Source organism: Pholis gunnellus (assembly GCF_910591455.1).
Source record: "Pholis gunnellus genome assembly, chromosome: 2".
Lineage (NCBI taxonomy): Eukaryota > Metazoa > Chordata > Actinopteri > Perciformes > Pholidae > Pholis > Pholis gunnellus.
The window spans coordinates 5,439,634-5,511,722 of record NC_136536.1 but is presented as its reverse complement, the minus strand read 5'-3'; the positions used below and the strand labels follow the sequence as shown (position 1 = coordinate 5,511,722).

Here is a 72,089-nt window from a genome sequence, read left to right as displayed (position 1 = left end):
TCTGGAAGGAGGCAATAAAGATGCAGCCACAGTTCACATTTTACTGTGGATGCTCATACGGCGCCATTAACTTCATGAACTTGAACCGCTCGGTGTATCATCAACAGCAGAGAGGAGCTCATATAAGTGGGCAGAGATCTTATCTCAACGACACCTCTGCATTTCAAAGCGGTACGAAAGCACAAAAAGCTGATTTAACTCAGTTTGTTGTGACTGTTGAGAGATTTCTTCCTCTTTGCATGTAACGATATTGCAGGACTCACAGATGATGAATCAATGTTTACTCGGCCTCTATTGCTCACTTAAAACTGAGGATTGTCAGACCTCTGTTTAAGCTGATAATTAGTATTCAGCTTAATTTATCAGCGCAAAATCATGCTGCATGATAACAAACCAAGGGATCATCAGCACTGTAATATCCTGGAAAATGTATCATTTCCTCGATTTCTTATAACTTCTTATTTCATTTATTTCTGATTTAGTGTTAAAATGATTCACAATCTTGCACCCTCTCCTCTCAGAGGACGCCTGTCCTATCCTGGTAGAGGTTAGAGCATCCAGAGGCTACTGGGTGCCGCAGTTCAGAAAGACGAACTTTGGTCAATCTGCTTCCTCGGTTTAAATGGAGTTCCACAAACATTCGGGACTCTGGAAGCTTTGCAGTGTTTAAAACCAGCCTAACGCTTTGGCTACAGTCAGCACTAAAGTGTCACTATCAATGATTGCCTTGTACAGTATTTATAGTAGTCATCTTGCTGATTCTGTTTATTATCTCACACTTTTATGTACTGTGTTGTTTTATGTTGAGTATTTATTATCATGTGGTTGTTGGGTTTTTTTTGTCTACCTGCCCAGGGACGACAGATGCAAATTACCTTCCAGCTAACTCTGGTGTTATGACTTTTAATTATGCGCTGTCCCTGCAAAAATAAACTTGCTGCACCTTCATTGAGCTACTGTGTTGTGTTGTAAAGTGTTTCTGTCACTTAATGTGAGTGCAGCCGCGTGCTGAGCAGAAACTCATCTGTTAGTGATGAGTGTAAAGTTGCACACAGCTAAGAAACAGCCCTGATAAGATAAAGATGATAAAACCCCCCACACACACACACACACACACACACACACACACACACACACACACACACACACACACACACACACACACACACACACACACACACACACACACACACACACACACACACACACACGTCCTCAACTGTAACCTTCAGCTGAACCAGGAAGAAAACTGAGAGGCACATAGAACAACTGTGCGAGAGAGAGAGAGAGAGAGAGAGAGACAACACGCATCACTTCCATTTGAATCCGGACTTGTAGGAAGCTAATCAGCCAGCATGTGATGTTTCTCAGGAGCCATTCAGGTTTTGGACGAACGGACACAAAGACTCGATTCCTACAACAGAATAGTATCCTACCTGGACGCTATCAGAAGGCGGATAAGTGGGCGTTCAGATCAAACAACAACAACAAAAAATCCCTGCATTTAAAAAAAAAAGGCAAGGGACTCCAAGTTCATGACCACAGGCTTTTATCAGAGGCAAAAACACTGCGCGGTGGTTTATAAATCTATGAGACAAGATTTTAGAGACAACACATTTTATCTTTCATTGCTGCGATTGTAAGATAAACAGTTGCCAGATGACGTTGTGTTGCAGCAAAATCCCTTCGAATCCATTATCAAATCTGATTAAGTTTAGCTCATTTGCGATTAACTAAAGTTGTAAATAACTCCATTATAGCTCATTGCAGTTGCGTCGTTTCAGTGCACACGTCGGCCAATAAGTAAAAAGAAACTGCAGCACAGAAATGCCAAACTATATTTGAGGTTATATAGAAACAGTGTCTCTATTACTGTTCATGGAATATGCTTATATGTGTATCGTTTTAAAAAGAAATGAATCATTATTTAAAAAATGTGATTTTCTTTTTCTTTTTTTTAACCGCCAAATATCTGCTTATCCGGTATCTGTTGCTTGACTTTTGCTAATAAAAGAGCAGAAGAGAAGTGATTGAGTAAGAGATTAGTTGGTGTCTGGATATTTTGCCAAACAGGATCAAAAACCAGCTCGCTAAAATGAGTGTGATTTGCGTATACTTAAACACACCCATTAAAAAAAAATCATTTACATTCAGCCGAAAGGATCTGCACCTTTAAGAGACATCTTCAGTCGACTGATAGGCAAAATGAAGTTCAAGCACATCCACTAGTTGTTTCTTTGTGAGCTTTAATCTTCTCCCCGTCTTCACCCCCTTTTCTTACGGCCTCGTTCTTTTTTTAATAGCAGGATTTCTCTCTCTATGTGTCCGTCTCCTCTAATGACTGTGAATGAGGGAAGTTGTGTCCGCTGGCCAGAATAGCACAGTGAACAACGCATAAAAAGTACATTGTGTGTAAGTGTGTGTACTCTGGGAAACTCTGCTGCCCCTCCACCAACAAAATCCAGCACTGGAGCAAAATGGGAGCCAAGCCACATCTTGGCACCTCGCCTCCCCTTAAACAAATCAGGCCACAGAGGCTAATAAAAAAAACTCTGAGTCCAAAGCTCGCCTCCTCAGACGAGGGGGTACCAAAGAGGGGAGTCATTCTCTGCTCCCCGGCTCCGTCTGAAATGAAGTTGTACAAGATGGAGAGCTGCTTTTCAACTCAGACAAAAAAGTGCCGGTCTCCATCATCATCATCCCAAACCCGCTTTTCTTTGCTGTTAAATAGCACTTTGATGTTATAGTGTTCTTAACTAGTTTTTTTTTTAAAAACACTCATTGAAAACAAATAGCTTCTTAGTTCAGTGACAAAGTAGAGTGTGAACTTTCCATCTTAAGACCAATTACCGCTATCATAGCACACAGCCGGCTGCTTCAAACTTCACACTTCAGAGGGGGATGAGAGGGGGTGGAGGATGAAGAGAGGCAGAGGGAAAGCGTCTGGCTCAGGGCAGAAATAGGCCAGTCGGGTCTAAAACTAAAACTCATCCATGCCATCCAGGGTGTGTCTGCTGTAGGCTGCCATCAAAGTCTCATTTACATATTCAAAAAAGGAAACAGCCGTTTGCATGACTCATCCTTTCCAAAAAAAGGTAGAGGAAACCAAACTCACGGCCCACTGCACCACGCTACAGAAGAAAAGCACAATGGATCCACAGTCACACGAGCAGCGAAGTAAACACTCAGAAAGGACGAACCATAAAAAGAAATGAAACAAAAATCATTGTGTTAGGGTTTTTTTTTTTTTTTTTAATAATAGCTCAAGGCCACCTTAAAATGACTTTACGGCGCAACATCTGTTTTGAGTACAAGCAGACCCTCAATGTAATAAAACAGGCAATTCTTCTTCTCTTAGAATTCACAGGGTATCGAATACTGTAAGACAACGTTTGAAGATCAAAACAATGAGGGGATCACTGCGCACACGCACCGCTGGTCCTCAACAGTGCTTTATTTCTATTTATTTTCCTATTTCTCCAGATGACCTTAGCGGACCACTGTTGAAAAGACAAAACGTGTGCTACCTAACTGGGCTTTGTGAGTCTGTAAAGCTCATTTATTCCAGCGATTTAGTCCAATATGGGGAAAATACGTTGGTACAGGATTACAACTGAGACCTGCACACTGTGGTAGCGATGCTTAGTCCATACATTTACTTAAAGTAGTGCAGTGTTGGGAGATAGTGTGTGTCTGTCAGTCTGTGAGTCCAATGTAATGTAATGCTATGGAAAGCAATATCAGAGCAGAGTTAAAAGTTAACGCTACCATTTGCGTGGAACGTATCTGTTTCTTATCACCACTTGGCTGGTGGTCGTTAAAATCATATGTTGGGAAATATAGCTGTAAACTGCATATTGCATGCTTCATTACCAGTTCCATCACTGGTGAGAACTGACCTAAATATGAGCTAAACTTTTAAAAATAGAATATAAAAGCTTGAAAAACAGCTTCTCTTGTTACCTTCGCATAGTGGCCATGGCGTCAGCACCATAATTTATTCTGAGGTGTGCTGATATAGAACAAAAAGGACTCGCAAGAGGAAACACCAGTCCGCTTCACATGATGGCGATCTGCAGCTCCACTTTGACCATTACTGTCTTGCATTGGAGACACTCTGTGGTGTGATAATGCTGACATATACTGATATACACTGATCGGTGACATATTAATAAAGGAAAAACCAACCTAAAAAAAAAAAAGAGTCCAAAAGCCAACAGAACAGCTTGAGTGTTGAAACCGTTCATTGACTTTGCACCTTGAACGAAAGCGTCTGCATTTATACGTTCTCCAACGTTACATAATCTATGTTAAATAAATGGCTTATTCTTCTAGAGTTTAACAAGGTCAACGTTGACACTGTAAATTAGTGTTTAGACAGCCAGGTATTGTGTCGTCACACAACAGATGAGAGTCTCCATGTTACTTTGATGAACTTCCTCCTTTAATAAAGAGAGCTGCACTGCATCACAGAAAACGAGGGACAGGGCAGAGGTCATTAAACTGTAATCACGCATGTTATCATCAACAGCTCCCCACGTGAGCCCGTCCACGTGCCGAACGTGCGAGTATAGAGACGGGACGGACGTTTACTTGAATGTGAAGTGATGAAAGTAATGTTGCTGAGCAAACATACGGCCCGGATAAGATAAGGACAGTAAACCACACGTGTCCTCGTCGGCCTCCTTCAGCTGAACTGGGAAGAAAAACAACACACACGTGGACTCATTTTGTGTGAAAAAATCTCAGGGTCAGAACGTGTGCAACTTGTATCAAACTCGCGGTCTAACACGCCTGCTCAGTCAGGCAGAGACCTGGGTTGAATAAAAACGCCTCACTGGGAGCCATCAGGCAGGAGAGCTGTGCATTATCATAACATAGGGGAACATTTCTGTGAGGCAATTAACTGCGGACCGAGAGGCAAGGCTGTCATATCTGAGAGCGATGAATGACTGGAGCTTTGGTTAATACTTAAAACATTCTTGTCATCACAAAGAGTGAATTACCTCGTTACAGGCCACATGGGGCAGAGAAAGAAGTGCAGCGGGATCGCAGGAAAACAGTTGTCACCTTCTTTTATCAACTGGTTGAGAAAGGAATTACAAATGAGGGGAAAGCAGAGGCACAATGAGGCCATACAGGCTGAAGGTGGAGGACAGACTTCTGGACTGTTCGGGCCTAATTAGTGGAACGGGTCAATCAATAAGACACGCCCCCTCCATCACTAACCCCGCCTCTGATTGGCATTGTGCTGCCATGGCTACAAAGACCAGACAACCCTGATATACCTGTTTGACAACCTCCAGACGATACAATAATAACAGATAAGTGTTTTACTATAAAAGTAGTTACTGTGTAGTTCTGAAGATTAAAGGCAGAATGTAAAGTTCTGCTCCACTCGAAAATGCATTTAGCTTATTGTCACTTCACTTGGAAGTTGGACCTTCACTCTGCAGAGCGATTACTGTGCAAAGTTCATTTTGTTGTAAGTTTCTCATGTGCTCAAAGAAGATTCTGGATTTTTTCGACGAGACGGAAGCAGTAGATGCACTTTAAACCTTTGTCTGGAGAGGATCTTTAAAGAAAAGGTTGCTTTCCTTCGGGAAATGTAACAAACTGCACTCTTTGCATTTGTTTTGAATGTTTTTGCATATTTGTGTAGAGCACTTTGAACCGCTTTCTATGCATAAAAGGGGACAACACCAATAAAAATATATTTTGTTGCACACATTTGTACAGCAATAAGTGATTGATGAAAAAGAAAACGGAGCATTTCAGCTCTTACAAGAAGTGTAAACAGCATTAGCGGTGAGTTTTCTCTGCATTGCATTGTGGGCTACTGAGGCTGCCGCTGAAGAGATTTAATACTTAATGGAACATCTCAATACTTCTTGTCTGACTCACTGAGAGAAAAGACAAATAATGGGTCTCGTTAAGTCTTCGCTTTTTCATTCTGTGGGACTATCAACCATCTGATGAACATTTAAATAATCAAAATATTGAATCCAATAAAAACTCCAATAAACTGAACTGGAAATATCTCATCATCTCATTGTGCTGTTACAGTAACTTTAAAACCCATGCACTCATAAAGCTGCAAAACATTAAAATAAACTATCAAACACATTATCCCTTTATTATTATTATAATTACTGTTATCATTATTACTATTTAATAATCTCTTTAATAATACTCAATGTAGGATGATCATGTTGAATCGCCAGAGTGAACTATGACAGCCTCACAAAGGTGTATGCAGTGGTGCACTTCTGAGGTATTTCATCCATTTACTGCTTCCTTACACTCGTGCTCCAATACATTTATGAGGTAAATATTGTAGTTTTTTTTACTATTATTCTACTGTAAAGCAACGAGTGACTTAGCAGATGACGATTTTACATAAAGGAAATATGATTAGCTTATTAACTGATGCGTTTTTAAAGATTAGACTTGCCGACACCCATAAATAAATCTATGAATCAGTTACATTTAGCTCCACACTAACTTGCATTAATAGTGAAATCGTGTTAACCCCTTAAAATAATCAGTAATAATAATCCAGAATATCACACTCGGCATGGCAATTATTCTGCAGAATGAGTACTTTTACTTTTTAAGTCGACAGTTGATGTGTGACAGGGACGTACGATTGAAAGCTCCATTGAAAAAAACTAAAAAAGGAGAGTGTCGTTGGTGTTAAAGAACTGTATGTCATTGTTAAGGTGTTTTTCTCTAAAAAAAAATAATTGCATGCAGATAAAAGTCAAGCCCTTCACTGCTCGAGCTGCCAGGAGAAAGAGCACTTCTTCTGCTGATGCGCGTGTGTGATGATGAGTGAGTGTGTTAGGAGTGTGTGAGACTTTCTTCAGTGGGAATGGGACATAATTGGCTCACAATAACCCATCAGTGAGGTCTTAGCGAGAGAACACCATCTTCTCCTCCACCTCTACTTTCCTCATCGCCTCCTTCCTCGCGCTTTCGTTCTCCGCGGTGACAGCGAGGAAGCAGATTCACCACTTACACCCCCCCCCCCCCCACCCCCCACCCCTTTCCTGTCCCCTCCTCCCTCTATTTATTTGCTCAGAGTCCAAAAACTGCACAGCACAGGGAAAAAATGATGGGGGTGAGGGGGTGGAGGAAGAAGAGAGAAAAAGAGAGGGAGGGAGGTAGATGCACAAACATACACACTGCAGATTCAGCTGCACACATGTGGACAGCACACGCACGCGCACACACACACACACACACACACACACAAACACACACACACACACACACACACACACACACACACACACACACACCCCGGGTGGAGCATCTAAATCACATTAGCTGCCTGCCTGACATCCATCACTCCCACGGACACGAGCACATGCCGGAGAGGCAGGGAAGCTGCATGGCAACATGCATAACCACCCACAAACAAACACGGTCACAGAGCAGCCGACACACCTTGAAACCAGAACGACAGCGCGCGGGAGAAAGCGATCCCCTCCCTGCACACAATATTCCCCAATCACAAAAATCAACTCGCATTCACTTGCACGCACATCACTGTCAGCACGCATCAGCATGCATCAGCCGTATACGTTTGGGGATCCTCTCATTCGCCTCTGTGCTCTGCTGCTTCTGCAAACTTGCATTATCAGAGAAAATCAACAATTCATTGATAACACAATGGGGGGGGGGGGGGGGGGGGGGACAATCCATGGTTGCTTTAAATATTTAAAGCGGAAGCATAAGCAGGGTGACATCTTGAAAAAAATGTTCTGTCGGTATCAATCCTCTTTCCCATTAGAGGGGGATGGGGCCCTTATCTAACTGTGTGTTTGTGTGTGGACCCAAAGGTTTGTTGGGGTGCCTCTTATCTTGAAGATGGTGCGGGGGGGGGGGGGGGGGCATTGTGTGTGTGTATTATCTAAAGGGCTGTCTTGAGTGACGTAATTGGCTGGAAGGATGTAGGGGGGAGGAAAAAGGAGCCGGTTTTGAGAGGCAGGACAAACTTGATGTGCGCTCTATACATTACGGCACCATATGGTGCCCACTGTGCAGCAGGAGCAGGCAGAGCCCCACAGCGCAGCCCTCATCCACTCATCTATCGAGCCGGTCTCTCAGCTCCCACTGCTCTCCCTCCCTCTCAGTCTTGTTAACTCAATAACATCCACAGCCTCCTCTCTTAAGTCACTGTTTTTTGTTTTTTTTCTCCACTGGCAGAGAAAGCCAAGAAAAAAAAGCCTTCTTTCTTTCTTTCTCCTCCTGCTGCTGCTGCTTCCGCTCATCGCAGACGACCGGCTCTGGCTCTCGTCTCCTCCACACCTTTCCCCGCCGGATGCTGTGCGCTCATCGCAGAGCTTAATCCGAACCAAAAAGGATTATTTCAATCGCATTAGAATCTGAAAACTGACGGCCCTCTGCGTATGTGCCATCTCGTTGATGACAGCCATCTCATGCACATGTGCAGCACAAGAGGGGGAAGACATTTATAACTTCTACATCCTAACTAGATTACAGTGAGGTCCAAGTTTTTTATTTTTTATTTTATTATTAAGTCTCATTTATTTGCATCTGCTGATACGCGATACAATCATTTTATTTACTTAAAAGACAGCGGTAGACTACCAACACTAACATACATGATTCTTCACAAGCTACTTGATCCAAATAATCAAGATCCGGGTTCAAAAATATTATGTTGAGGAGTTAAAATTACTGATGCATAAAGCAACTCCTGAAACTGACGTGACTCAAACTACTGAGAAAAAATGAATCCCTTTTATTGGAGATGTTGGGACAAGAAACAGTCCACTCGAAACTGAGGCATTTTCAAATCAGGTGTCACTTAAGGGCCCATTAACAGCAAGCAACCGCAGGACGATGAACGTCTTTTGTTTCTTCACGGCTGGGTGGTAAAGCGCTGGGTCGCCGGTTACATTATTGACCATCTTCAACTTCTTCTTCTTTTTTTCACACATCCAACTGAATGTGAGGAATTGTGTTCCCGCTGCACCGCGGGATTTCGGTGTGAATACAGCCGCTGCTGTTCACACTACGGGCAACAAAAAGGACTTGTAGCCTGTTGCAGTGTTGCATTAGAGCATGTGAACCAGACAACAGCCAAGTAAAATGTTGGCTTGCCATCAAGTTACTTATAGAGGTAAAGAAAATCAACGCTTGTCATTTTAAACTTGGCTTTGAAAGTCAGCTGCTGCTGCCTGAATGTTCACGAGACAGAGAGAGAGAGGCTAACAGATTTGTTAGCATCGAATCCATGCGTTACTGCAATCTCACTGTCAGAACTCACAGGTGGGCCGAAATCATTTTTTTTAACATTCACACAATCTGATTAAAACACAGCAGAGTTCAGTAAAGAGGAGATCAGATTTTGAACACTTTAGTTTAGCGGATAACGATCCGTTAAAGCCCGGGATCGACCCTGATACCGATACTTCGACTCGAGGCGTCTCCACGAGATTATCAACTTGTGAACAGCAGGTACAATTACAGTAGACGGTACTCCAACACGCTCCGTAGTAGTGGAATAATGTGCTAATGGACAAAAGCATGCAGCCGCAAGCCCCGCGTGTCTACGTGCATGCACGCAGCATCAAGGCAGCGAGCGGGAGGGCTGCTCTTTTAGTTTGCTCATGAAATCATTTAATATCGGCCACACACACATAAACACACTCCCCCCTAAAGCCGTCTGATGTGTAATGAGAGAAACCATTAGCAGTAAAAATGGGCTCTCCCCGCCCTGCTGCTCAGCAGATCTTAGTCAGAGCCACGGTTACATGTCTATTTATACATTCACTCCTCTTTAGATTTTCTTCCTCTCTAACAGGGAACAGTTTGTGCGGCGCACATGCAAGAAGGCTGCATTCCTCCTGCCCTTCTGTCCCTGTGTCTTCTCCTTCCTCCTTCTATACTGCTCCTCTCCCTCTGTCTCCACTCCCCCCCTCCCCCTCCTCCTCCACTGGCTTTCTCCTCCCTCTCTCTCTCTCTCTCTCTCTCTCTATACCCTTCCCCCAGCTCTTTCCTGCTCTCTGCCTCCCTCTCTGCCTCCCTCCGTCTCATCCGGCTGTACATGCAGCAAGGCACAAATTCATCGGGGGGCGGGGGGGAAGAGAGAGACAGCGAAGGAGAGCTGGAGATAGAAGAGGGAGGGGGACGGGGACGGATAGATGGTTTGAGAGCAAAACAAGAGCGAATGACAGACAGGGAATGAAAGGGTGAGACAGAGAGCGAGACAGGGGGAAAGAGAGAGGAGGAGGAGGAGGGGACGGGTGGGTTTGGTGGGAGAGCAGCGAGGAGGAGGGAGAAGCTCACTCTCGCTACAGCGATGGGCGTTCCTCTCCCGGTTCCTGCTAGGTCAAAAGTTTACCGTGGTTTTAATTTCACCTTTCCGCAGCCAATCAGAACGCGTCTCCGGCTGCTGGAGGAACTTTGACCCACTCAGAGAATCTGACTGTAAAGATCTGAAGCTCGCCTCTGCTTCTCCACCAACTCTCTTGTTTTTTTTCCCACCTTTTTTAAAGCTGCATATTTAGTCGTCCTTCATCACAGAGGACACAAAAAAGAAAAAAAAAAGAAACATGGTTGTTGCTGATCTAAGGGGATAGTGAAAGGGGGGATACAGGCTTTATTGTTTCGGGTATTTTGCATTTCAGTACTTTTCCTCTGCTTTCCCAAACAGATGCGTGAGTCGAAAACCACAAAATCAACAGCCTCGTCCTCGAGGATGAACGGTGGACGTCACGGCACTGACACACGAGTCCACCGTCCGTGTCACTTGATCAAACCAGCATACACATAAATACTCTCTCTCACACACACACACACACACACACACACACACACAGAGTGTGGAGACATGCCCAGCAGCATGCTGATTGGTGGGTGTATAAGCACCCCTCTGTGTGTGTGTGTGTGTGTGTTTGTGTGTGCAGGCATGTGAGCGTGGAGAGAGTGTGTGTGTGTGTGTGTGTGTGTGTGTATGTGTGTCTATGAAGGGGGAGGCTGCAGTTAGATCATAGCATCAGAGAGGGGAGGGGCTGCTCTGCAAATAGAGCGAGCAGAGTCGGCATGGCTGGCGACGGTAAGTAGAATGGCTTCAAGCCTCTTGTAAGGAGACTAGGTTTATGTGTGTGTGTGTGTGTGTGTGTGTGTGTGTGTGTGTGTGTGTGTGTGTGTGTGTGTGTGTGTGTGTGTGTGTGTGTGTGTGTTTCTCCAGCCTCTTCATCACTGTCTGTGTGTGGATGAGCGTGTTTGATTAATTAACAGCCACGGTCATTGAAGAAGCTCCCTGTTGTTCTTTTCTCCCCCTATCAACCATACCATTGCCCCCTCCTTCTCCTCCATCCACCTGACTGCGATAATAAGGCACACACACACACACACACATGCTCATGAGAGCAGCAGGCTGTGAATATCACAAGATGAAGTGTAGAACGAGCAGACTCACAGACGTCACGAGATGTATAGCCTCCTTCCACCTGTAGCTGACTTTCTCCTCACAGACGACGTGTTTCCATCCCGCTCTCCACCCGGAAAATAAAATATGTCCGTTACAATCAGCTGCACTTTAAAGGACAAGTCCAGTGATATTCGATATTTCTCCTCACCGTCAACAAATCCCTTTATTACCAACAACAAGAGTATACCATTATCAGGTAATGTCTTGTGATATATTTGTGTATAATTATTGTCCAAAAACTATAAAAAATGCTCAAATGAGGCAAATTGTTCCACTGAGTGACATGTTCCTTCATTACTGTGAACATGGGCACTTTAGTTTATTTTCAGTCAATCCCACACACACAGTAAACACACAGTAGAGCACCAAATCCAAAACTCTAAATAATCCCCAACAAATTATTATTATTAATTATTATTTATTTATTCCTGTATGAGTATTGTTTGTTATACTCATACAGGAGTTTTAGGACATATTAGCCTTTAAAACATCTATTTCTTTTTAAGATTCAAGTCTGAGCAAGCACCTCAAAAATGTATATGATTAGAGGTGCACAATTTGACTTTTTCGGTCCCGATACAGACAGCATTCATTTCTAAAAAGGAAAAATCTACATATTGAGATCAAAATATTAAATTCGAGTAGACTTGAATTAAATATATATATTATCCCTATTGTCACGGATCCCTGTATCTGGCCTGTTATCGGTGCATCCCTCCTATAAATTGCTTGTTTTTTCAGAACCAAAAAAGACCGAACACGTTCAAAGCCCAAAGATATTCAAAAAAGTACTTGGATTAAATTTCTGCTACAGACAGCCAACCAACAAGTGGAGAATCTCCTCTTCACTGAGATTTATCTTTTCACAACCAGCAGCAATTAAAACACCTTGCGTGTCTAAAGTAAGCAGATCACCTTACATCTCCCTCTTTCTCTCTCCAAAGTGGTGTTTTCGGCCATCGCTCTCTCAACGCTTCCTTCTCTCTCTTTTCTCTTTGGCCACTTCTTAGGTCAGAGAGAGGACAGTGTCAAATTCAGGTTGGTAGTGAAGGTGTAAGAAGACGTTTTGGTTCAAAACAATCCACGATGTGCGCCTGTGAACACGGTCAAGTCTTTGAGAGCCTCGGCTCAAAGTCATGCAGGTTAAAATATTGATTTTATTGTTTTTTTCTGTTACCTTTAGAGGAAAACAGACACTCTATCGGTGTAAAAGTCTCGCATTCTCACACATATGGGATTTCAAACCATGTGTAAAACATCCCTGACTGAGCAGCAATAGTGAAGTAGTCTGTAGCACCTTGACTGAGGGAGCGAGGCCGCGGTGTTTCCCCAGGGTTTAAGGTTACACAGCAAATGGACTGTTAGAGAAACACTTGAAATTTAACAATGTCAACCGCATTGCCCCATTATTCTGCTGCCAGAAATCCCCCCCCCCCCCAACACCCTCCCTGCGGCACTTAAACCAAAAACCTCTCTTTTGTGCAGCAGAAGCAAACTGAAACTGTGAAGCAGAGGAACGATCTGCATCGCCGTGTCCCTCGCCATTCGCCGGGACCTCGGTTTGGTTTTGTTGGTAAATACAAACTCTAGAAAGCTCGGAGAAACAACACAACACCCTGCACAATGTTTGTCATAGCACCATAATCACGCAGCAACAAGTTACCCAATACCTCCCCCTTAACACCTCCGGCTATATTTCTGTTCCTTTGTGCAGCTCAAGTGGGTCGGGACAAAAGTTAAACGCAGAGCAAGGCACAAATTAGTCCCGACTAGAGTTGTTGTATGTGTTTCTCAGTAAAGGACAAGTATAGTGACAGAATACACAGCAGGCAGCAGAGCAAAGAATGAAATCGGTGATGACGAACACGGACTTGTCAGCATGTAACCAGCTTTGTAACCAGTCTCCAGGTTTACCAATCAAACCCTCTGGAAGTGTTTCACTGTTTTGCAGGAGGTGTCGGACAACTCAAGGTGACACACAGAAACTGGCAGGATTAAAAACAGTGTGCTACCTGCGGGTTTCCTGTCGAATGAAATACCTGCTGTCGTTATTCAGACAAAGCAAGAAGTCCTCGATCAAAACTCCCGTTCGGTGATTTAGATTCAATTTTCTCCTGACGGTTTAAGCTTTGCTCTGCTTCGTCATAACGAAGGCCACTCCGGCCAACAAAGTTTTGGGGCTGACTCAAAGGGGCTAAAAATGTCAGTTTTCGTTCTTACAAAGTTTCATCCGACCACGTCTGAAGGTGAAAGTGTACTTGTGTTACTATAAATGGGAATAATGGTCCACGCGTGCAGGCGCTCTCTCCTCAGAGAATGTCATGGTGCACTCATTTGTACAAACGGCATCCTGCATGAAGCGAGTGTAGGTTGTCTGATTCTCTTTTTCGGAAAGTAAAAAAAAAACTGTGGGATGGAGACCAAATCAATCCCGACTTTGGAAAGGTGTGGAGGGGGAGACACAATCCAACAAGCACTTCATTTGAAGCATACTGCGTGCTTTAGCCCTTTGAGGCTAAAAGCACGACAGCTATTTCAACACTTCACAGTAAAAATGAAGAAAAGAGTGGGTATTGTGCCCCGGACTTCTTACAGCGAGGACAAAACAGTTATTGGACTAAGAGCGACGGTTACAACACCTGAAGGCTTTCACTGCTGCAGGGAGAGCTGTGGAAGTGAGATCAGAAGGGGAAGAGACACAATCAGAAAAACAGCGAAGTAGAGTAGAGTCAAGAGTACGGTAGACATAAACCCATGCAAATTAAAAAAAGTGTATCAATTATATTTCAATATATAAAATATCTTTTTATGGGGAGCTTATTTTGTTTGAAGTGGGGAAACTTAGTGGATTTTATTGAAGCGTTTGCCCCGGTTTCTTTTGGGGTTCTTTTGTACAGAATCATAGTCTATGAAACAATAGACTTCCTGCTATTAGACGTCCCCGAAAGTATATTTCTACAACTTAACCCAACAGATTAGAATACAGGAATGAAATGTTTGAATAAATCTGCATACAGCCCTGTTAGATCACTGTTAATGTGAACAGGGTAGGGGGTCCGGGTGAGGGTGTGCGGTGCGTATTCTGTTTGCAGGTTGTAGTAGTTGTGCGTGTGGCCTTGTTGTTCACAACATTAGCCAAAGTGATGCGTGTGCAAAGTGTGTACCCATGAAATCTTGTTTATTATGTAGCGAGTCTTTACTGGACTTTAGGCCTAAAATAAATTAATAATCAAAATGAAATGGAAACCTTCCCAGAAATGGTAAATCCTGTCTACCACTGCACAGTGTTTTGCCGGCTAGAAATTCATGAATCTTTTACACAAATCCCCTTTCCTGGATCACATATTACACTTTCTTTTGTTTTTGTTTCATCACAGTGCTATTCTGGGTCTGAATGCTCTCTAAGTACCTAAGCACACCTGGCCAGTCGCTGTGGGCGCGGAGCTACAGGCGCTACACACCGGGAAGATCATGTAAAAGAGTTACAACACTATATAACACTTTGTTCTTTGCTGACCACCAACAACCAGAGCTAAAGGTCGCAGTAGAAGTGTCCTCCAGGTAAATTATTAATGACTTATTTTCTTTTCCTCCCTGAACCTCGACTCCCCCTCCGCCTGTCTCCTCTCGCTTTGATTGTTGTTTTCTCACTGTGCGCCTCCTCTCATCGCCACCTTCTCCCTTCCCTCCACCCTCTCTGTGTCCTCCCTCCCTCCTTTTTTCTCTGTGTGGAGATGGCGTTATTTTTAGCCCTGGTGAGATCGGGAGAAAGATCGCGCTGGGCTAACACGTACTCTCCACAAGGCCTTTACTGGAGGCCTGTCAACTACGTGCGGAGAGGAGAACGGTTTTTCGGTTAACAAGTCCAGTGCGCACGTGTCCACAGTGCACGTGTGTCCACAGTGCATGTGTGTTTACTGTCGGATCACATAGACCTCGCTAACTTGCTTTCATTGGAGTGGACAGAAAAGTCCGCAGTGATAACAGACATCCACCCTTGTTTAAAGGCACAATCTGTGATGCTAATGTAAACAAAGGGCGGCACCACCACCAAAACTCCAAACAGGATTACTTCAGAAGGGGTTCCAATGTGACAAAAAGGTGAATTATAAAATAATGATGGGTTAACATGTCTTGTGTTTGAAGACGGTGATGATCGAGGTGGAGATGTTGCCAGTGCGATGAGGCCTCTTCGGTGTGATTGGGGTTGAAAGCTTTTATCTCTGCTCGGATTCGAAATATCGTCAGCCTCGTCTTCCGCACATGCCATTTGCTTCTCTGCATTATCTATGCTGCCGTTGTATCTGTTAGCGCACCGGTTCTTGGACCAGCTCAGACAATGAAGAGAGTTAAATTACAGTCGCAGCCAACGTTTCTTTAAGCTGCAGTTGGTTAACTTTTCTAAAGATATCTTTTGATCATATGAAATAATTAAATTGTACCTATATCTTGACAGTAGTATGTGAGACGTGTGTGACATCCGTGTCTCTAACGCAGCTGTCAATCACTGCTCATGAAGCTCGTGAATTCGGCCAAACTGTCCAACTACGCAGCGTTGATCAAATATGAACCAAGGTTCTGTTACTGTATTGCCTATTTCTTACCTCAAATGTATTCAGAAACCTATTCTAAATGTACGGATTAGCTGTAAAATGAGAACGTTTGATCTGGCCGGTGGGCGGTGCTTTGGTTTTGGCTCGACTGTTTTCAACTCCATCCTTTTACAGCTAGACAGTACATTAAGATAAAAACATTTAAGGCAAGAGATGGACAATACAGTAACAGAAATGTTCACAGATGGGCCGTCTCATGTACTACTGTCAGGATGTAGTAAGTTATTTTTTATAAAAGTTACCAGCTGCAGCTATAAATCATCTTCTTGTTGATGTGTGAACAGGGCGTCTTAGGTCTTGTGCACGGCATTCAACAGATTAGTAAAGTTTGTTAGCGGTGCGGAGTCGAGACAAAACAGGTGGTTTGCTTTGATTTTGTTTTTGTTTGAGCTTGCCATGAATGAGAAAGTGGTGAATTTAGCAATATCATATTATAGTTATGGGATGCAGAGTAGAGCAGTTCTTGGGAGTGCACATTAGGGAGTTAACAAAAGCACATTTACACCGGTCACGGTGATCAGTTAACACTTTAACTCAACACTGCCAGCACTCTTTGATGATGCGATATTCATATACCTAGAAATTATATGATCAACAAAATTACAGAGTTGGCTGTAAAGTGTTACTGAGCAAGACTTTAAATCAATACCAGCTGAAGCCGAGAGGGACGGAGGGAAATTAATTCACTCCAACAAATGAAAAGGGTATAATATTTAAATCAGAAATCAAACAAATGCAAATATATTTACAAAATAAACAGGCAAAACATAAAAATAGAGGGCTCGAAAAACACCCTGAATAGCAGGTCGTAAGCCCTCCTCGTTTCGTGTGCTAAGCAGTGTGAATATATTGTTCCAAGCAGATGCTACTGAAGTGTAAAAAACAGTGAAGCAGCTGCCTTGGTCAGGGACACTTTGGGTGATTTGCAGTGTCATTCAAGTCACAGTGACGCAGCATCTTCAGACCATGTCCCATCTTTAATTTATTGTGCTTCCTGTCAAAACAGAATATTGGGATGGAACAGAGAGGCAAACCGATCTGATCCAATGTGAGATCAATTACAGAAGACTAAAGGAGATTTATTTAATGGGAGGGACAACAAAGTGACTCTGTGGGTTTTATTGGATGAATTATAAAACACAGAATCAACTGAATGTATATAAAAAGTAGCTGGAACGGTGACATCCTTTTCCATTCACATCTGCCCTCCTGTTCATCCATAATTATCAATTAAAATGGCTGCACCAACACACATATTTTCACAGCGGACTAAGCAAACAGTGGTAGAGGAAACTACTCCTGAATCCACCAGCAATGTCAGCAGTCAGTCAGTCTTCCATTAGTCTGCCTTGATCAGCTCCATGAGCACCACCAGCAGCCTTCTCGATCCGCGGGCAAGCCGGAGCTGTTCACCTGACGGGTTACCTGAGTGGACAGCCGAGTCCAACAGGAGATGATATTTCATCCCGGTCATCGTGTCTAACTGAGACACAGGAACATGCACGTATACACAGCGAGGAGCAGACGAACGGGAAGAGTCTAAACGCAAGCGAAGCCTTTGTTTTTGGTTTAAGTCTGACTTGCTGGACAACACCTAAGAATACACAAACAACAGCTATAAAAAGCTCTCCAAAGAGGGACACGAGAAGATCCGTAATCTTTGTCTCACATTGCATCAAATCAATATTTAAATCCTGTCCCCTTTCCCTCTAAAGAGAGCATTGCAGCTGTCACTGCCTGTTTACTACGACTCGGCTCTCACAGGACTAACAGATTCATCGTGAGGGAGGGAGGCAGTAAAAGAAAATGAGAGGGGCTGGGGATAGAGAGGAAAAGCTGATTCAACCAAAGACGCTCCCTCCTCTCTGACTGAGCTGAGGCCGATGCACGGAGGGCTTCTTTCCCTCCTCCCAGCTCGGCAGAAACAGATGGGGGGGGGAGGTGGCAACTCTGCATGGTCCCCCGTCCACAGCAGAATGTCAAATTCAGCAGTTTGACGAAAGCCTCAGCCTTCTCTCTGCATGTCATGCGCCCGCTTTCAAAATCTCCTTAGTCATACGTTTCCCCGAGCGGTCTCATCATCTCCCACACAACAGCTTCATGGGGTTGAAGGCACTGATTATCACCTATTGAGCCAAAATGGGATCCATCCAATCAATTGTATTCGCCCGCTTAGATATTTGTTGTTCTTTCCGTGCTAATGCCGCTAAATGTGGAGGCTAAAAAAAAAGATGTATTCTTCTGTTATATCTGGAATAATGCACAACAACTTTTTGTGAAAAACTAGAATGTACTTGGCTTTTATAATTAGTTTATTACATGTCATTAGTCCATGAACAAACCGTGTGATGAGAACGCTAGAGTCAGGGTTGTAGGCGGAAGTAGACAAGCTGCTATTACAGCGGTGGCACCTCACTTGTAAACCTTTGTATTCACTGACACTTAAGTGAAAATAAGCATCTTTACAGAGAAATACTTCTTGGAAAAGCTGTTGATAATATGATCACCAAAATGCTATTTCAACTCAAATTCCTCCAATATTAACCGACTCTTGGGTGTCTTTTCTGTTGTGTGCCGTTATCGGCTTCTCCACTAACAAAGCATTAAATAAAAACTTTCCATTCTCCATTATTATTGAATCCTCACGTTTCAATCGTATTCTTGAGTGGCTCGTCGACTCGTCTCGTGGCTTGTTTGGTTGATACTGTGTGATTTTAACTTGTTTTTTCATTGTTGTGTTGTTTGCGTGGGCCCCAGGAAGACTGGCGACCACTTTGTGGAAGCCAACGGGAATCAAAATTAAGTATGAAGCAATCATTTAGTCCGTTATTGCTTATGTAAGGTGCTGTTGTGTGCAGTGTGTTGCAACTGAGCTTGACAGTGGGTACGGATATACAAGACTCCGTGACATCACAGCGCCGACGGTGCAACCTCGGAGGGGAGGCGGAGGAGCAGCCAATCAGGCGAAGCCCGCTTGGCCGGCCCGCTGCGCCACGCCAAGGTGACAGGGTGGGGGTAGCAGACCTTGGAGTGCTCCCCCGCTTTCCTGAGATGAGTGATGCTGCTGCTAGTGACACCGGAGAGAGGATGGAGATGGCGGGGTGTGTATGTGTGTGTGTGTGTGTGTGTGTGTGTGTGTGTGTGTGTGTGTGTGTGTGTGTGTGTGTGTGTGTGTGTGTGTGTGTGTGTGTGTGCAGAGTGATATAGGAGGTGTGGCGGCTGAGGGGACGGCAGGATGGGAGCAAATTAAGTTGAGGAGGTGGTCACGTAACAGCCAGGTTCAGGCAGAGTTGAAGCCACTTGCTTGCTGTGCTGCAGCTGGTAACATTTACCTCAACTCCTACCCCATAAATGTGTGCGCACGGGCACCTAAAGGAGCTCTGAAACACATAAACTAGGTCTGAATTTTTACAATGGAAAATAAGTTAAAAAACAGAACTCCCCTTTTTAGACACCCCCACCACACCCCTCTGAGGACCCCTTTAACAAGCATCTATTACTTTACAGCAAGAAGAAACCTGAAACTAACCCCCTAAAACCAGCTCTCCTCTGTTTGGGGCTCACAAAACAATTGACAGATTGCGTTTCTCTTACTGTCTTAATAAACAATGGTACACAGGTTGGATCTAAACCATCATGTCACCGACCACAGAAAGCGGCGCCGCTCTCCCTGAAAAGTCCTGCTGAACTCTGCATGCACGTAAGAACAAAAAGAGAAAAAACAGAAGCACATGAAGAAAACCACCTTAAATATTAGGTACCAGCACAAGATTATGAAGTGTATAAAAGTGTTTATCTGAAACCTTGCTGATAGTGGTCATCTGCCATCTCGCCTTTGTGTGTTTGCAGAGCAGCAATGTGAGTGATGTTCCTTAAAGTCCATACACAGTGTGTGTTCAGATGCTCCCAGATAGAAACTGACAATCACCAGAGAAATTAGGTAAAATATAAAAAAACAATGTCCTTAAATAACTCAGAGCTGCGGCAACCAAAGAATGACTGATTGAGCCATTTTACTTCTCGATAAAACTGGTAAAAACATATTTTTATCTCAACAATGTGATGTGCTTCTCTGATTAATTACCGCAACGTGAACATGAGAGTGCGATCGATCAGTCTTTGCCACTTCAGCTGAATTACATCCCAACTCGTCCCGTCTCATGGTCAATACAGGCAAAAGCGTATGTTTTTTGTTATGCGTTGTACCACTTCTGCTCTTTTTTGAATGTTATCAGTCTGTCTTTTTATTTTTCTGGAAGCAATGTTCATCCATTTGTGCTGCTCCTAGTCGCTCAATATCACGATAAGACAAATGTTAAGCTAATCACATTTACATGACATGTCTCTACTTGCATGTTTTTTAGCCTTGCTTGCAGCGCGGCTGCAGACAGGACAATGTGGATCAGTCCACCACTTTGGCTGTAATATCTCAACCACCATTCATGGTCGCCAGAAGATGAACCTCACTGACTTCAGTGATACCCTGACTTTCCTTCTAGTGCCGTCATGATGTTGACATCTGAGGTTTTGAGTGGAATGTCTCAACTGTGACATTTATGTTCCCGTCAGGATGAATCCAGAAAAAATGACATTTCCATCCACCTCAGCTGTACTTTCTGCCTAATGCTAAGTAGCTAATGTTAGCATGCTAACACACTAAAGTGGCGGTGAACATGGCGAATATTATACCTGCTTTGCATCAGCAAGTTAGCATTGCAATTGTAAGGATGTTGCCATGCTAGTATTAGCATTCAGCAGAGCTGCTTGAGTGGCTGTAGACACACACACTTGTTTCCTCCATTTACCGTAAAACACTCACTAGGTGTTCAACGACACGCCTGACAACTGAGGTTTTGGCGACCAAGATGTTATTTGACCCGATTTCGCACAGTGTAACCTGCAAGATTGCTGCCATCACACAATGCATTGGGGTCTTTAAGGCACTGTAATGTGTGCTGTACTGAGTCCAGTCAGCGCCAGCGAACATGCAGCAGAGCCCCTGAGGGATGCTGCATCCCTCTGAGGAGAGGGAAGGAGAGGAGGAGAGGAGGAGAGGAGGTAGAAGAAGCCCCAGGTAGCCTCACAGCAATGCACCATTAGAGAAAGGAAAACACAAAGCCAAGCTCTGCTGCTCGCTTCTTCTCTAGACACCGTAGCCTTCTCTCTCTCTCTCCCACTGACCAGCTAAATATTTTATCAGCTGGCAAAAGAACCTACAAGCCCGAAGGCCAGGGGTTCTTTTTTGTTTGTTTCTTGAATTGAAGAAGGTATGTGTGTGTGTGTGTGTGTGTGTGTCTTAAGGGAGGATGGGGGCGGAGGTTGTTCACCGACCACAACGTCACAGAAGTGCTTTTGATTGGTCACTTTGAAGTAGTTATTCTGTTTCTCTTCTCTCCCCGTGTGCATCCTCTGTGCAGCGCGCCGCTCGGTTCAGAACTGGATGAACGACCTTGAGCAGGCGCACGGGGCTGTGTTGCCATGGCAACGAAGCCTCGCGCAACCAGTAACAGCTGGATGCAACAGCACTCCCCGAATTTTAGCGGGAGTCGCCACGTTAATAAAACGACTCTCCACGTCTCCTCCCCCCTTCTCACTATCTATCTCCCCCCCCCCCCCCACCACTCCTTTGTGTCTCTCTCACTCTCTCTTACACACACACGCACACACACACACACACACACACACACACACACAGACGCACACACGCACACACACGAACGCCGTGGCTGTACAAGGACAATATGTTTGATATTACACACATTAACTTGTTTAGCTTTAAGTGCCGTGATTCAGACGTAAAGAACATACAGCCATGGGCGACCGCTGACTGCATAACCTCGAGAGGGAAACACAACGAAGAAGACAAACGCTAGATTAGGAGGAGAAAAAAAAAAAAAAAGACTGAAATCAAGAGTGAACCGATGGCTAGTTACAAAACAAAAACACAGAAGAGGGAGAAACGCACTGAGATGGTCACTTGACATTCCTCTCACAGAAGAAAAAGAAAAAAATAAAGCAGCGGAGGACATGAGCTGCACCGAGACATTCTGGGGAAAGGAAGGAAACAGAAACCGAGGAATCGGCAGCAGTTCTGACGGTGCATCAGCTCATCCCTGCAACTCTGTTTGATGCTTAGTTATTCCACCACAGACAAATATATAAAAGCACTTTTTAGCTCCTTAACTTTATACCCAAAACACATTTCCCTCCAGACAAAAGATCAACTGGATTTCCAAACAGCAGAAATTACTGACGCAACTCTTAGATCAATTTCAGACCAAAGCAAGGACATGACCCGTGTTTGCTGTTAGTCTGAATGGGTCGCCTGTTAAGTGACCTAGTTTCACAACTCGCTCCAGAGCGGTGTTCAACACAGGCCTGAACAAAGCAGGACGACACAGACATCACTCAATAACAATCACGTTTAACAATGTATACATTTATAGGAATGACTTGGTTATCAAGCAAAAAAATGTTCAGAAATGCCAATCATTTCAAGATAATATCAAATTACTTGTTTTGACAGACTAACAGGTTGAATCTTGAGGATATTAATTTTATATTAACATAAGAGAGATCAGATGAGAAGCTGGAGCCAGAGAAAATTTCCTTTAAAAAATATTTGTATCATTAACAGTTGACATCCATCCCTGGAACTACCTGGAGTTGCAAAACCAGAGCAAACGTGTGTCTTTCATAACAGTGTTCCAATTAGTTTTCAAAGAATTAGTGCAAACAAGTAGGCTACCTGGTTTAAGTAAAACATCGTACACAGTACTGCACTGGATCGAGTGCAGCATGTGATTTCTCTTTAATTTGGACAGGCAATTTTTAAGTCTGTTTTCAAATCTGTTTTAGAGGCGTTTTTATTTATTTATTTGAAGATATAGTGGAGGAATGTTTACCTGAGCAGAGGATGAAGTCACTCCTCTTCTGTGTGCGCGCTGCTATCTGCATGTCTCCTTGCTTTGTTGACATAGCCGGGCCAACCGGGCATGCTTTTAGTGCATGTGAGCTGCCCCACTGGCTAACTGACAGCCTTTGCACTGCTCTAATACGGCGGCTCCAGCCGATTCCCCCCCCCTCTGGTTTCCACTCAGGTAAACACTGTTAGCTCTGTCGGCATGTTTGTCATCGTTAGCACTGTTAGCCTTGTTAGCACTGTTAGCGTTGTTAGCACTGTTAGCTATGAGCTGTGAAAAGATCTCCTTCCAACAACTGAATTTATTCAAGTTTGTCCACAAAAAACTAAATTTTATAAGATGACATTTGAGGATGCTGATTTTTGTTTGTGCGGGATGTGCGGCTTTAGCCTCAGGCTTTTAGCAATATGACATGTATGCAGCTCTCAAGTTCATATTAAAGACCCATTTTCAAGATTCATTTTAAATCAGAATCAAGACACATTGTTTAAAAAACATAATATATATATATATATATATATATATATATATGTATGTATATATATACATATATATACACTGTATATATAAACTGCACATGTAATGTTCTAGTAAAAGGCAGGTCCTGAGATAAATCAGAATTTGCCAATTTCATATTTCATTTGATTTCATTTAGTAAAAGTTATTGAATCGCTGCATTTCTTGTCTGAGTTTATATTATTGAAATCATGTCTCTATTCTTTAAAGCAAGGTGTTTGGTATTCGTTCGGTATAGATGTTGACCTCAAATGCCATATTGTCAATGCTATCAAAAGATACCAACCCAGCCCTCTTCATTTTGGAAAAACATTGTAAGACCGCATCAAATCAGGTGTGTGAGGAGGGGGGGGGGGGATATCCAACGCTCTGACTGGAGATAACCCAGTAAAGACCCCTCCTCCAACAGAATGAAATCAGTGAGAGCTGGTGAAGATTAATTCCTATTTAACCCATCCAGACACATGGGAGAGGGGCCCCCAACAACAACAGTAGTTCAGCTCACTTCACTGCAGATGAGGGAGGCAGGGGACACCGAGGGACACCGAGGGACACCGAGGGACACAGATACCACAGAGAGATAGGTGAGCTCTTCTGTGTAGTTTTCTGACTACACAAAGAGCGTGCAGTCTGAAAACTTCCTCATTCCACAAAAGAGCAGAGTCGAGAAAGGCAGAAACTAAATAAAGGAAAGAGACAAAAGACAAAAAATGCCAGGTAGAATTCCACAGCAAGAGGCGCCACCTGAGCTCCTCCCATTACGGGATGCACACCCCTCCTCCTCCTCCTCCTCCTCCTCCTCCTCCTCCTCCTCCTCACACACACACACACACACACACACACACACACACACACACACACACACAGCTTCCCAGGCTGGTGCGTGATGTCCTGCCTTCCCCCCCCCCAGCAACTGACCCAGTCACCAGCATCCCCTGCTAACCTCTGTCCCCCCTTTTTCCCCCTCCATTCAGCCAACATCATGCATCACTGTCGCCCCGCTTCACCATCCGCTCAGCGAAGACCCCCTCACGGGGTCCGAGCAGCATGCCCACACCCCTCTCCTCGCTTCCTTGTGAGCAGGTTGTAGGCGCGTGTCGGTCCGCACGTGTGCAGAGAGACTCGGGCCAGAGTTGAGTGTAAATCTGTCAGGAGAGGGCTGCCATGGAACAATCACCGGTCCCTTACACACGGGAGGCAGACGGACGATTCAGCCGTGGAGCTGGAGCGGTTAGTCGATTAAACGAATAGTCAGAAAAATGAATCGCCAACCATTTTGAAAATAGATTAATTGTTTAATCCTATAAGCAGCGGCTGGTTAAATCCTCACTCAAGAGTTGACAGTATAATCATCGATTAAAAGCAGAAACAACAGTGAGACAAGAGCCCCATATCACTGTCACAACATTTTGTAATAGGAGTTTATACAGCAACAAAAAAAGAATAAGCTAAACTGTCCCTTCTTAGTCAATTAGTCTTCGTTGAATAGCCATTTGTTATGCTTTTCTTTCATGGACAATGATTTATTTCCAAGAATCTTATGAACACATCTCTGATAAAAACAAGATTAAGCGTGGAGCTTTTGTGTGATTCTTTTTTTGGAGAAATTCACTTTCACAGATCTGTGATCAGCGAATCGATTAGATGATAAAGTCGTAAAAGTCTTAGTCGATTAAGAATTTCTTTGGTCGCAGACAGCCCAAACATTTTTACCATATTCTTGCCTCTGTAGATTTGCTTCATCTCTATTGACTAATACAGACTTTTTGATTGTACATTTTTCAGAAGAAAATAGAAGAGTAACCGTTTTGGGAGGTCATTATCGGACATGAAGAGGGTGTTTAATAATGTCATTTATCAATCAAAAACTTTGACCATTCTCTGGTTGCAGCTTTTCCAAAGTGAGCATTTGCTGCTTTTCTCTTTTTATATCACTGAAAACCTGATATCTTTGGGTTTTGGGGTGATGGTCGGACAAAATACGACATTTAAAGATGTCAACTTGGACTCTGGGAAACTGGGATGGACATAATTTGTCACATTTCATAGATGAAAAATCATGACAGATTAATAGATCATAAAAATAATCAGTAGCTGCAGCCTAATTCAGCCAGAAAGCAAACAAATCTAAATTTACACACTAACCTGTGTGTAATTAACTCAACCTCACCTGTCCACACTGACACACACACACAACCCATCTGCATCGCTTCCATTCAACCACTGTTTACACACACTGAAGAGCAGCCTGCTATTATCCAGTGCGAGCAGGTATTATAAGCGGGGCCCTTGTGTTACGCTCAAGGACGCGCTGCTTTCTACATGCACACGCAAACGCCACCCTCGGCTGTCGTGGATGCCTTCAGGGTTACAGGACAGCGTGTGTGTGCAGCGTGTGTGTGTGTGTGTGTGTGTGTGTGTGTGTGTGTGTGTGTGTGTGTGTGTGTGTGCGCGCGCGTGTGTGTGTGTGTAGGGCCACGTTGCTGCCCCCTGCAGATACACAGCGAAACGCATTAAGGATGAGGCAGATGACATGAGTGGCGTATGAAGGAGACCTAAGTAGAGGATAACAGGAGCACGGCGACCATTCACGACTTCACCCTCGCACATTTATAGACGATGCATGTCCCATTCAGTGCGCAGACTTGCACACTGGAGACGTACAGTATAGAGTCAGTGCACTTGTATTTTTTTTGTATCGCTAAGCGGTTGGGACTCGGGGAAGCAGGCAGGCAGGCTGGTTGACTGACAGACAGTCAGCATCGCCTGTCTCTCCCCACATGGCACGTTAACAACCACAGTAAAACACATCCTCGTTTAAACATGCTGCATATGACACACGGGTGATCGCGTCTGCATGCATGTGATTTAAGGAACATTGCGTAAATGTTTCCCCCTCATGTTGCGACAGTGTCAGGATCAGCTGTTGGACAGTTTCCTACAGACCATCGCGGCGGTGCGAGAGATAATGAGTAAATAACGCTGTTTGTGTGTGTGTGTTTACGCGCGTGTCAATGTGTGTGATTCCCAGCTCCCAAAAAAAACTTCCAGATGCTCCATATCTACATGGAAACACTTCTTGTGATCCCACCAGCTCGTGCGTAAACTGGCGAGTTTTTAGAGTGATCCAAGTTAAGTTGAAAGAAATCGGGTTCGTTTCGTTTTCTTTGCAGCACAAGCGTGACAACCAAAAACTGGACCGCTCACGTGCACTTCATCGCCGTGGTGAGCAGGTTAGTAAATCTTTCGCTGTCATGTAACTAAATGACCATGCACTGTACCCTCCGCACCGTAGCGACGCCAATAGTGTGTGTGTGTGTTTGCGTGTGTTTGCACTGACGCTTAGCGCAGAAGTCACTACGTTTCCGTCTTCTGTCCAAATGCAAACCGAACGCAAAGTCGCGTGAAAATCAGCTGGTACTGTTCGCAGAACACCTTGCACGAGCTTACCTTGTGGACGTGTCGCTCTGCCGGATCGATAATTTCTTCTTTACACCATTAACTCTCCGCCATCTTCGGCACTGTTTGTTTAAATGGGAAACACTCCCGAAGCCCAAGAAGCCAGTTCTGTAAGTTGGGGCGTCGCGGGGGCTTCTGGGTAAAGGAGTTCGTTGGGGCGGAGCGCCGCGCTTCTGCCCGATGTCGTCCAACCCGGACGCGGACTACAGGGCCGTCTCCACCACCGCAGGGGGGAGGGGGGGAGGAGGAGGCAGAGGTGGCGTTGGAGGTGGGGAAACAGGCACCCTCTCTGTCTCGCAGCCTGCAGACGGATGCCAGCGACGATAGCAGAGCGGAGATGACACGGTGTGTATTTTCAGTTAAATGACATGCAAACACTGGTTTGTTTGCTAAAATAAATACAAAACCACCACTTCTAGACTTTCCACCTAAAAGAAGGCGTTTAGCTCGAGGGGGTGACACAGAACCAGACATCCTAAACTTGCAAGCAAATTGGGACTTGAAGGTTTTATCCTCATCTGATGAAGATGAGTTGGTCTCTTTGGATGAATTAAAGTCCTCGTTTATGTGCCAGAGGGATTAGTTCTACCGCTGCAAAGGACCATACCAGTGTTTTTTGCACGTGTTACCCAATGCACTATACAAACCATCCACTTGCAGACAAGCATTTTGTAAAAAATATATATATTTTCTGTTTTAGAGATGTTGATGTACAGGTCTACCAATTTCAATTAATTTCCTTCCATTATTAGACAACATTTAAACTTTTTTGTGGAGTAGCCTTTATCTACTGAGACAGCTCGGTTTGGAATCTAACCAGAAGTGCAAAAGGCAGGACATTGAAGAGTATTGTACATAATATGTTTATAATGATAAATAAAATAGACAGAAATAAGAATATGCTGCATAAAATTACAGTGGCAATTATAAAAGTCTAGCTGTGTCTATAAACTTGCTTGGGTTGTCAATATTTGTTGTACATACCCTCACAAAACTGTAAAGCTTTCATTTTTCATTTTAGAAAAAAAATGTTTTTTGGCTCACGACTCCTTAAAATTCAGCAAAGTTAACTTGTGACTCCTCCTCAAAGCTTCTGTAGTATTTGAATGAAAACTTTAAGAAAAGGGTGATCCTCAGATGGTTGATTGAGTAGTAAGTAGTAAGAAACTTGCTAATCAGATACCAGATATATATATTTCAAATTAATAATCATAATATAATAATATAATACACATCATTAGAGTATTTAACTTTTCTGGTATATTAATATATACATTGATGCTAATACATTCACACTTTTAACTTTTATTTTTATTAAATATCGTTTACTTGTAACTGAGTATTTCTGCACTGTGGTATTTCCACTTTTACTGAGATACATATCTGAATACTTCTTCCACCATTGGTTATGATTCATCTATTATCAAAAGAGTTAATTTTTTGTCAATCAATTTATCAATATTTTATTTTTCTTGAATACTTACATGTAACTGTTATGTTGTGAACATGCATGCAGTTGTGAGTGAAATGTAAAGTGTGAGTTATCATAATTACTGATATGGTAGTATTTTATAGAATATGTACTTGCATTTTTATGTCAAGGGTATGAAATGATGTCATATTTTGGTCTTTGTGAAACCCTCGGCTGATTCACTGCTGACACACGAGTCCCCAAACTTCAATATAAAAATAACATAAACTAATAAATATCATATAAATTCATAAGGAACACTTGGTGTACAAGCAAATGAATTATTGAGGTCACAATAGAGATATAATGTGCATCGGCATCTTGTCCTTCTATCAACATTTACATTTTTCTTCCTCATGAAACAGACAAATGCTAAAATGTCACTCCACATCCTGCAGTCTTTTTGTTACAGGAGCCAGCCTTCTGTGAAGTGCGTTTGTTTCACCGAAGGGACTGTGGCTCCTCCAGGCCTCCTATCTCTTATAGATGAGGCCCATATGTGGGCTCCATATGGGAGCTGGCAGGGTCAGCGTGGAGCAGTGACGTCGGAGCCGGGCGGCCTATGAACCGGGACACGTCGGCGCAGCGCCCCGACGGCTGCCAAGATATACAAGGCAGGGACTGATAGCACCGAAAAATCCGTCACTATGGTGATGCCAGGCGGACAAGAGTACAGATAGATGGATAGGCACACACACACACACACACACACATACACAGAGTGAGTGAGGAGCCTGTTGTGTCAATGACAGTGGGGTTGAAAGAAGATGAGAACTGGAAGGTGAGAGAGAAGTGAGACAAGATGATGAGGTAGTCGAGTTTAGTTTAAGGCAGTTTAAGAAGACGCAGAGACAAGATCACAGATAATGATAAATGATGCCTATTGCCTGAAGGGGAGCGTCGCTGGGGAAAAACCTATAGGTGTTAAAGAAACACTAAGTATGAAAAGGAGAGAGAAGAAACGAGCGTGGAGTTGTCAGTGTGACAGAGGAGAGGAAGTGTTGTAGCTCGGAGGAACATAGACGGAGTGAAAATAAGGTAAAACTACACCGGTTTGACTGGGAAAGCGAGGGAGGGAGGGACGGCATTCAAGATGGAGATGAGTGAAAGAGACTACGGAGAGCATGAAGATGTTGAAATGGGGTTGTGGAGAAGGCTTAAAGCAATTAGCCTCATGGGTCAGGCATAATTCATCAGGCAAAACTCAAAGAACCGCTAAGGAGAAGGAAATGTGATTAGAATAAAACTCAGAGAGGGGATGCAAAAAATAAATACGCGAATGTTCATGGAAAGCAAAGATTAGTAAGATTTATTTAATTGCAGTTTTTTTTAATGTTTATCGCTTTTGTGTACTTTATACACAAATAAAGCAACAGCTCATTTCCCCAAAAACAACAAATCAAACAAATGTGTATGCTTCATGTTGCACTGTAACCCTGTAATACACACATTCACACACGCAAAGACACATGCAGTGATAAGTCCTAGCCAAAGGATTTAGAAGTTTAAGCCTCCTTTAAAATAAATGAAGACTTGGAACACATTTGAGTCCACTGGCGGACTTCACTGAACCAATAATGTGTAAAATCTAAATGCCGTTAGTGAGAGCAACAGAATCAGAAACAGCCTTGTTGCCAGCTTTGCACATACAAGGAATTTGTCTTGGTGATTTGCTGCATAACAATAAACACAGTTGGCCATAAGTTATGCCAAGAGACATATTATAGAATAGTAAAATGTACAATAGAAAATGTGAACATTATAAGAAATGTGTAAAAATGTATGTTTTCAGAAGTGGAAGAGCGGTTTCAGGCAGGAATGTGCAGAGAAAGCAGCATACTGCTGTGAACAGGGCCAGCAGCAAAATGTGTTTTAGCCAATTAAAACAAAGGTAAAAATCAATACGATACATTCAGAATATTTTCACCACTCCATGTAGCCGTCAGACAGCCCTTTCTGATGAGGAGATTAACTTAAAGTGAATTATATCTGTACTCTTCTCAAAGCCGCAAGACTCTTTTGACAAAACACTAGATATAAGTTTGACAAAATATTCTAAATATAGCGTACACTGAAACTGAAATTGATCTTTTAGGTGGCTACAATTGTTGCTGCGCCCGTCCACAGCAGTACATTGCTTTGCTGGAACGCTTGTCTACTTCTCCAAACCGGAGGCGTGCCGACCACCGTCTACTGTTGGTAATATACTGACTCATAAGTAGCTCATACAACCCACTTCAAAACACCCAAACTATACTCTTTAATGTAACATTGAGTATCGTAGTCCCTTCACAGTGACCTTCAAGATGAGCTGCACTTTTCTCTACTGACCATGTATGTTGTGTATAATGATAAAAAGAACTGAGTTCGATTAAAATTGACAATGTCAGAGAGATGTATGTTGGAAAGCTGTCACATGTTGTGAATCATGACCTTAACACTCCACAAACACATACAGTATAACAGAGAGAGGGCCATAGACCCCTTTTACAGCCGACGTCATCATTATGGATGTGCATGTTGGCAGCGGAAGTGGCGTTTTGCCCCAGCCCTCAGTTTGCAAGCTTTGAATATTGAATTAAAACTTTTACCGGCGTCAAAATGTCCGGTTGTTGCATGTTCGCTTGTCAGACTCGATATGCCAACAGCGGCCTCGAGTTGTACAGAATTCCGGCACACAACCGCTTCAGAGCGACAGGTGTTTCAGTTTAACTAGTGACCGTGTTAACTTGTGACTTGTGTCCGTCTTTGCTCCTGGTTACTTGTGTAAATGGTTGCCGTAGATAATGAACACGGATGGGTATGTATTTTTAATTGATTTAAGGATTTTAAGAGGACATCTACATTGTTCCGTTCATGTTTTGAACAGCTGCAGTCAGCACGAGCAACCATGGACGCATTCGGCTGAGAGTCACCAGTTAACACGTCACCCGTTAAACCGAATCACCGGCGGCATCTGTTGCTGCTAGCGTCACTCCGTACTCGTCAAATACCAACGCTTGGTCAGTGCCCGTTCACGTCTCATATCAACGTATCAATAGTGTCACGATTCTCCAAGTTCATGATTTGATTTATCTTTCGATTTAAACAGCACTGACGGCAATGCTATCGTTAGACGAATAAGTCTCGATACCATATGTTTAAGCACGCAATTTGATTATTATTGGAATTTAGAGATGTTTCAGAGCTTTGCTTGCATATAATCTAATTTAAATATATATCCTTTGGAAATATGAACAGCTTTTAAGAATGATCTGCCTGTTGTTGTTTTTTCAAGCGACTATGAAACTATTGCTTTTTGTTTTAAAGACTTCATTAGTCCTTTTCCTGATAGAGTGAACCAGTGGAGACTTGTTTTTCTATAGCCAGCTGGCTTCAGGTTTCAGTTCCACAATATTTAAAACCACATTATTATGGTACTTATTGTCCATCATTTGGAAAATTCCGTAGTGTTGCCTGAGGCTGAAAGAAAACGGAAATGGCATAAAATGAAATGTGAAGATGCACGTACACACACATACAGACTTTACCGGCATCGAACTGTGTCTTCACAATTCGACTTGACCATAACCCTCAAAGATACTATAAAGCACACTTACTGGCTAATATCAGTCCGTTAGATGTTTACAGTGCAGACAGAAGACGAATCACATTTTATTTACCATCATACCGGTTATTGTGGAATGAGAATTTAGGGGACTGCAGAGAGAGTTGTGGGAAGGTGAGAGGAAGAGGGAAGCTGTTTAAAATTCAGAACAGGTAGGAACGAGGCTCCAGGAGGGTAGTGGAACAGCATGCATGCACACACACACACACACACACACACACACACACACACACACACACACACACACACACACACACAGACATAGACACAGATGTGAGACATGGGGAGAGAGAAAAGAGGCAACCCATATGCAGAAAATACTGTTGCAATTTGGACTCTGAAGCTAAGTTGAGGAAGGTTAAGAGGTGACCTCGACTATGTACACATGTCGGCTCATTTGCACTCGCATGGAGTTATACTGTATATATATATATAATGTATTAAACTATTCAAAAGCGAGGGAAAATTACACAGAATAATTCAAGAAGAAAGAGGCAAATAAAGAAAGATAGACAAAGGTGGAGCTGTGGGAAGCAATTAGTTTGTCATACTTTTATCAAATCCAGAATATGCTCCTGTCCCATTTAACCATCACCCTCTGCCTCCATTTCTAGTAGTGAAACCTATCTCACCATCATCCAATGCAAAATCAATACAACATGATTGAGCAGATAAAGCAAAAAAAATGGGGGCAGTCGTAGAATCACTGACTGGAAAGCCTCAAGGGACGACAAAGTTGCTGTTTGGAAAAACAAAACCCTCAAAGGGGGGGAGGAATGAATGTGAGGGGAAGATGCAGCCTGGCATTGTGTGTTTACCGTCTGTGTGGAAGAGTGCACAGACTGAGTGTTACCGAAAGAGCTCAGGCAACTGAGGAACAGATGAGACTGTATAAACACACGTGACCCTGCTAGCACTGTCAGCTGTCCCAGTTACCGGCCTGGGCCATGTGTGTGTGCATGCACATGCGTGTATGGTGGGTAAAGACTCATGTTCCAGATGCACAGCTTGTTGGCCACATGCAAACACACACACACACACACACACACACACACACACACACACACACACACAGGAAAGCTTCCATACAGTCTAGAGGACGAGCATAAATCATATTCCCCGCTACATTTCTGTTGATTTCTGTGTTGCTCAATGTGAGCGCCTGAGGCCAAAAGCGACACGTGCTGACTCCAAAACTCAGGTCCTCACTAACTCACACAGCAACATACCACACAGTTTTGGTTTGCTCTTGCAAACAGCCAGTAAAGAATACGATAGTACAAAGAAACTTAAAGGTGCAATACACGTGATTCAGAGCATAACTATAGCAGCAAGCAACTATTTGCTATGTAGAGATATAGAGAAGTAAAGTCTATCTGAGCACAGAACAAAGTCGCTCTCCCTCCGTGTGTGTTGTAATCCGAGCTTCTCCTTGGTTTGTTGACTTAGGGCATGCTAGTGCATGTTAGTGCACGTGAGCGTGCACTAACTAGCCCAAGGCCGCTGCTCTGCACTGCTCACAGTAACAGCTGATGACGCCGTCCCAAACGATGAGGTCATCATGGAAGCACCACCCTCCGGTTCCTCCACAGGTGAACACTGTTAGCTCTGTCAGCACTTCTGCCGTACTTTGCACTGTTAGGACTGTTAGCACTGTTAGCTGCGAGCCGCGGGCTCAGCCGCAACCCCGTTGAGAGTTGAGAGCCGTAGAGAGGCAATAGAAATGCTCCGTATACTGCGACTGTCCATAAGTAGATCAGGTTATTAAATACAAAGCTACTGAGTGAGCACCAAAGCAAATTCAAGCTGTAATCAATCCAGGTTTGGGAGCACGCACAGTGACAGATTTGGAAACGTCAGCCAAGTCTTAAGCTCAACACCCTGATTTTTCAACATGTGCTCTCATAATTTTCTCTTTCAGTTTTGGCAACGATTTTATCTTTTAAATGGTGGTGTAATGGTCTCATGATTGGATTTGACTTTGCTCTCAGTTTGAGATGGTTTGCAAAGGATGGCAACTTCCAGAACTGAAAGTGTGCAACAGGATACCCGAGCAAACGAAGCCCTGCCTCTTTAATTCTTGCCACATTTCTCTTGCAGACAACACTCAATTATGTCCCTGCTTATTCTCAGAACTTGCTCTGTGCTTATAAATCTGGCGCTGTGCTCACTCAAATCTTGACTTGAAGACTGATTTCCATTACAATTAGTTTCATGCCCTTTCAATTGTTTTGCTATTAATGAACTTCCACATACAAGCATTAATGTTTAGTCTCATTTGATTGTTTTTTTTCCTCCTCCTATTGTTTGGCTCTTTTCGCCTCAACCTCAATTTTGCATCAATAAGTATTTTTGCCAAGCTATTACTAAATAAGAATTTGTTCTAAGCTGCCTTGCCTGATTAAAACAGATCAACATGCACACACTAAATGATAGAAAGCTGGATATTGAATGAGGGGTGATGCTGGATGAAAATATACCCACTAACATCTCCTTTTTCTGCCTTTTCCTATTTTTCCTCCCACCCAGTCATTTAGTCTCTCCCGTTTATCTCACTGTTGTCTATAGCCTCTTTCACCTATCCCCTCTCATTTAGACGACTGCTCTAATCTGCATTTGCTGGCTCCGATGGACACTGATCGGGCGCTGCTCTCCTTTTCACTACACACGCACACTCTTCCATTATTCGGCTTCGCTCTACTGTAAATCACAGCCCTCTGCTAAACATGGCTCTCCGTCCGTCTGTCTGTCTCTCTTCCTCTCACTTCTTTTAACCATTTTGCTTTCACTCCCTCCGTCTGCTTCTCATTCCCATGCCTCCGATCCCTCCAGATGTCCCCCCCCCCCCCTGCTGCACTCTGTCCTTCATTGGTCTACACCTGCTCCGTTTGCTCACCTCGCACACTCCCCTATCGTCTGCTCGCTCACAAATAGCCGCGAGGTCACGAGCGTCTTAGATCTCCATCCAGCTTCATGGGTCACATGCGAGTAAACCTGGCTGGGAGAGCAGCTGCTGCCCAATTTGCTCATTTGAGACAATCAATGGAAATAAAACGGGGAGACGGCAATACATCCAAGAGATTACACCGACACGCACACGCACACGCACACACACACACACACACACACACACACAGTCCTGCTAATTGTTGGCTATTAGTCTGCAAGTCTGGGATTGCATGTCTTATTAAATACAGAATTTCAAATGAGCTTCGTTAAATAAGAAAGTACTCCCCTTTTAATGAAGCTAATTTATATGGAAATTACACATAATACTGACGATTCAGCGAGAGATTTATCCTCGTTGGATGAAGGGGAGGAATTAAAGAAAAAAAGAGTGGGATAGTGATTTACCCCCCCCCCCCCCCTCCTCCTCCTCCTCCTCCTCCTCCTGAGCTGGTCACTGCTGTTGGACTCTTTCTGCAAGTTTGCTTTTAAAGCACACCCTCAGTGGGTTCAGGTCATGTATGTTTGGGTTGGGGATACAGCCATCTAGTGTGCGCGTGTGTGTGTGTGTGTGTGAACTCCTGTCCTTGTGCTGACCCTGCAGCGCTCCAGCCCTCCTCTCTGGTTCCCACTGATCCATCATGCTGTCTGATTGCCCAGAGAAAACCCATTACTCTGAAACAACACAACACATTAGCAGTGAGCTGCAGGTGTCTCTCCTCTGTGTTGTGCTCATACCTCACCATCCATGGATGCAGATGTCATGTTTACGGCTACCGGTCAAATTGCACAACAGTGGAGCCGGAGGTCTGACAAAAAAACACTCCCATATTTGAATAAACACACAGTGCAACCCGCCAGTTGCGTCATTTGGTTGGTTGACTTCATGCTAAAGTCTGTTAAAGAGTGTTGGGCTACATACTGTGTGATAAGACAATGTTTCTGTCTTTCTCACTCTGACTAGTGATTTATTAATGCAGGTCTGCATGCAGCTATGCCCCTGCAGACTGCTTCTGTCCCTCAGGCAAAAAGCTCAGCGTTGCCCCCTGGTGGTAATTAGCCAAGAAGTACGTTTTGGCCAATATTTGCTCATGTCCCCTGACACCATGCTCCAATGAATAGAATAAATGAAACATGTTTAAAATCTAGCAGGTCTCTATCTTTAAGTGAAAAAGGTGGAAAGGTGTAATGAGCAGGAGGTGAGAGAGAGAAGCCTCAAGAACAATAACTGGTGCGCATCCCCTGCTTTGTCAATGACATTTTAACGGCTGGAGTGGATAATTATCTACAGCTCTCACAATTTACTGTGCACTTTGACTCTGCAATGTTTTCACATTCATTTTGTATTTGTTGTTTTTTTACATGGAGTTTCCATGGAGACAGTTCTTAACCTGTGGGCAGTATGTTTGAAAAGAAAACACACGCACACACACGTTCAAGTTTGTGTACTGAATAAAAGCTTTATTAAAAAAAAACAGTGATGAAGAAAAATGATCAGAACTCACGAGAATTTGCATAAATATATACCATCAGAGCAGTTTAGAGACAACATATTTAAAAAGGAAATATATCGCAACATCTATAAACAAGCAGCAAAATAAAAGCAAATCAAGGACGATGCAGAGTGAATACAACAGTCTTTGTGGGTTTTTTCCTCTTTAAAGTGATCTCATGGTCATAAGCATTACAGATTGTTGCCACCTAGAGGTTGCTCATACAGTTAAATCATTGCAGTCTATTTTTTGTTTTTGTTTTCAACAATTACAAAATGCACACGTTTGAAAATCGAGCAACTCTTAAATTTGTAATTCATTGAGATTCAATGCAGAAACAGCCCAAGTGAGCAGTGTTATGGTGCTCTGACATAATGCATATTATGCCAAAAATAAAAGTGCATTCCTCTGGGATTATACAGGCTGTTGTGTCTCGAAGCGAGGGCGCCGTGAACGGCAGGGCGGCTCACGTTGCAGAGCCTAAAAACGTCCGCTGGTTATTCTACAGTGTGACATCTGACGACCGAGAAAAAGAAGTTTCGTTCTGTATCCACAAAACCACCTGCAGGACTGGAACAAATAAAAACACTTGACTTTTGCTCCTCCGATTATATATTCAAACTGACGCGTGGATGACTGGCGTCGGTGTGACGGAGTACCTCACGATCAGAAAACAGGTAGCTGTGAACGCTGCAGAGCACACCCGCAGCTTAGTGTTGTACAATTGAGTTCACTTTGCTCCAATAAGGCCATGAAGTCAAATAAACCATTAGGCTTAAGAGATGATTACACTCATACCACGATGTATATCCACGCTAACTGTTCAGCAAGCTTCATTCTTATATATATAAAAAAAAAAACATATCAATATGGATGCAAAACAAATATTCACACGTGTGTACTGAACAACAGGTTCCGCTCTATAAAAATAGCTTAAAAATCTGACACATATTTTAGTACAGTGTAGGGTTGAATCCATTTTCTTTTCTTCTTCTTACTCTTTTACATCTGAGACAGTTTAATAACAGGCGGGTACATACGTCCTCTGCTCCTCCTTCCCTCCTATGACACTGCCATACACAGACATTCGGACTTTAAAGACCACCAAAGTCCCAAGAAGGAGCGCTAAAAGGGAGCAAAAGAAACCTTCGTCTCATCCCTGCTCTGGACTAAGACTCCAGCTGTCTGCAGACAGGTAGTCTTTTCTGCACAGAGCTTCACATGCACAGTGGATTAGTAGTGGAGCAGGTCTCCAGGTCCAGGAGAGGAGAGAGCGTGGCCAACAGTACTACACGTGTGCTCCGTACAGCAACGTCAGGATCATTGAAAAGGTGAAGCAGGAAGGACAGAACGGAGAATCACAGAATAAAAAGGGGCAGAGACACTGAACACATCAGCATTTAGTAACCGATAACCTGTAAAACACACACACACACACACACGAATCCACAACTCGAGTGTATCGCACACAGAAGCGTGTCGAAGTGAACTAAAAGGACGCGATAGTGAAATACAATAAACGGGGCAGGAGTCAGTGAACAGATTGTAACATTTCATGCTCTGCACACAGGCGATAATTATTTTATGAGACAAGCAATAAACATCGTTGTCATCACCATCATCATCATCATTCACGCCCAGTTAAGTCACATACACAGTAGGCAGACAATACTGCACACACACACACACACACACACACACACACACACACACACACACACACACAAGAGTAAGTGCACAGGTATACAAACACATCCCTCACACACGCACCTCCCATTGCACCATGGGATGTAACTTATAGTTTAAGTGGTGGATAGCTTGTCCCCTGATACCCGAGAGTAAAAAAAAAAAAAAGTGAACAGAGAAGGCGAACAGAACGCAACACAAGCAGAACGAGTGACACACGGACATTATAAGGACACTTGAAGAAAGATTGTATTGTTTGGATTAACTAAACGCAGTTGCTATGTACCGCTGTGTTTGCTGGTTATAGCTCGTCAAAGCATAGAAAATAATAACTTTCTGTCGTATATATGGCAAAAATAAATAACTCAAACCGCTCGCAGCAGTTGTAAAAAGGCCACTGAATGTGTGTGTGTGTGTGTGTGTGTGTGTGTGTGTGTGTGTGTGTGTGTGTGTGTGTGTGTGAGAGAGACGCAAACTCAACAGCACAGCTAGCCACTAGCCGTAAAGTCTTTCACCGTGACCCATCATGCATTGACATCACCATACAAAAGACTGAACCACAGCCTCAAAACACAGTTTCTTGCTCATGTTTCCAATCATGCCTTGAGAGAGATTTCCCTGTATGCATACATACACACAGTACAGCATCACAGGTTACAGTGCAGCTTCCTCCTGGTGAGTCCAGCCCCTGTTCACAGGGTGAGTCCTAAACTACCAGGCTCATGATAAAAGCAAAAAAAATTAAAAAGCGCCTCAATCCTGTAACGTGTTGGATTTCAAAGGCAGAGGCGGTCAAATAATGGCAGTAAATCATCTAGGAGTGGAGTACATGCTTCAGTTTTCTACGCCAAATACCTAAACAGCAGAGATGTTCCTCGAGAGCAGTTCATTTAGGATCTTTTCCTGACAACAGCAGAACGGTGAAGTGCTGTCTTGGGACTTGAGCCAGTGGCCTGTTCTACGGAGTTTTACTGACTAAGGCCCAAAGTTAAAATGACACCCTGTACAGTTAATCTGTGCATTAACACTTTATATTACATCGCCCTGAAGTCAAAAAATCGCTTTGCAAGTTACGGTGACGTTAACTGATTCAATGTCAAATTAGTGAACTTTAAAAGTACCCGGCGAGTGATTGTAGTTTTACACGAAAGGACACTTTGAAGTCTCTCTTGTTAAAGCATCAAACCCAGCTCTGTCCCACCAACGTCCCATCTACAAAGAACCCCAACGAGTAATAAACACTTCTAGCAGACAGAAACACTGGACTTTCTTTCTTCAAAAAGGAGTTTCAACCTCAAAAAGGGACAGTTGTAAGGTTTCTTAGTGCGCTTAAACATTTGTTTTGGAGAGCAAGTAGACAAAATTGAAGTTGTGTAAAGACATAATAGTCAGAACTCCCTCACTCAGTTATATTTTCTCCGCCCCCAACTCTCCCGTCTCTATGAAGCTTTGGCTTTTCTCGCCCGTGGTGATGTTTTATCCTCGGACTTCACAACCCCGTTGGCAGCACCTCCTGACAAGACAAGCGATTAGAAACATTCCTGATGAGAGCAATTTCAGATGCAAACGTTCCAACAATGAGAAATATGATTTTTAGAAGAAAGAACTGAAACACAGGATCACATTCTGTCTATTTTTGATTGAGGTTCCTGAACACTCACCCCTTGTAGGTTCCCTTTTGTGGGGCTTGCTCTTTGGGCTGACCGCCTTCTTCTTGGAGGCCTGGTTCTGGCTGTGCTCCCTCCACTTTTTCAACTGGAAGTTAATGAATTTCCACATCATCCAGGCCTGTGTCAGGCAGATAGCGGCCAGACAAGTCATCCTGAGGGAGGGGGAAAGACACGCTTTAATTAAGAACCACAAAAGTTAAAGCGGTTTAACAGGAAAACAAAACTTGACTCCACTGGGCTGTTTTTAAAGTTAAATGTTTGCTGTGAATCAGACTTTAAGGGCTCTTCCTGTTGATTGGACATCTGGACTTGCCTTATGGTGAGCACATTGAAGTTGCCTTCAGCGAGGGAAAAGCCCTGGTTTTCTGTACGAGGCAGCCCGAAGCCAAACGTCAGAACGGAGAGGGTGAGGGTGAGGAGGCGGGCGATGACAAAAAGGAGCGCCCACAGAGTAAAACTGTAAGAAAAAAAAAAAAAAAGGGTTGAACTCGAATAGACGAGTATTCGATCTCAGGAGCCGGATTCAACTGCCAGTCTCACAGTGGAAAGTAAGGATCATTCTACACACACACACACACACACACACACACACACACACACACACACACACACACACACACACACACACACACACACACACACACACACACACACACACACACACACACACACACACACACACACACTGTCCACTATTCTGAAACAACAGCTATGCGATAGTAATAAAGCTTAAACAGAGGTGGATCAATGTGCAAGATCAGTCGACTACAGGGCAAGACTTGTCCAATCAGATTCAACTATGTAAATTCTTGGTCGGGGACAGGTGGTCAGGTTGTTCAGATCAGGAACGGACTAAATACTAAATGCTAACTGGAAGAAAAACACAAAAGGACAACTTGTTTGTTAGATGACTGAAAGCAGTACCCTTTCTGCTTGTTCTCATCACTGAAGTAGAAGAGGCGTGAAGCGTGGAACAGGAGCTCCACCAGGTAGTGAGGGACCAGCAACACCAGGCCCAGTCGGTGGAGGCTGAGCAGAGAGATAGAGAGAGAGAGACAGACAGACAGACAGACAGAGTACAACTGTGAACATGAGGACCGAGAGGAGACAACACTGAACTCTATCGGCTGCTCTTCTTACAGAACATAAAATAAAACACTTTCATATCAGCTCCCCGCATTACATTTATTTCAGATCAATAGTCTTAAAAGGAAATGAGATCAGCAAAAGGAAGAGACTCCATTTCAGATGAGAGAAGTTCTATGTGAAAATAAAAACACTGGTCTGCCTCACAGGTCAGAATACAATAAGACACTTCACGGTTCTTTAATTCTCCAAGGAGAGGAAAAGTCCGCTGGCCTGGCTTTGAGTTTTAAGAAGATCTTTGTGAGGTTGAGTGAGGACAATGAAGGAGAGTCAAATACTGAGCAACTACTCCATCACGAAGAAAAATCACTCCATAAACGTACCGATACTGTGTCGTATCAGGTACGAAGTCTGAGTTAGTAAATCACATAATGATGGACTACTTTTTTTTTTTTTACACACTAACACTGCTTCAGCCGTTTCATCTGGCACTTGGTTTTAAACATTCTCAGGATAAATTAGATTTTATCCAGAATATGCTTCTGTATTTCATCCTCAGAGAAAAATGTATGATATTCACTTACTTTAAGACGTAGGCACCAGTGATGTGGACAACGTAAAGGCAAATGTAATAGAGCTGACGGGGGATGTCCTCCTGTGGAAATGAAACAAAGGAAGAGAGCTTGTGTTAGAAACAGCGGCAGCATCAGTAATTTGCTGGCTAGTTTGCTGTAAAAAAATATCTGAATGAGAAAGTATTAATGTCGTCTCTTAGTGTTTTTAAAGTTTGGACTGTGTCCTGTAGATTTTATTTACTGTGTAGTGAAACAACGACTTTCTTTAAAGCATGTAACCCTTAAAAACACAGCCATCATACATTTTCTATGCAAATTAATATATAAATACACACATGAATACATTTCAACAAAACACATCCATTATCCAACAAACCTCAAATCAAAGTGCTTTTTCGTGTCTCTCTTGCTTGTGTGTAAGCACTGCAACAGAGGCGTGATTGTTTTAAGGCAGCGTCTCACAAACTTTCGGTCTGAGGAGCCACTTTTTAAAAAGTGACAAACCATCACGACACTCAATTTCACAAAAAACACAATGTCATCTATAAAATGGGGAGAAGAGCACATTTACATTCTGCATCTTATGTGACCCTTACCTTCCGTACTTTTTGAAAGTACAGCTCAGGAAGTGCATGGAGCCAATAGGCAATTTGGCAAACGTAGAAGAACTTGACCTGAAAACTAGACAGAGGACAGAATGTGCAGCGGTGAACGAGAGAGAGAGAGAGAGAGCCTGGCTGTTATTTCGGCTTGTACAGAAGTTCCATCATATTAATACACAATAGATAATGTTGAGCACAGTGCACAGCTCTGCTACCTCTATTTAAAATACAGCGAGTTTGACTCAAGACACTTAAAGCCCAGGACAATTTCTTACAGTGACGCAACCGTGCACATCTTTTCTCTATTAATATACACTTGACATGTTAATAATTTACTTGTTTTAACATACTCTTATTTGTTTGTTTACCATATTTAATTGTCAATTTTCAGATTTTCTATTTCTTAATTATGTCTTAAACTGATCTCTTATTGAAATAAGACATTAAGCTTTTACTGTGAAATAAAAAATGTGATAGAAGATAATAAGATGAATCCTAACAATCACAAAACAAGTGAAAAAATAGTGCTTTGTGTATTTTAAAAGAAGGGCTTAAAACTGTTAAAGCTCAACATACCTTAAAATTGGAATGATGTGTTTGTGATGTGCAGGAGTCTCTACTTACACCATGTGAGTGTGTGGGTAACCCTCCCAGAGGAAAGTAGGATTTGTTGCAAAGTCCTCCTGTCAGAGAAAAGGAGACATTAGACGGAGCCTAATGCATGCTGGGACAGTGTGTCTCCGTGACCCCCGACCCCTCGTACCGCCGTTAGGATGCTGCAGCCCCAGATGAAGGAGAACAGGTAGAACGCCGCCAGCTGTCCGGACTCGTTGAACTTGCTGTGTTTGGTTTTGGACAGGTGCAACCTTCTGTTCATTTTCTGAAATCAGAGGGGACATTAAGTTCCTTCTTCCATTTTGAAAAGCATGAGTCACTTTTTTTAGTAACTCATATCTCATTTCTTTAATATTAGCACATGAATTTACTGGATTTGTGGAGAAGAGCAGGTGAAGCATACAACACTGCCTGTTACCGAGTTATATCTGTCACAGATCTAAAAAAATATTTTGTGCCCCGTCTCTTGAACCGTAAGCAGATTTAGGAACAGATCTCTTAAAGGACCAGTACGTAGGATTTAGAAGCAGAGAGCATTGAGGTTGCAGATGGAAACCAACTGAACGACCCTTCCTCTCATCCCTCCCTTTACAAGTGTGGCGGAGAACTACGGTGGCCCTGAGGTAACGTAAAAACACAAAAGGCCCTCGCTCTTGGATTGTTCCTAAACATGGTGGTGCAACATGGGTGAGTCCGTGAAGAGGACCCGCTCAATATGTAGATATGAGGCGCTCATTGTAACGAAAACACAATGAGAACATACACTAATGAAAACAAACTAAAGCGGCCTATATAAATCCCCCAGAATCACACACACACTGGTCCTTTAATAGACAGTATAAACTAATATTACAGCAAGTAAAGCCTGTTTCAATACTCACGCTATTGTTTTAAGACTGTATCCTTTAAAAGAAATACATCTTTAAAAAAGAATCCTTGTTGGATTTGGTCCATAAAAGGTTTTTTTATTTTTGGAATATAAATATATAAAAATACTTCTCCTCCATTAATGCTATCCCACAGAGAGCTGACATCAAACACAACAGATGTCAGGAGAGACATGAACATCTTCTTCAGCTATGATTTAGTGCCCATGCAGCGAAGGACCAGAACATAGAAAAGGCATCAGGTGTTATTTGATGCTTTTTAAATGAAATACTAGACGGGCACATCTGACAGTGTGCAAGCTGAGAAAATGAAGGCGTGGAGAGTCTTCAACACAGTTCCCGTTTCCCTCACGTCGTGTTTAAACACAAAAGTAAAAGAAAAAGAAGATTGAAACGATGTGCCGCTGTGTGCAAACAGCAAACCGTGTGAGCCGATATGAGGAGTTCGGATGCCGATGTACTCACGTCGAGAATATATTCTTGTATCAAGGCGTGAAGGATGACCGCGATAAGAAGGTAGAAAAACACAGTGGCCACATCTTTGGGACCATACTGGTAAAGGTTCACCGGATCACTTTTCTCATCTGCAACAAAAAGAGAAACAACAAAGTCAAGTGCCGAGCATTTCTTTGGAAACTCAGACGCAGGGGAAGAAATGCAGTTAAGTTGAGTCATCTTAAGAAATCTGATATTATAATTGAACCCATTAACCTCCACTCACCGAGAACTTGCGTCACGTTGTACTGGACTGTGATGAACATGATGGCAAACTTGGCTGTGACCTGGAACACAGAGAAAGAAACAGGATCAATGGGCTGATTCTGGATGTATTTTGTAATAAAGCACTGTAATAAACGTGTGTAATCGTCTTGGATTTGTCCCATGATAGGGAAACCTACTCTCAGGTCCTTTTTTGACATACTCCTCATTTCATGCACACACTGTATGTAATAAGTAAAGGCTGCTTGCTGGGGGTTTTCGGTGGGGACGGGTAGGTATATTGTTTCATTCAAAGTCAGCTGGTCTGTGCAGCCAAAGGGCTGCTGGTCAAATGTGTAGCATCACTATAGAGGCCACATGCATGTATTGATCTCTTATGGAGGCAATGCATTAGCTGACTGGTAAAAAAGGACCTGTTCGCTGTGCCAGTGGGGGCCTCCTCGCCATCTTCTTTGGCGATCAGTGAGACACATGAGAAGGGAGAGAGACACGCTCGCGCCCTGCCCCTGGAGTGCTGGCTGTCATGTCAGCTAACGATAGCTAGCAGCAGCTAACATCACTCGAGCTAAACAACAAGCCCCCCCCCAAAAAAAACAACCCAATCCCACAGTACCTCGAACATCAGACCGAGGAGGATAATCATGGCCAAACACGACACCATGTCGGCGTGGTTCTGGATCACAAACTCGTGGCTGAGCACCGGAGGGCTCTTGTTCTTCTTGCGGAACCCCATGGCTCACACCGACGCGGCTCTCGACTTCTCTGGTTCCGGGGCTGCCCTCCCCACCACCCCTTGTCACTGAGTCTTCGCGCTAGCTTAGCTAACTAGCTAGCTGCACGAGCCTGCACGTCTCAACGGTTGGCTGTTCGCCAGATCGCGCACAGTGACCCGCTTTGCTCGTGTGTTTTAAAAGCGGTCATGAAGATGCGTCGCATCAGAACCAAACACTTACAGCACAACACCCACTTTTCTTTTCTCCCCCCGCCCACCCTCCCACCACTGCCTGGTAAAGTCAGATGACAGGCCCCTCCCATAATGAAACTCCATTCATTAACCGCCCAGTGACGTAGAAGGAGAGCCCGGGCTCGTGGTGCATTCAGGGACTCCACGTAAGTCCGCGTTTCCTAAATTAAAAACAAAAGAGTTAGATGTCGTTATAACAGTTTTAGTGATGCATATAACACGATATCATCTGAAATTATAGGTCTGTTTCGAAATCGTATTATATGTAAATACTACAATTATTCTTTCTGTATATATACTATTGCAATACAACAACTATTCTGTCTGTATATATAATATTTTAGTTATTGTGGATTTTTTACTTTTTTACTTATTTAATATTCTTGACTGTTGTATTACTTATTTATAATACTTGTTTTGATCTTGTTTTTTTTTTACTATGTCTCTTGTTTGCACTATCCACTTTTCTGCTGTAATCCAGTAAATGTCCCCGCTGTGGGACTAATGAAGGATTATTTTTTTATTGTACATCAGATTCTACATGTGTGTCATAATGTGATTATTTGAAAATGTATTTAAGAAGTCACGCCACTAAAGTGGATGAAACGATACCTCAAAAAAGGTTTACCTCTTATGCATTTGTTGTGTGTGTATGTGTTCCAATGATTTTCTCAAAGGACTCACTTAGATCTATCATCACATTTAATACAAACTGCTTGCAAAATACAAAAGCCCTGCAATTCATACAGTAGCTGTTGTGACTCTGAAGACTATCACAAAACTGTGTCCTGTGCTGTATCCTTGGAAAATGTTGATGCCAGTATTTGTGGTGGTATTTGTATAGTGTTGTATTTTAAATGGTATCGTATACAATATCTACTACTACTTTGCTACTGAGCTGTAATTATAGATTAAATTATGTTTAGCTGGTGTATTACCATTTTTTGCTACTTTACACTCCACTATATTGTTATTTTTACTCCACTACATGTATCTGACATATACCTTACAAGTTACTTTTTGAACTAAAGAAATATAATCAACATTATTAATTGCTATATAATTAACTGCTCAAAGGTATACAACTGAGTTACAATGAGTTACTCCTGGATCAATAGGACTAATAATCCAATAATATAACGTATTATAAGAATTAAAGGGTTCAATGTGCATAATAAGTCATTTTACTTTTGATACATTAAACAAACTGCTGATAATAACTTTGCACTTTTGTACTCGGGTGAGATTTTGCATGCAGCACAGGAGGAGCTGGGGATCGAACCTCCAACTCATGTTTAAGCAAAGGGTCCGGCTTCCACTGCTCGTGGGGGATTTTGGGTAATTTTCTTTCACCTGCATGTCACTTAACCTTTTAAAAAAGAAAAAGATGACCAGAAGCTACGATGTTGTGTCGTCGACAGTGCGCCCGTTTTAAAGGAAAACCAAGCCAATTACCAGGTAATACATAAGATGGTTGTAGCTTTAACACGTCTCCTCTAACTTGACAGTGATTTACGGACAATTTACGGAGAAACGTCAGGTAATAATAACATGGCGTTCAAGCTACTCGACCCCATCATTGTTGTGAGGCTGAAAGGCTCACCTAGCTGGGGTTAATTAACCGTTAATTTAACATTTCTTTGAAGTTGTAGGAGTTTAAAACGAGTGTTTAACCAATGCTGTAGCTAACGTTGACGGTCCTTGAGAATTTGCAGCCTAGTTTTGAGGTCGACTCACATTCACTCGACTCCTGTTTCATAAAACACTTTCTGTTCTTTGCCGCTAGAGGTCAGGATGAGACAGAATCGAGATAGCTTCTTTCACACTGAGCTGTAGCGCATTGGACTATGTAACAGACCACCAATAACCTGCTATGCGCCCTAATTTCGTGGTATCGAATCCTGCTCGTACCTGTTTCGACTCGTTGTGATCATCTAGAAATATGCAACTAAAATAACCATATTAGGTCTATGTTAAAGCATGGGTGGAAAGTTGATTATATTTTCTTTTATTAATCTGAATCTTCAAAGTGACTAAAGATATCAAAAAATGTAGTGGAGTAAAAAGTACAATATTTGCCTTTGAGGTGCAGTGGACTAGAAGTATAAAGTAACATGAAATGTAAATACACAAGTGAAGAACAAGTACCTCCAAATTGTACTTAATTACAGCCCGCAGACCCAAACTAAGGACCTTATGTTTGAGCAAACAAAGAATGTGACAAATAGGAGGATTATTATTATTTATCAACATAGTTAAGAGTTCAGATAATCCTCTCTTGGGTAGACATTCAAAGTTGTTATTTTTTGAGTGAAGTTGTTGTAATAACTAAATAATAATGAATAGAAAGAAGATGATGAAGAAGTTATCAACACAGAAAACTCGGTTTTATATTTTTTATTATAGAAAAACAACAATAACAACACAAATGGCGATAATAATAAAGTGTAACATAAAGGACTTAAGGTATTCAATTCAATTCAATTTATTTTTGTATAGTCCAAAATCACAAATTACAAATTTGCCTCAGAGGGCTTTACAATCTGTACACATACGTCATCCTCTGTCCCAGGACCCTCACATCGGAACAGGAAAAACTCCCCCAAAAAACCCTTTCACGGGGAGAAAAGAGGGAGAGACCTGTGGGAGGGGTAAACTAAAAGTAAAAATGTAATGTAATGAAAGGTAAAGTGCAACATAAATAAAGTGAAGAAATCAAGAACACAGAAATATCTGAACCTGTTGTCTATTTCTACATAGTTGAAACAACAACAACATGATGATAACAACAATAATAATATGCAGAGATGGCCCTTTCTGCAGAGCCGCAGGAAGCTTCTCTGGTCCTGCTAAGCGTGCATCTGGAGCTGGGACACCCTGCTGCAAAATGTTTATTTCACGTGCCCTGCCACGCCTGCTCAACCTGGGAAAACACAAAACAAACAATATTAATAAACAGATTGCAAGCAGCTGAATAGCTCTCCGCTCACTCCTCTTTTTCCAAGACTGTGGTGACGTAAGCACCCTTCTTTAGTTAATGTTAAAGTGACTAAAGATTCATAGTGATATTGCATAAAACAACCCAAGGCACGAAACGTTCCCCTTTGTTGACGGAGCAGTGCGGAGGCAGAAACTCACGAACATACTATCAGTAACGTTAGACCTAGCTAAGTATCGCTATCGTTTCATCATCAGTAAGAGTTATTCATTCAAATATCAATATATCTCAATTCATTTGGATTGACAGTAGCTATAAAAAGGATTGACTTACTTTCGAAATGTTGATAAGACGAAAAGAATCTGACGGCCGTTCTCTTCATCCTCCGTAAGAACTTTCCAAATGTCGGTGAGACGAAAATAATCGTCTTCGGCCGTTCTCGTCATTCATCGTGAGTGTTCGTGAGCTCGAAGACGCCGATTGGTCAATTCTTGGTTGATTCTCGGTTGATTCTTGGTTGCGATACGAGCGCCGATTGGCCACAGCGGACACTTCCTGGTTGATTTGTGGTTACAGACTGAACGGTGATTGGCTTTCACAACCAATAATTAGTTCGACTCACGAGCTACGCGGTACTATTTAATAAAACACTTTCTGTTCTTCGCCGCTAGAGGTCAGTATGAGAGAGAATTAGGATAGCAAGACCCTAACCCTCCTTCTTTCACACTAGTACAACGTGACGCAACTTTACATTAAATGCAGCAGTGCCAATGTATCATAATATCATGTTTATGATTAACTAGAATTAGGATATCAGAGGTTAACATCGCCCGGCTAGCTCAGTCGGTAGAGCATGAGACTCTTAATCTCAGGGTCGTGGGTTCGAGCCCCACGTTGGGCGGCTAGCTTTTTCCCTCTGCTCATTCTGTTGCGATAGATGGCCTTATTTTCAGTTTTATCTGAATCCATTATATTTAAGGGGGTTTCCAGTATTTTGAAACTTTAATCTACTAAATCTGTCGAGAAGTAGAAAAGTGGAAACGCCTTTTAAATGTTTCAGCTAGTGAACACAAAAAACTGGATGTAAAGTTGAAGATAATCTAACACTGTTAAGTGTTATCATGTTTACAAACTTCTTTGGCAATTTAAGAGGCAATAGTTTGTGTTGGTTTTGTAATGGATTGCATTACATTAAACATTGTCTTTCTAATATTAGGACGCCCCCATCTAGGGCTGGGGGATACGGAGAGCATTTTTACAAAATATTGACTATTTGTGCTTTTACAAAATATTTACACAATGAGATTTTGGATGAATAGTAATCAGTAATGTGGATGTAATGACTAAGTGTGTAAAGGCAAATAATATAAAAGCTACAGCAGTCTGGTATGTCCAGTAATTAACATCACTTTACTGAAATGCAGTCTGTAAAACCAGGAAAAGACACTTATACGATATTACCAACGATGTATCCAAAATCTAAAACGATGTCTAGTCTCATAATATGGATATATTGCCTAGTCTGAACCACATCTACATTCATAGAAGAGTAAACACCTTCCATCAGTATCAATTACAGCCATACAAATGACCAAAGAGTAGTCAACAACTAATTCAGTCAAAATAAGAGCATTATAAGAACAACATCAAAGATTGTAATAATGGCTGGGTTATTATACAGGATTTCGATACATTGTGTTTTTCTGCTATTCGGATCACTGTGTATTTCTCTGCTACTGAATGTCAAAAGGACAACCAAAACTGGTACTCTATCCAGTTGCGTTTAATTATTTATGATCACTGCTGCAGCACAGACGTTGAAGAGGAAACCCCCTAATCAAGTTCTATACAAAGCTCCTCCAGTGTTCAAATTCAAATTGAAGTATGAATAGATAGATATCTATTCTAATTGTCTTTATTGTACTGACTACATTTAGCTTAACGTGGGCTTGATTTATTTGTGTGTACGGTGAACACTCACTGGTCCATTATATATTAAGGTTGTGAACAGCAGTAACGTGTGACATAAAAAGCCAGAGCTTCCTTAAAACTCAAGGTCCTTTTTCTCTTTTTTTTATTTTGCAAACCGAACTGCCAAAATAGGTGAGGAGCTACAGCCTCTTCTTTCTCTGGAAACAGCCAAGCGGGAGGGAGGAGTTTAAACAAAGGCCCTCTCCACAGAAAAAAAAAATGGAGGCTTGTGCAGAGAAGCCATGTTGTCCTGCTCCTCACAGTCTACATGCTGCCAGTTCTACTTCTAAAGCCTTCAAATGAGACAACTACGGCCAGGTTCTACACGTGGAAGCTTCAAACACTGTCACACTGGGTTGGTATGTCAAAAATACTCGTATTAATCATGTTGTTTTGTGGTTTTAGGCCTAGCTCTCTGCTTATTTTTTTCTTCCCCTGTCTCTGACACTCACAGTGCTGCCCCTGCCTGCACTGAACAAAGATAATTACTCAGGAAACATTTCGGCCAATCAGACGCGGCCTTGTATCCTGCCTGTGAGGAGAGCGACCAGTCAGGATCCGGCTAACATCACTGGGGCCTGATCGCCTTGCCTGAAGAGCGGAGCCTTCCCCGGCTGAGGGCTGAGAGTGTCCTCCATGTTTTATAAGTGTTGACATAACAGTGTGTCAGGCAGCCATGCATCCACAGAGGTAAGCTCTGTCTTTTTTGGTTTTTGTTATCTCAACCTCTCTGATAACAACATGGCTTCCTTCTTGTCGTTGTGGTGACTGTTGCTTTCTCACGATGAATGTGCACACCTTAAAAAATCTGTTTAGTGTGCAGCAGCAGCAGCAGCAGGAGGAGGAGGAGGAGCTGGGGTGGATTGGAGGCCTCGACAGGCCTCACCGCTCCACAGTGCTGAGGAGGAGGGTGGGGGGTTGGGTAACGACTCTCACCCTTGCTCTCTCTCTGTGTCTCAGGGTCACATGGGTGCCCCAGACAACCAGGCTGCCATACAGGAGGCAGAGTGGACCATGGCAAATCCCTTTCCTTTTTTATTTTTTTATTTTGATAATGCAAAGGAGAGTTAGATTTAAAAATGGCACCCACACCTCCTTTCTGTTGTGTGGCAGTCCTGTGTTGTAGCCTGGCAGAGAAAGAATGGGGGGGATGGGCAACGTTGGAGGAGGAGGGCGGGTGTTATGTACCCTTTTGTAAGTGGATTGGCTCTGTGCTGTTTTCTTGTGTGTCATGCCAGGCCGGGGAATAGACGTGGGGGGCAGCAGACGGTTGTGTGAGTGCAGGGCATAACTGAATACTGGCTGTGCAGTCCGAATATGTGCACGTAAAATAAATTGTTTAGAAAACTGTGCGACTTTTGTACACATTAAAGAAAAGCGTACTGGAGGACGGACGGAGCTTCTCCGCTCCACACTGAGGAGAGGAAGAGCAAACATGAAACAAGCCTTTTTGTGGAAGGGCGAGTTGAGTGTTTAGAAATAAGACCTTGGGACCTTACTTCTATTTACAGCCGTAGGCCTTGAGTTTTGCAGCCCCGGGGCTTTGCCCTGCTCTACAGACCTATTGTGAAACTGCTTCCTCCACACTCCAGTCGTCAGACAGACAGTGGCCATTTTGTGTTTAGAGAGCTCTTCTTACAGATCAGACTGCAGGGACAGAGGAACAGCATGAGACAGGTTTTTACATGATGTGTGTGTATGTGTTTGTACGTGTTGTTTGCAGATATCGCAATATTTTCTCTTATGGTGCTGTGGGCTTTTCAGTTTTACACACATAACAGACATTATTATGTAAAATACAGATACAAAAAAAAAGCAGTTCTTTCATGATATTTTAGAGATCTACACAAAGACAAGGTGTATAAGGGGACTCTCTACTGTTTGTTGCCTTTTTTATATATATATTTTTAGAGCACTTACTGTACATTGTGTTACATAATGTATATCACCGTTTTAGCAGTCTCAACTGCGTGGGCAAAACAAAGAGTGCTTTCTTTCTCTTGTGGCCTGACACAAGGCGTGTTTCATCTGCACGACAGCCAGAGAATAGCAACGTTACAATCAGTGTTTGTTGGACTAATTCCCTCACAACCAGAGGTTAGGTTTTACTGTGATGAGTTGACTCCACAGTGCTGGATTGAGATCAGTAATCTAATTGCCACACTGATAGTAAGAAATGTCAGCGATGTGTCATGTCGTTGGGGGACAAATAGTGCAGCGTAGGTTGAATAGCAGAGCCACTGAGTTATGCATCACACCCACAAATATAATCTCCCTAAGGGCCTTTTTTTTTTCTTTTTTTCAAATCCCCTCTGGTTTCGGCTGTCGTAATGAAGGAGGGCAAGCTAAAGTAAAGGAATATTAAAGCGTCTAATGCAGGGGGAAATCTCTGCATTGCAGCAAAAATGCTTTTTAAGAGGAAGAGGGGAGCCTGCACACTGTGATCCGTGTAGCATAGCACAGCTGACCAATAATGTTCCACCCTGTTGGCCCTGCAGCCAATTGCAGCTGCAGTTGAGGTTAAAGATTGACAATCAGAGGCAGAGCAGCGGGGAGAGCAAGGGCCTTCTGGAAAATTCCACAGCCATCTTTGATTCGCCCTTTACAGCCTTATGTAAAAAATCCAGGTCAAATCTTTCTTTCATACAGGATATTCTGTGCATACTTGTAGTGTAGTTTAATGTTGATCTATTGTTTTAAAGCTTGTAAAGGAGTCGTGCTAAAACAGGCATCTTTAACTAGTTAAAATGTAAACTAGGATCTTCTGCTTTTAATTATGTTTTTGTTGGAAGTTAATAGTATCCATTTCTTCATTTGTCTGCATGCGATCGTTGCTCTTGTTAAAGCTGAATGTCTTTTTGTTATTTTATAAAACCTAATAATCCCTCTGGGGGTTTTGTGTAGCACAGTGAGTAGGATGTTTTGTAGTCGATGCTATTACTCCCAAGAGTTTCCAGTGGCAGTTCCAGAGCAGAGAATACAATAATGATGTTTGCGTTGAATGGCTTTCCTCGACTGCCACATAGAGGCCATTCGTCTGTTTGATGTGAATGAACTGCACATTCTTTAAAGAGCAGAGAATAGCTTTGCCAGGATCTGAGTGTGGCTTCACATTGATGGTCTCTCTTTCTTCAAAATGAAATCTAATTATTCTATGACAGCAGTATTCAGGGAAGGAGGCAAGCCAAGACCGAAGACATAAAAAAAAAAAAAAGAAAGAGAGAGATGACTGCTTCTCATTTTGCTGGATTTTCTCGTGTCTCCGTCACTTGTGTTCCTCCTCTATCTCTGTGAAGGTTTGTCTTAACATAGCCGGGGTTTTTTGTTGTGTGTTTAAATGTTGGACTGTAATCTCCACACATCTCTCTGGTCCTCCTGCATGGATGTGCCAGTGCTTGAGTCTGAGCCTGGGAGTGGGGGATGGGGGAGAGGGGGGAGGGGAGCAAGCTGTGGCCTCCATTTTCTGTGACGAGAGAACCCTGCTCGTCTCTCACTGGAGTGGAATCTAAAGGCATTGAGTCAGTGTTTCATTTTTGTCCATCAGGTACTACTTGCAGAGGGGAATACTGTCAGTGTTTTCTTGATCCCGCGTCTCTCTGGAATACATCCCAGAATCTGCTGAGGATTTATTTGCCTAACTCTCCTTGTGTGATGGATCATAGCTCCTGATCTGAGAATGTCCTCTGGATCAGCAGACTTTTTCACTGTTGGTCATCATGCTGGTAGTTGCAGCAATGTCTTTCCATTTAAGAGTTTGTGTTTGTGTGTGTGTGTGTGCATTATTCAGGGTTGTGGCACGTTGTTCAGGAGCTCTGCCTGGTGACGGTGAATGTTCTCTCTTTTCAGGGCTGTGGTACACGTAGCAGAGCGGCTTGGCTATCGTAGTCTTATTTTCATGTGGGCCTCGTTTGTTCACTCAGTCCGGAACAGGAAGGCCCCGGGAGGGGTTAGTGTGTGTGTGTGTGGGTGTGTGGGTGTGTGGGTGGGACTGTTGGCAGCCTGAAACACGATACCCATGTGCCATATTTTTAAAGAAACTCTGCGGCCATGTTTGCAATTTTTTCAAGAAAATACAGGTTATGATGCATTTGTTCTTTTTCGGTTATAGCCTTGACGTGTTTGCTGGGCTTGGTCACAGTATCTGGTATTTTGTCTGGTAGAAAGAATTTAATTGTGTAGCAAACCTGAGGTTGACTTGTTATTTAAATGAGTATAGGTTTAACAGCTGATGTCATCACATCTAATCTCTCTGAGTTGGGTTCGTCAGAGCTGACTCATTAATCCCTGTTTTAACCTCTATTCTCTATCACAGAACTGACATTTGATCAACTTTGTGTGGAATGTCTCTTTAAGGGTGGAGGAGGGGACGTGAGGGGCATTCCTTTACTTTCAGAAGAGAGAAAGAGAAAAAAAAAGAAGCTTATCCCACAACTGTGATTGACCTTTGAGTGGTAGCCTGTAAAGCCATCATCCTAGCTGGAAACCAGAGCTATGAACTGGTCAAGTGTGTGACCTGTCAGGGGTCCTTGGGAGGGTTTTCTACCCGGGGCTCGTGAATAAAGGCTACATCCTTGGAACAAGGCCCTCTGTTGATCTGACAAAGAAGGAGCCAAATACTCAAAAGACTTTCATTTATCGCCAGACTCCCTTTATTCTCATCCTTTAAAAAAAAAAAAAAAAAAGCAATCTTTTTCTCAGAGGAGATGAGATGAGAGCAGGATGGGTGACCTGGGGAATCAGTTCTTGCCTCGCTAGATGTGCACGTTGGAGATTCAGTGTTAATCGCCTTTGGATCGGTTCATTATTTACGGATTTGTTTTTCTATGATATTAATGTTGTTTACATCAGCTTCTTAAACGCAGCAGTCGAAAAATGGCTGATTTAAAAAAACAAAAAAACCCCACAGCATTCTTATGTAACTCTGCCATTTATGTATGTGGATATTTCCTAAATAGTAAACATTTGGTGCCAAATAAACAGAATTGCTGATAGTGATACAAACAGGGCATGGCCACGAAAGCTTTGAATATACATGCGCTGAAGATACGGGACAGAATCATTTCCATGGACCTGGTTTCAGGCTTGTGGGATGGATCTCTTGCTATTGGTCTCTATGGATGGCGTCCAACTCCTTGGTGTCACCGTGTTGTTACTGAAGGGGCTGGATAGGGAGCAGAAACGCATACTGCTATTCGTCACGAGACGATGTATATGTAGTATAGACCAGCCCCTCATGACCCCCCCCCCCCCCCCTCACTACAGGTCTCTGCACTATTTATTACAAACAAAGATCAGGACCTCATCACACGACAATCTATAGCTGCAGTTCCTCCCGAAGCGCGGAGTTGCAGGGTAATAAAACGGCCCTATGTGTTGTTGTGAATATCAACTTGTGCTTAGCGGACGAGCAGCGTTGCCATGGCGATAGTTGCCATTCTCCCTCTCGGAGCATAAAGAACATATTCGGACTCATTTGTCACTGATAACATGGAGAGGGGTTTCTGAACTTGGTAGCACGGTGTCAGGGATGTGCCGACGTCAAATGAAAACAGTAGCAATGGAAAGCCTGCAGAGTCCCTATTGACGGATCCTCTGGGACCCGGGTGCCTTAGGTGGTGTTCCACTTGTTTACTGTTATGCTGATGTGGTTTCAGTAGAGCACCCTTTCTGATTCTCTGTGTTTTGCCTCTCTTCTTTCTGGCTGGCTCTCGTTCGGCACTCTGCAGTCTGGCTGAGGAGGAGATAAAGACAGAGTCGGATGTGGTAGAGGGGATGGATGCGTCCGTACGATCCAAAGGTAAGTCTCTGAGGCCGAGCGCCTCGCATTAAGAGTTAAACTTCTCCGAGACTGTAACGGTTATTTGCTGTACGTTACCAGAGCAGCGTAAATGCATTCTGTTGGGTCTCTTAGGACTGCAGAGATTATCCACTATGCCTGGCTGACTGCCTGTTTAGAATTTGTGTCAAGTATCAACACAGTCTTGTTAGTTCAGAGGGAGCCCTCCAGCTATTTGTTACTATAAAGCTAATATGTAGAAGTGGCATCTTAAATAATTGCTTTAAAATCAGTGTGATTGCTGTCGAATTTCTCAGCTGGAACTGACTTGAATTTGCACTTCCTTGGTTTCTCTAATGTCGGATGATGTGTTAAGGTTTATGTTTGTTCCTCTTTCTCTTGATATAATCTAGAAATAGCTAAATGACTGCCATGGCACCTGTGTTTTAATCCTCTTAAGCGTGTGCGGCGTGTTGCGTGCAGTGAACAATGCAAGCCTGTCTCCCATCGTGTGATGACCTGATTGTCTTTCTGCCTCCAGTCCCTGATCCACCGGGGTCAGCGGAACGAACCGTGGCCCCACAGAAGAGAAAGGTGTCCAGTCCCACCCATTCCTCCAACGGGCACTCTCCCTCGGACACCTCCCCCAGCCCTCTGAAGAGAAAGAAGAAGCCCGGGGCCATCAACTGTCACAGCAAAGACCAGGTAAGTGCTCCAGTATAACCTCTCCAAGATCCGGCGTGTTCTCAAAGGCTGTGGTGTACGGTCAGTCCTCTCACTCCAGGAAGTGGGAGTTAGCCAAAGAGATGGAACCAAGAATAATCCTAAACTAAGAGAACTTGAGCTGGCAATAAGAGCAATTACCATTACATTAAATCGTCCGTTTCAGTCTTAGGCTAAAACGACTTAGTCTGCTAATCTTAGACTAAGATTTCTTTAGTTCATTACTCATTTTTATATTCTTTTCTCATGTTGAATTACTTTGTGGAGAAACTCAGTTTTACAGATCTGTCGATTTAATTCAACTAATCGATTTAGTCTACAAAATGTGTTAGTCGACTCAGAATTGATTTGGTCCAGGACAGCTGTAGGCCAGGTTATGCTCAACAAGAAGAAGTTTGTACGACTCGTTGTCCGTCCTCGTGGGAAATCAAATGTGTTTACAGCCGGTCTGAACGGCCGTACTCAACGAAGGTAGACTGAAAAGCCTTCCGTCATAGTGAGGAGGGAGACGTATACGGGAATGACGTTTGAATGTCACATTCAGAAAGTTACAGGAATTGTTGAAATGCGGGACTTATTTCCTTGTCAGAAACTCACCACATTGCCTGCGAGAGCACACCGATTTAGATTTTGAGTGATGTATACTGTCTGCTTAAAGATGGACAAACGTGTATGGATGTTACCTGCTGTGACGGTGGAGATGTATGGACCTGACTGGTGTGTTGAGTAGGTTTTTGAGCAGCGCATTCTCAGCTCACACTGACGTTAATATTATTGTCGTTTTGCATATTTTCTAAATCACCTCTGGTCATTCATGTCCTGTTGTATGGCAAAATATAAGTGTTCCGCACATTGATGGTATATGACTCTGCTAAAAGTGTTTTCAGTATTTTCTTGCCAAATGAACGTTTTGCTGAGCGATTCCTTTTTACCCGTTAGTCATCTGTTGAACTTGCATGATTCTAGCTTTTTTTTGTGTTATAGGTGTTTTAGATGCTTCGATTGGCAAATAAGCTGTAATTGAATTTTTCCAGCTACTCGTATTGACTTAATACCGAACAGTAATTTGGTGTAAGCTTTAAGACTTAAGCTTAAGATATTTTAGCACTGTGAAGCATCCTCTTGAGCTGTGAAAGCAGATGCATCAGCTTCTATTCATCCCGTGTATCATCAGCAGAGCACCAGCTGGGCTCTGAATAGAGAACCATATCATGCATTGTGTTAACTCTCAGTTGAAATTTGAGCTTTCGATCCTCAAGCCCACACTCTAAAACCTGTTAGGTTACTCTTGTTTGACTCACACTGTCACATGACCAGATAGTTTACTTGTTTGCTGTAAAACATGTTAGGTTTATTACCATCACGTCCCTCTATGCTGCTTACCCTGCTTACCCCACCGTATTGCTGTCTTGTTTCTGTTGCACTGCACCTTCTTTGTGTTCCTGCGTGTTTTTTGAAACCTGCCCCCTTGTTTTTCTTGCCTGCATTTCAGTCAGAGCTAAGACATGGCCCCTTTTACTATATGAAGCAGCCAGCCCTCACCACAGACCCTGTTGATGTTGTACCGCAGGACGGCAGGAATGACTTCTACTGCTGGCTGTGCCACCGCGAGGGCCAGGTGCTCTGCTGTGAGCTCTGCCCCAGGGTGTACCACGCCAAGTGCCTCAAACTACCAGCCGAGCCCGAGGGCGACTGGTTCTGTCCAGAGTGTGAGGTATCTCGCAGAAGACGTGTATGTGTGTGGCTATACGCAAATGATTGTGGCAAGGCACAATCTTGCTTGCTCGGTTGACAAATGGGGTGTCAGACTATGTGTCGTGTGCAGCTTCAGCCAGAGAGAAGGAGCTAGTCGGTCAAATCTCCTGCTTTTGTCTGTGGTTGATCCTATAACCTGCAGGCCTTCTGTGACACATGGTGTGACACCCCAGCAAGCTAACTGCTCACACTGCAAGTTTAAGAGATGTTTAGAGAATTTCAATTTACTCTGCACTTCTGTTCATTAGCAGCATTTTAAATATATGTATTAGCTAAATCCAAAGAAAGCAGGTAATATAAACTGAACAAAAGTTAAGATGTAGGTTCATATTAGTTTCAATGGGCCTCATTCACCAATACTGTTATTGTTCCTAAGAAAAGTTTATGGCAGATTCCGGACATGCTCTTAAACAGAATTGTTCGTACCTGTTTCCTTATAATGAGGAATCCATTGTCTTCTTGAATTCAAGGTGTGTGTGCCTGTTGATCCTAATCAGCAAAGGTAAACGCCTGCTAATCTCCATAAAAGGTCATGAGAATGAAGCTCCTTTTGAAACGCCCAAACAAAAGTCTAAAGAGGGTGGAGCACAAGACTTCAAACGCTAACAAAAACCTTCTGAAGTGGAGGTTTAAACAAGTTTAAACAATATACAATATTTAGTAGTGGATATGAAATAACCAACGCAGAGAGTGTTGAAGAGAGTGTTGAGTTTATTTGTTTTAAAAGTCCATAATGTTTTGTAAAATACAGCAGAAACCTCTTTTTGTGATCACAGTTGTCCGAGTCAAATTAAATGACCATAAGGACATGATTTAAAAAAAAATATTTTTCTTTATTTCTCTTGCAGATTATCACCTAATTGATATTTGTATATTTATTATATGAATATAAAATAATAAAACAGACAGTTTAGCTATTTACTGAATTTCATTGATGGTTTTAAATGCTTTTCAAATGACTGTGTACTGTACTGTGTATATTATAATACAGTACTGTACAGACTACTGTAGTCCAAATTATAATTAGGCTGTAGACTAACACAGTATTGTGCTGTTTATATACGGCAACATCAGTGGTGCAGAAATGCTACTCCATATGTAGTCATGTATAATAGAGGCTAAAATGATCACTGGTGGAGGACTACTTGATTACTATGAGCAAATTAAATATTAATCTGCATGAAAACTACGTACGTGGGTTTCATTTCTCGTCAAGAGCAGTTGGTGAATGAGGTCCAATGTCCTTTTGATGTATGTTAACTTCATTTTGGGTTCATTAATGTAATTAATTATTAAACGTTTTTGTATTATTGTTGCAGAAAATAACAGTTGCTGAATGCATCGAAACCCAGAGCAAGGCAATGACAATGCTGACAATAGACCAACTCTCCTACTTGCTCAAATTTGCACTTCAAAAGATTAAACAGCCTGGGGTGAGTCCGTTGAATGCTGGTTTTAATGTGCCTTATTCTCTATGTCTAAGAAAGTGTTTTATATGAAGCCCCTCCAAGCAAAGGTGTGATATTGAGCTATATAAATAAGATTGATGTGACTTTACTTTGGTATGCAAACACAAAAGTCCAGGAAATATATCCAGGACATGAGACTTGTTTGGCTCAAGTATTTATTTGTTTTTTTCTTTTTCAAATTTGTCTAAACCGAGCAGACTGAGCCTTTTCAGAAACCTGTGTCTCTGGAACAGCACCCGGATTATGCAGAGTACATTTTCCACGTGATGGACCTGTCTACTTTAGAAAAGGTAATATTGTTTATTTTTCTTTTGATTTGAACATTAAAATGGTAAAAGAAATATACAAAAAACGTAGGGGGACAGCAAACGCCTGTGAAGTCTTATTGGGAATGTGTGTGTATGTTTATTTGTGTGTGTGTATACAGGACTGTCTCAGAAAATTAGAATATTGTGATAATCCCCATACGTGTGATTTAGTTTACTGAACCAAGCTGAGTGTTTTTCAAGGCTCAGGAAACCCTTGCAGGTGTTTCGTTTAATTAGACGATTCAAGTGATTAGTTGAATACCCTACTAGTATACTTTTTCATGATATTCTAATATTTAGAGATAGGATATTTGAGTTTTCTTAAGCTGTAAGCCATAATCAGCAATATTAAAAGAATAAAAGGCTTGCAATATTTCAGTTGATTTGTAATGAATCCAGAATGCATGACATTTTTGTTGTTTTAATTGCATTACACAAAATAAAGAACTTTATCACAATATTCTAATTTTCTGAGACAGTCCTGTATTCTGTTTGTGTGCATACATGCAAACAAAGCATAAAATACAACTTTACCTTTGGTTCACCAAACAAAAAAACATTTAACACATGAAACAAGTAATATATAGAACAAATGTTGTCCCAAGATACCGCCGAGCCAATAATTGTAGAATACATCACAGTTGACAAGAAGAAATACGGATACAATATATAAAGCAAGCTTTGGATCAACATTTGTGGCCCAGCTTTTACAATATTTAAATATTTTCAGTGAAGTATCTTGTCGTTGATTTTATTATTTTCCCTTTTTTAATAGAATATCAAAAAGAAAATGTATGGCTGCACCGAAGCCTTTCTTGCTGACATGAAATGGATCTTACACAACTGCATCATCTACAATGGAGGTAAGCCATTTTGACCTGTATCAGCAATCCCTCTACCCTGCTAATTAAAAATATTAAGATCGTGACTTTATTCCAGGTAATCACAAATTAACAGCAACTGCAAAAGTCATCGTCAAGATTTGTGAACACGAGGTAAAGAAGCTTCGCCTAATAATACCAACTATTCTGTAGATGAGTCTGATTTAAAGATTAATTGCATCTTTGTCATTTATTATGTATTTCTAGATGAATGAGATTGAGGTGTGTCCAGAGTGCTACCTGTCTTCATGCCAAAAAAGGGACAACTGGTTTTGTGAGCCATGTGTAGGTCCTTACGCGATCTTAAATACTGTATTCAAACATTTCAGTTTTGATTGTAGATCTGTGAGGAGTTTGATTATTTGTGCTTCGTCCCTTATAGAGTCCTCCCCACCCTCTGGTCTGGGCTAAGCTAAAAGGCTTTCCCTTCTGGCCAGCAAAAGCACTTCGGGAAAAGGACGGGCAGGTAGACGCACGCTTCTTTGGGCAACATGACAGGTGAGAGAAGCTTTTGAGCATTGTAAAGGATCTATAGCTCTGTGTTTAGCTTGTTGGACCAGAACTAAGTCATGAGTAATTACCCTGGTCATTGTAACTTGATGAATGTTTTGTTGTGTTTATACGTAGGGCCTGGGTCCCCATCAACAACTGCTACCTCATGTCCAAAGAGATTCCTTTCTCTGTGAAGAAGACAAAGAGCATTTTCAACAGTGCCATGCAAGAGATGGAGGTTTATGTGGAAAATATTCGCAAGAAATTTGGGGTATTCAACTATGCACCCTTCCGCACTCCCTTCACACCCAACAACCAGCTACAGATGCTACTGGACCCCTCCAACCCCAGCGCTGGGACCGTGAAAACAGAGAAACAGGATAAACTACGCTTCAACTTTGATATAACGGCGTCTCCTAAGATGGTCCTCGGCAAGAGTTCCACGCCCAGTGGCATGGGTCGGAGGGTCTCAATGACGGACATGCCTCGGTCTCCCATGAGCACCAACTCCTCAGTTCACACTGGGTCCGATGGGGAGCAGGATATGGAGAAGCCCGGCAGGAATCCTGCCTTCCACTACAGCACCGGAGAGGAATCAATGGACTGTACTGGTAAATAAACATCGATATTTTTACAGTAGCAATTTAGGCTTTCCAGAGCTTTATAGCAAGTTTCAGCTCTTTGTTTAGCTGTTTAGGAGTTGGTTGAGACAAAACCAGAGCTAAAAGTAAAGTGAATATTGGACTTGCATACATGAATTATATTGTTGCTTCATAACTGCTGGATATGTAAAGACCTTGCAAACAAGTTCCACATATTAACTGATATCAACTTAAACGGTGATAATATGTCAATTTGTTCACAACTAGTTTGTTCTGCCCTAAAATGGCCACTCAAATCAGTTATTGCAGGGTTAGCCACGAGAGGAGTGATGCCCTTTATTAAAAACAGTTTTTTTACATCTGTAATTACAGCATCTCCAGTCTCGGGGAAGATGGGTCCTGCAGGCAACGCGGCAGGCAGCCCGAAGCCCTTCAACCCTGGACTGGTCCCCAAGCAGGAGAGGACCGCAGGCACAGGCGGCATCCTCAATCTCAACCTGGGTCAGTTCCAACAGCACAAATATGCTGTAATGATGACGTTAGATGTTAACAATCAGCACATCATTGCCATGTTAGCTTATACTATATTTGTACTGATGTCGAACGTTTACCTGTTCCTTTCAGATCGGGTGAAGGCTGAGATGGATCTGAAGGAGCTGAGTGAGACCGTGCAACAACAACAGCAGCAACATCAGCAACAACAAGGAGCGTCAGCTTCCCTTCCGACCCCAAAGAGACTCATCAGGAGCCTGGACAAGACCATTGAGAGCTGCAAGGCTCAGCTTGGTACATATCCAACTTTGTGCTATTTTCTCATAAAAATAAGTGGGTTTTTTTTGTAGTGCATTTGCAGGGGAAATATTTGTTTTCAATTTGATACTGTAAGTCATGAGTGACTCATTTTTACATGTTTAATGTTATGATAAATTAGGAAGAATTTACCCAAAAAGCTGACATGTGTGTTATCAAACAAAGTGTGTCTGCTACTGACTCAGGGTTGGTGTTTGGAAACAATCAGACCGAGTGGAATAAAGAATTGCCTTTGCTAATAACCTGACAGAAAGTGTTTTAACTCTTTTAAAACTGGTAATCAATAATGTGTGTTTCTCCATTCAGGGATAGACGAGATCTCTGAAGATGTGTACAAAGGTGTGGATCACAGCGACTCTGACGACTCTGAGAAATCTGACTCGAGTGACAGCGAGTATCTCAGCGACGAGGAACACAAGCCAAAGAACTCCGTCCAGGACGACCATGACAAAGCAGAGAGAAAAAGGCCCAAAGCAAACACAGATGGAGAGAATAAGGAGGGGGTTACAGGGAAAGTGGATAAAGCCACCCCTGAACTTCTGCATAAAGACAAACACGGTGGCAATGGCCCCGATAGGGGCCTCCAGGACAAGTCCAGGACGCCCCAGTTGCAGCCCCTCGCTGACAAACCCAAAGCCCAAGAGGAGGGCAGAGCAGCTGCTGCCACATCAGCGGCTGAGCAAGACTCTGATTCTGAAAGAGAGCTGGTGATCGACCTAGGAGACGAACATGGAGGCCGTGACTCAAAGAGGGCGAGAAGAGAGCCGGGAGCTTCTGCGGCTAAAACTCTCAAAGAGCCTAATGTTGCCAAGCTGGAAGGTGAGGCCTTCGACATACTGTATTCATTTTCTCCCGTGGTTCTCATTAGGACTTGTGTCTCCGTTTAGAAGGACGACTGGGAGGAAATAATCCCCTTGAAATGTTGGAACACAAAATAGTGAAATGCAGGCCAGTTTGAGCTACAATGCAAGTACTTTCCAGTTTCATTATTTATACATCCCATGGATCAGTGATTTATACTTTATACAGTATACAAACGTTATCACACTTTTCTTTAGAAAATACCATTACTCTTTGTGGATACAAAAAGTATCAATAGAAATATAAATTGCCATAAAACGTACAAAAAGGAACATTACAACTGTCTTTTGAGAGTTTGTCACATACCAGTTTTCATCTTAACCATCAAAAACAAACCTTGAGACACACCTTCTGTCTCTAAAGATGTATGGATAACTATTTCTAATTTCATTGTCTGCAGTTGACCATAACACATTCCTCCGTTTAACAGAGTACTCCACAGATGTAGCATTGCTCTCCTAAAATTGTTGGAAACACAATCAACAGTTTAAAATGGATTCAGCAGAACCATAGATATAGTTATTTTAAATTCCACATTTTCTTCTTCCGTGTCAAAATGTACGTTGCCCACAATACAATTCAAGCAGCAACAGTTTGGTCAGAGATTCAGGTGTGTTATGCTAGAAGTGGCTAATGTATCCTCAAGCCACTACTCTTAAACAAATATGAGTGTCATCACTTAGGACAGTTCATCAGATTTTGTGAAGCTTCTTTTGGTGCCACAAAAGGCTTTATAAAAATGTTTTTACATATGCAGTTTTACCTTCCAATACCTGTTAAGGGAAATTTAATAAAAGGGGAACATCAATCGTACGTGAATCTAAATTCTGCTCCTTGACTTGAGGACAAATGTCCTCCAGTAGACTCCACAAAAATGGCTTCAAGTTAACTTCCACATTTAACCCTCTTGGGCTTAAAGTGCCCAGTTTAGAAATCCAGAAAGCATGACACTTATGGAGAAATATTATTATTTGTCTGTTCAGGTAAACTGGCCTCATCTGCTGCAGCAGCTGCTCCGTCACGGGAATCCGCCCCTAACCCGAAGGACACTTTGCAACCCGCCATCACAGCAGCCCTCAACCTTGTTTCCACCAGCCCTGTGCCCAGTGCCACCACAGCTACCAGCGGATCCACCGGTGCACCCTCTCCTGCCTCCACCTCGGCCTCCACGACATCCCCCGTGCCTGCAGCTTTAAAGAAGCAGCGCCCTCTACTGCCCAAAGAGACGGCTCAGGCCGTGCAGCGAGCAGTGGTTTGGAATCCAACCAAATTCCAGACATCCTCTCAGAAGTGGCACATGCAGAAGGTGCAGAGGCAGCAGCAGCATGGAGAGGAGTCACCAGTGCAGACGCCGGCCCAGAGTCCGGGGCAGGCACGCAGCCCACAGCAGGTTCAGTCCCAACAGCAGAACTCCTCAAGTACCCGCTATCAGACCAGACAAGCTGCCAAGGGTATATACACCAGCATAATCAATCATCTTAACATTAAACTTAACATAAAAAGATAAAATGTCTAATAAAAAAAATCCTCCTTCATCCCCTGCAGTGCAAAAAGACGTGCCTCAGAGTACTTCCTCATCAACAGCTGCCCAGGTCACATCTGGCAGCTCCTCGTCAGGAGACGTGCAGATGCCCACAGGCTCAGCAGAGGTGGCTGCGGATATAACCAAGTACACAAACAAAGTAATTTGGCTAATTTTACTTCCTATAAATTGAATAACTGCTCTCCTCACTTCATTTTTCAGGATTAAAAGTGGTTAAAACTGTCGGTTAATATCGCATGTTTTTGCTAAAAATCTGCAGATTATGGACACAATAAAAGGGACAATGACTGAAATCTACAATGATCTCTCCAAAAGCACTTCAGGAAACACCATTGCAGAGGTAAATTCTGGCATATAGACTGATGCTTATTTAACGTGTCATAATAATACTTGGCAAGTTTTAATCTCTGGGTAATTTTGCCACAGATTCGACGACTAAGGATAGAGATTGAGAAGCTCCAGTGGCTGCATCAACAAGAGTTGTCAGAGATGAAGCACAATCTTGGTAAGTTGACGTTCTACTCTATTACCGGTCGTAATATGAATACACAATGGCAGGAGTTTCAAGTTGTTTTTATTTTGTCTCACTTAAATGCAGAACTGACGATGGCAGAGATGAGGCAGAGCCTGGAGCAGGAGAGAGAGCGCTTGGTGGCTGAGGTGAAAAAGCAGACGGAGGTGGAAAAGCAGCAGGCAGTGGACGAGACCAAAAAGAAACAATGGTGCGCTAACTGCAGGAAGGAGGCCATCTTCTATTGCTGCTGGAATACCAGTTACTGTGATTACCCCTGTCAGCAAGCCCACTGGCCTGAACACATGAAGTCCTGCACACAGTCAGGTAATATAACCACACTCACAGCACACTAGTGTGTTCAATATATAAATGTGGACAAAACCTGTTGATTTATGTTGAGTGCTGTGATGCACAAAGTTGTCACACAATGGCTATTAAAAATAATTGGCAAATACCAAAAGCCATTGTTTTATTACATGAAATTAAAATAATTTAAAAATCTAATAAAACAGTCTGCCAAAGATACTCATAAAACAAAAATATATATACTCAAAGTATTGTATTATTAATAATTTATTATTTAAAGCTGATTGATGTGAACGCTTCCCCAGTTAATCGTTTCCTGTTGCAGATGAAGCACCCAGTATTTGCTCCTCAAGTGCTGTGATCTGAACTGAAATGTAAAATGACATGAAAGACGCATAAAGCATAAAGTTACTGTTTACTGTATTGCACTGTAGAGGAATATACAGTATGTTTTCTCTGCCATCAGGATGAGTAATTCTCCTGATGGCAACCAGATTTATGTCAAATTAAAACGTTTTTGTACTTTAATGCCTGGCTTTTTCTTGTGTATTAAAAAAAAAAAAGAAATTCTAATTTCCTTGTTATTTTTGTGAAATAGTAGATTAAAGCTGTCTTTGGTAACTTTAATAGGAATAACCTTTTATTAAACTGATTAATTGATATCACTATATCCTGACAAAGTACATGAGACAGATAAGCTGTTTAAAAGTCAGGTTCCTCTGCTTCTTTTTGGTCCATTTGCAAGACTCCACCGCACCTGAAGGGAAAACAACTTAGCTGTCAATCACTGCTCGTAAAGCTAGTGAATTCCGGTCAAACTGTCAGCCTGCAGCGCTGATCAAATATGAATCAAGATTCTGTTACTGTATTGCCCATATATCTCCTCAAATGGTTTCAGAAACATATATTTAGTGAACTGTTTAGCTATAAAATGTTCAAGTTTTCAAAATGGCGGCAGGATCACAAATTTTCATATACACATAGTGACAGTTTAAGAAAATATGCTAAAACTTTAGTTTTTTTGTTAGTATACTAACTGCATCTTTAAGAGGATTGTGTTTTTTTTTCAAAGACTATCTCTATCCACTTTCTCTTGAGTCTGATGTGAAACTAATTTTATTCAGATGAGTTATCTTTCGTTGTTTTTTTGTTATTGTTTTGAAACTGTACTGCATTTCATTTTTAAAATATGGGAAATGGAAATTCCAAGTCAGCTCCTTCTCCATGCTTTTCTATATTTACACTGCAGCATCTTGCAATAAATGTCAAATGTATAATGGACATGACACCATCCGAGACACACGTTCCTCCTATAAACTCAGCCCCACTGTCACCTAGCACCCGGCGCCTCTCAACCTAAGCACGCATTACTTCAAAAGCTCATATAATGTATCTAACCAACTGAAAGAAAGTGTAACTTTTCAATAATACATACAGATGGCTTACCTCATCATTGTTTTATACACACAGCCTTGCCTCTCTCTCTACCTGCTGGGGGGGGTAAAAGGCAAATTCTGCGGATACACAGTGTCGATGTTCTCAGTTTATATTTTTGTTTTCCCTTCCAGCGACCGCTCCGCAGCAGGACCCAGAGGCAGAGTCCAACTCGGACCCTTCAGTGAAATCATCAAGCCACTCTGCTCCCAAGCAGACCCTGCCCTCTGGAGCAGGACCCTTATCAGACAAAAGCAACTCTCCCACATTCGTTGACAAGAGCAAGGACAGCGCTGGCGTTACTGTGACCTAACTGCTACACTACAGATACTCACGCACATTTTGCCAGGCCGCTGTGGGGCTTGTTGCGTCAAGACATACGGTGTCAAACTTGGTGCTTGAAGGCCTGCAGCGCTGTGACAAATCACTTTTATTTTTATTTTTCCATTCCCATGTGTACATCTGCTTGGTGGACTATTTTTGTTTTTGTCATCTCTCATTTGCAGTTTCCACAAGTCTGTGTTCAGGTGGATTCACAATGTAAAAGTAGTCTGTCTTGAGAAATAAAATGTGAGGTTGTATGTTTTCATATTGTAGTTTTGTTATAGCTCTGTTACCACTTTGTTTCAAGTCTGAACAAGATTGTATCGACTCACAGAATATTTACACTTTTCAATGCTGCTCTTAAGTACTTAATTGCTGTATCATTTAGTGGATTTATCTCAATATTATGAGACAAAAACAGCCACCAACAGTTGATATCCATTCATCATGGTGCCATCAGAGGTATGTTGAGTTATGCAAGTTTAATCTTTGTTTTAAACCATGTTCACTTCATGTCAACTGGGATATTTTGAGTAATGCAAGTTTAAACGTAATGTTTTCAATTATGTCAGCTGGGGCATTTTTGGCTCATACCAACTTTGTATTGTAGTTAAACATTGTATAGACCTACATAAAAAAATATCTGTGATTTATAAAAAAAAAAAGAACTGAAAAATGTAAACTGTACAAAGTTTTTGTAAGAAAATACCTGAACAATATTTATAGTGTTATATGTTTTTATAGTATGTTTAATGAAATCACATTTCTATGTGTCTAAAAAAAAAAAAGGTTATTTGAAAATAAATTACTTCATATGAATGTCAGCTCTAAGCGAAGCCTCTGTTTAACTTGTTATCCAAAGCTGGTGTAAATCCTGATCAGACTGTCTGTAAGAGTTGGGTAGGAATAAATAGAAACTGCATTTTGGCTGGACATTATTTCCTGTGCGCATGTCTGTTTTGAGCTTGTGTTCGTGTTTACATATTGTACATACAATAAATGGACTCGTGAAGAAAAAATAAAAATGCTCTGATCAACCTAACGCAGTGCACCCTTGATTCATTTAGAGTCCCTCGTTCTATGCAAATGAGCACAGAGCAAACGAACGCTCGCTGAACCGGAAGCCACGGGGCTTTCCGCCTGTGACTAGCAAATCTCGCGAGATTACGAACATTTGCTAAGCATTGCAGAGAAAATGGAAGGCAGTGCTAGCTTACTAGCTGGCTAGCTGAGCGAATCCATTATATAACTGGAGACTAATCATTAAGATTCAAGGTATGATTCCAGTTTGTCTTACAGTGTTGCCGTACAAGCCTGCAACATGTACTTATTGTTTCGGAACAATTAGCGTCGCAGCACGTAGCATTTATTAGCAGGTAGTTTAGCAGCTAGTGGCTAACGTTAGCTTAAATTAGGTGCAGAGAGCAGCTTTGGTCGTCGCCAGAAAAGACACTCCTCTATTCTCTTTACGGAATAACTGGGCTGTTTGCGGCTTTGCAGGACGACGTAGTTTCGTTTCCGCCCTTTTACAGTCGACTGAGATCTGGTAGTGACATAAGTAAGGGCTGTTAATACGTTCGTCTGATTTGCTAACGAATATAAATTACATTTATTAAAGTACATATATTGCCCACGTAGTCGTCACGCCTGTGGATAAATGCACCATCTGCACCAGGCCGAGTCTGCACCTAGACATAAATATGGGTCAAGTCTTCAGCCCCACAACAGGAAACCAACGTTAGATAATGTAAACACTGGGTATATTTAGTAAATAACGCGTCTGGATACAAGCTGAAAAATATGAAATTAGACAACCTTGGATTAAAATACACGTTAATTAGACACAACACTGTTCACCACGTGTTCCTTTCGTTAAGTGTTGTTAAAATGCACTCATTTGCAGAGCAACGGGTTCAACCCAGTTAGATTCACCCATGTAAACATGTGGATAGCTAGCCTTACAGTCCTTTATTCTACATTGAAGTTATTAAACATAGAATGCAGTATTAAGGAAGTGGAACTTTAATATTCCATGTTTTTGCATGTCAGATTTGTTAGCAGTGTTTTTATTACCTTGATCTAATCGCTTTTCTCGTCTTCATTGGTAAAATGGGGGGAACTAAAGCTCCAAGTCGACTTCATTGAGTCTTGGTAAACGCACTTTGTTTCTCAGCCATCTCACACAACAGCTATTATCCTCCTAATTTAGCCATCTACAAAGAGAGACAAGTGGAATGACTCTGCACATCCTGAAATGTAGGCCTTTGCAGCCATCTGCTAATGCTTTTTCTTCGTTTAGTCCTCATCCAACTTGCTCAATAGTGAAAATTCCTTAGAACTTGTGTACTAACAAATTCTGTCTTTGTGTGTTAACAGCGGTGTTACCTGTGGATGCCGAAATGGACCCAACGGAAAATGACAGCGTCACCGATGGTTATAATGCAGGTAAACCTAGTCTATGAGTTTCTGTGATGAACAACCTGTCGCTATAGATGGACATGAAAGAGATTTATTTTGGTTGACTGTGTTTTTCTTTCTATAGAGGAACAGCAGAGCCAGTCAGAAGAGGCAGAGTCGAGTGTTAGGCCGACCATGTCTCAGGTTAAGAAGTCCTGGGGCTTCAGGAGGACAACCATCGCTAAACGGGAGTTCATTTATGAAGTCGGAGAGCTAAACCACAGTCCTCCACTTGTACGCAGAGGCCGAAGTCGTCGCACCAACCATACGCCCCCGCCCACTCCAGAAGCCTGCACCACCCAGAGAGCTAATAGTGCAACTAAGAGTGTTCTCGATGAGCTCGAGTGGTCTGCCCCGTCGTCACCGGTATCGGAGGAGAGCAAGCCGGCCTCCGAAGCTTCTGCAGGAGGGAGCCTTGACCCCAGCTTATGGCAAGATTTTGGCTCTGCCTTCCACACTGCCTTCTCACTGCTCGGCGGGAACGAGGGCGTGTCAATGGAAATGTCAGATACACTAGCAGTTCCTGACCTTTTGGAAGCCACTGATGCCACCGAGGCCCCTCCTCCAGAGGATATAGAAGACACAGAGGTGCCTGATCATATTGAATCGTCTGATGACATGGAGATCTCGCAGCCCGTTACTCCTGACAATGTGGCGGGAGGGGACATCAACGATGTGGTGTTGATTTCTAGTCAAGAAGAGGACAGTGATGAAATGACTCTGATACAGATTAAAGAGCAACTGGCATCGAAAGCTAGGCAGGGAGACTCGAGAGCTACAGGGGGGAGAGGTGGAAGAGGAAAGGCCAGAGGAAGGGGGAGAGGCAGAGGAAGAGGAAGGGGCAGAGGTAGAGGAAGGGGCAGAGGGAGGGGCAGGGCGGCTGCGCTTCAATCAAGCGTTGTGGATGACGAGGACGTCGATGATGAGGTGGTGCTCGTTCATCCAGCTGAACAGCTGCTGCAGCAGCAGGAAAAAGAAAACGATCCACACGGCTCTGCTGAAATAGAGATATCATCTACTAACTCTGACAGTCCCACTCAGCAATCAAGCTCAGACTACATAGTCATAGACACTGATTTAGACCAGATTACTGATGTGACTCCTGGCCAGTATGATGACGCGCCAGAGGAGGAGGTGGAGCAGGAGGAGGAGGAGAAGAAATATGCTAAGAAGTGTTCAGGCATATCTGACGCAGAGGTCTCTGACTCCAATGCTCTGTACTGCATCTGTCGACAAAAACAAGATAAAGGGTATATGCTCATTTCTGCACACAAGATCTCTTGGGCTTCGGAGGTTTGCATACCTCAACCGTCTGCCCGTTTCACTTCCTGATCGCTACTGTTTTTTTCCCCCACCGCTTACAGGTTCATGATCTGCTGTGACGGATGCCAGGAGTGGTTCCACGGCGACTGTGTCGGTATCACTGCGGCACAGGGCCGTAAGATGGAGAGGAAAGGGGAGGAGTACATCTGCCCTCCTTGTACTACAAAGAAGCAAATCCAACTGCAACCGGAGCTTCACAGTCAACCGGAGCTTCACATTCAACCGGAGCCTGAGCTGAGCTACCCTGAATGCTTGACACTGAGTCCTCCTGGTGGACAACAGGAGGGGCACGAGGAGCA

The 72,089-nt window shown here is 42.7% G+C and overlaps 2 protein-coding genes across 6 annotated transcripts; one reads left to right on the top strand and one right to left on the bottom strand.

The window, feature by feature from the left end:
* Positions 1 to 36,445: 36,445 nt before the first annotated feature.
* LOC306713236 (translocating chain-associated membrane protein 1-like 1) lies at positions 36,446 to 45,180 on the bottom strand. The gene is made up of 11 exons (XM_079182884.1): positions 44,953 to 45,180; positions 44,341 to 44,401; positions 44,085 to 44,203; positions 42,881 to 42,997; positions 42,742 to 42,800; positions 42,112 to 42,196; positions 41,525 to 41,595; positions 40,779 to 40,883; positions 40,168 to 40,311; positions 39,846 to 40,006; positions 36,446 to 39,697 (listed from the first exon to the last, which is right to left on the bottom strand). The coding sequence occupies exons 1-11, from the start codon at positions 45,070 to 45,072 to the stop codon at positions 39,624 to 39,626; spliced, it is 1,116 nt and encodes a 371-aa protein (XP_079039010.1). The 5' UTR covers positions 45,073 to 45,180; the 3' UTR covers positions 36,446 to 39,623.
* Positions 45,181 to 50,434: 5,254 nt separating this feature from the next.
* Positions 50,435 to 68,678, top strand: LOC306713184 (MYND-type zinc finger-containing chromatin reader ZMYND8-like). 5 transcript variants are annotated; one of them, XM_079182826.1, is made up of 21 exons: positions 50,435 to 50,571; positions 50,667 to 50,902; positions 55,939 to 56,009; positions 56,530 to 56,693; positions 58,282 to 58,425; positions 59,786 to 59,899; positions 60,133 to 60,225; positions 61,019 to 61,106; positions 61,183 to 61,238; positions 61,332 to 61,409; positions 61,507 to 61,622; positions 61,752 to 62,227; positions 62,591 to 62,719; positions 62,843 to 63,004; positions 63,335 to 63,847; positions 64,873 to 65,340; positions 65,435 to 65,571; positions 65,692 to 65,772; positions 65,859 to 65,937; positions 66,031 to 66,270; positions 67,821 to 68,678. In XM_079182826.1, the coding sequence occupies exons 2-21, from the start codon at positions 50,889 to 50,891 to the stop codon at positions 67,997 to 67,999; spliced, it is 3,402 nt and encodes a 1,133-aa protein (XP_079038952.1). In that variant the 5' UTR covers positions 50,435 to 50,571; positions 50,667 to 50,888; the 3' UTR covers positions 68,000 to 68,678. The 5 variants fall into 5 exon arrangements, 4 of the variants coding, with proteins under 4 accessions (XP_079038952.1, XP_079038950.1, XP_079038953.1 ...); XM_079182824.1 differs by having other exon boundaries at positions 58,204 to 58,425; XM_079182827.1 differs by lacking the exon at positions 58,282 to 58,425.
* Positions 68,679 to 72,089: the final 3,411 nt, after the last annotated feature.

Excerpts from the sequence above, each read along its gene's own strand:
- LOC306713184 (XM_079182824.1), top strand. Across the intron at positions 59,900-60,132 it reads AAAAGATTAAACAGCCTGGG|ACTGAGCCTTTTCAGAAACC; the intron begins GTGAGTCCGTTG and ends TAAACCGAGCAG. Across the intron at positions 62,228-62,590 it reads GGAATCAATGGACTGTACTG|CATCTCCAGTCTCGGGGAAG; the intron begins GTAAATAAACAT and ends CTGTAATTACAG.
- LOC306713236 (XM_079182884.1), bottom strand. The coding sequence starts at position 45,072 with ATGGGGTTCCGCAAGAAGAACAAGAGCCCTCCGGTGCTCAGCCACGAG. Across the intron at positions 42,197-42,741 it reads TACCCACACACTCACATGGT|TTTTCAGGTCAAGTTCTTCT; the intron begins GTAAGTAGAGAC and ends TCCTCTGTCTAG. Across the intron at positions 40,884-41,524 it reads ACTGGTGCCTACGTCTTAAA|CCTCCACCGACTGGGCCTGG; the intron begins GTAAGTGAATAT and ends CTCTCTGCTCAG.